The 72,089-nt window shown below is 36.1% G+C and overlaps 1 protein-coding gene and 1 pseudogene across 2 annotated transcripts; both read right to left on the bottom strand.

Annotated features, from left to right (window-relative positions):
* Nucleotides 1-52: 52 nt before the first annotated feature.
* On the bottom strand, nt 53-6,259 carry LOC114199450 (calponin-2 pseudogene; annotated as a pseudogene). Its single transcript, XR_015768779.1, has 2 exons — nt 6,050-6,259; nt 53-2,806 (listed from the first exon to the last, which is right to left on the bottom strand). The product of XR_015768779.1 is annotated as a calponin-2 pseudogene (transcript).
* A 28,007-nt stretch (nt 6,260-34,266) lies between these two features.
* On the bottom strand, nt 34,267-37,976 carry ATXN7L3B (ataxin 7 like 3B). The gene has a single exon (XM_028091338.2). It carries the CDS (start codon nt 37,647-37,649, stop codon nt 37,356-37,358), a length of 294 nt encoding a protein of 97 aa, XP_027947139.1. The 5' UTR covers nt 37,650-37,976; the 3' UTR covers nt 34,267-37,355.
* Nucleotides 37,977-72,089: the final 34,113 nt, after the last annotated feature.

Here is a 72,089-nt window from a genome sequence, read left to right as displayed (position 1 = left end):
AAAAATAAAAGAAAAAGAAAAAAAAAGAGAAAGGAAAGAAAAAATTCTCATTGACCTACACGGAAAATATTTGAAGATGAAGATATGTGGATATAAACAAATCCAGGATATAAAGGTGATATTTTGAATTCTATACTAACCAAAGATATGGACTTTTCTACAATTAAAAGAGAGAAAATTCATCATTGTGTGACTATGTTCGTACTTTGCAAATCTGCCTGCTCATTTTAGCCACCTCTGCATCGTTCCTAACTAGAGACGAGAGGTTTCAACAAGATGTTTCAGACCATAGACTGAGTGTATCCTTACTTGAAATACCATCTTATTCCGAAACTGCTGATATTTTAATATTAATTAAGCAGAAATGCACTATGATAAATCAGATATCCTGATTATTCAAGTTGCAGTGAACTGCAGTAACCTATCATTACATTATAACTTCTGTTCTGAGGACAGAGGTCACAAATATTTGATTAAATTTTAAAGCTTATCCCACATATATTTATTTGTAATTCACCATAAGAAATCTAGTTTTTGCCATGGATATTATAGTCCTCATTAATGTATAGATGCATGAAAAATGGATGGAGACTTACAAAAATTCTCTTATAAGACAAATGTACTGTTTAAAAAAAAACTTAGAAGTTAAGTTACAGCATTTAGAAAATGAGTAAGATTAAGAAAGCAAGACATTGTGTTGAGCAACTGACTTATATCTGCTTTGAGAAGGATTTCGTATCTTGCTCCAAGTTTCTATGCTATTAATTTGTATTAATGTTAATATTAAATGTTTCATAAATATTCTTGCTTAGTTTTTGTGTGTCTATATATGTGGGCTTACTATTTTTTTCTTTTAACCTTTATGTTATTGCTTTACATTAATAGCATTTTCTGGTCAATTGGGAAACGCCTAATATCCACAGGTTTTTGAGTAATCCAAGGGATTATCATTGTGCTTCACCTGTGGAAATCCCACAAATGCTCACTCCTGCATCATAAGAGACAATTTTGGCAGGAGTGATGGATGGGGTAGGAAGGTAGAAATAGAGTGAAAACTTGGAAACCATTGATACAGGACCATATACAGAGCTTATTTTAGAGCAGTAATTTGGAATCAAACTGTTGAAATGGGTTCAAAATTCATAACTCAAGTAATTATTATAAAGGGCTTTGCAAGGGAGCCTTTTGGTTTTCTCTTCCTAAGGAGGTTTTTATTGCCTTTGGTCCACAGTTGACATTTCACATTATCTCTTGGTCCCAGGACTCCTGGATGGGGGCCAGTCCCCGGGGAGGACCTCCAGGTGGGGATCCTTGTGCAGTACTTGGCAGAGGAATGGGGACACATATGGGAAAGGGGGTGGCTTTGCCTCAATCACTTAGAACTCTATTGTCCTATCTGGGCCTCAGCTTCTCCACTAGGCCCTTGCAGGGGGCGGTCTGAGAGTGCTGGCGAAATCCAGTTCCTTCCAAGACCTAAAATATTTCTGGACTGTGTCCTGGCCCTCTCGCAGGGGACCTACTTCCTTCCCAGCATCCCCTTCTAGGATCCACCTACCATTCTCCTGCAAAGAATTGTTTTTCTTTCTTTAAAACTTCCTGAAGCTTCTGTGGGTACAGAAACCACAAACTGATCGACAGAGAAAATGGAAGAGAGGGAGAAGCAACCGGAAACCATTTGGGGCCCGTTCCCTCCCTGCCCAGGTTTCTTCCCCCAAACCCCCGCAGCTCAGCCTTAATCCTGCTGGGAAATTTGCTGCCTGGATGTGCCCTGGCGGGTACCCCCACACCACATGCTTCTGCATGTGCCTTTATCCTTTCCTCACAGACCCTCAAACGGCAGCACTCAGACAAGGAGAAAAACAAGACAAAAACAAAACCCAAAAAGCACACAGGGTGATGTGGGGAGACACCCGGCTCAGGTGCCTCAGTGGTGTGCCTCCTCATGGTGGTAGGGGGTGCACTCTGGGGCCTTCCCCAGGCCTGGGCAGTCACCTGCAGCCACTGAAGCCCCATCTGCCACTGGGCCTTGAGGGCGGTACTTGGGGTCATTTATCTGCCGGCCCGAGCCAAAGACCTGGCCACCATGGTTGGTTCCCTGTGTGTAGCCCATCTGCAGGGACACGAGGAGTTGTCACACTTTTCAGTCCCCAGCTTGGTATCGTAGATGTGCCGTCATGCCTAGAGTGCCTGGCACTCTTGTTTGTGACCATCTGGAAGCCTATGGTTGGGTGGTCCGTGGGTGGCAGAACATGGTTCTTGGGGTTGTATAGACGCCTTCATCATGCGTGACTGGCTGGCACGTGTGTTGGTGCCCATCTGGAGCCCAGTGACGCACTGGCCAGCCTGCATGGTGGCATCATCAAAGTTGTGTTCTTGCTTCTGTATTTGACATCGATGTTCATGCCACGCTGCAGCCCCTTTGTCTTGGTCTTCACGGTCAGGGCAAGAAAAGACACCTGCACCTGTATTATGTTCCCACTCTCAAACAGGTCCATGGAGTTCATGCTGTAGTTGACCATGACCTTGATGAAGGTGGACAGGTTTTCCAGCTGATGCCAGTTCTGCATGGAATGGTTGATCTTGGGGACTGAGCCCGGCTGCAGCTTATTCATGAGTGTGCACAAAATAATTCTTTCAGACCCTTCTGGAAGTCGGGCCTGAGACTGAGGCCTGTGAGTCCCTCTATCCAGCTGCGGAGCTCCACCTCCTTCTGAGGATCATATTTGGACAGGAGCCGGTTCTTGACCTCCACCAAGAGCCCATTATGAGGTCCCATTGTTAACTGCTGGAGTTCGTGGCTGGCAGGCTGTAAGGGAGACTTTTTTTAAAAATCTGATTCTTAGTCAAATTGGGTTAATATGATAATGGTTTTGACTAACAGAAAATAATTTAAGCAAAGGCCCCATATATACCTAAAAGTAGAACATGCTCAGGAGAACTTATTTACAAGTATTTTATCTTCTACTTAATCATTCATTAAGTTTTATTCATTGTTTAAAATATGCTGACACTCTACTAAGCATGCTAACTGCACTCATTAATTTAATTTTTACACCAACCCTATGAGGTCTGGATTGGTGTTAAACCCATTTCAAGATGGACAACTGGAGCACAGAAAAATAATTTTCCAAAGCAAACAGTTAGAAAGTGATGGACCCAAAATACAAACCCATTAACTTTTACTCCAGAACACATTCTTAACCGATCTGCTAAATGGTAACAGATTTCAAATTAAATTCCTATTTGAAAATTTGAAAAAAACATTTTCTTCTTTCACTGATCCACAACCTACTTAGAATATTAAACCATGTACTAAAATGAGCATAGTAAGAGTATTTTATAAAATGATTCCTGTCTAAAGATACTTATGCAATCATTGAAAAGTAAAAACATTTTTTAGTTAAAAAATTGGTAGGATTTTAATAGACAGGTATTGATAAAGAAAATACTTCAGAAAAGACAAAGTCAAGAGCGCAGGAGAAGAAAATTCATACTATACTTGGGGAATAATAAGATGTTCTATTTTTCTGAAGAGTATAGTACACAAAGTATTCATAAGAGACAGAGCTCTTAAAGGGGTTTGGGTCCAAATCATGAAGACCTTGAAAGCAAGTTTAAGAAAATGGGACTTAGATCTTTTGAGAAGAGGCGATATTTATGCTTTTGATTAAGACAGAGATTTAATCCTAGATTAAATGTGTGATTTGTGAATATTATTTGGTAGCATCTTATCGTATAAATTGTCATGTGAAAGATTCAGTTCAGAAAATAGCATAGTTAAAACCAAATTCTTTATTGTGAAATAAAAATATATAAATAATAATGGAGATTAAAAGTCAGGGTTCTGAAAGTAAAAATTTGGTTGTATAGAACTTTCCATTTCTAAACATTCAAGTTATTAAAAAGAAACAAATCTTAGGATCTTTGATTAAATTGGGGATGGGTATTATTGACCAGATCCTCAGAAAATTTACTAATTTTTACGAATGTCTTATATTTCTAGGATCTTTTCATATTCATGGAAAGCACATTAAGAGTAATATCCCTCTGAATCTACATTGATTTAATCAATAAGAAAGAACTTTTTAAATATGATTAAGGTATTGACTAATTTCAAATATAATTTTTCATCACCAAGAGATACCTTAGGTCATTATTAATAACCTTATTCATAATTAATATCTAAATTTAAGCAACTTGATGAAATAGTCCAGAGCAAATGCTCCATTATATTGTATACATTTTATTTTTAATAATAAAATTAAAATTATTTTGAATATACTTTTTGTGAAACATGTAGAGATTCACGGCTTCTTTTAATTGTTCTCATTCTTGAAATCATTTATTTCTTAGGAGACAGAGTTTTGTGGGTTTTATAATTTCCTCCAGTACTTAGTATAAGGGCACTGGAGATAGTAATTGCAAACTCTGTGTATAATAACATTCCTAAATTCTGCAAGAGGTAGCCGGGAGAGTTCTTACTGTCCCATCACCACCTTCCAAAATTTGAAGTCCACAAAAACTGGGTTTCCCAAATACATGACTAAGGGCTCTTCTTAGAAGATAGGGTTGAACAAAGGCTGTCTTGAAAAGTTGTGTCTTGAGTGCCAACATAGGAATTTGCACTATTGGATGTAGGTTTTTGTGTCTGTAATTCAATCTCTCCTCTGCACTCCCCAAACACTCCATGCTATTCATTTTCACACTAGACCAGGTCTTCCTGTCCACTTGTCTCTAAAGCAATTGTGAACACCTTGAGGGAGTTTCTTCTAATTTCAGTATTTCAGAGGCGAAAAATTGTACCTGGAACTCAATAAATGTATACTGAGTGGATGAATGAGGTGATTGCCTGGTTGAAAAATGAGTACAGATGGGGAAAGTAGGGTGAGAAAGCTAGAAGTAATGCATTTTTTAACACGCCTTGGTTTCACCAGGATTCACAGAAAAGCCAGAGACAACTTGATCAGTTAGTGAAGAATTTTATTACTGAAACAATATTTCTTTTGTCTTATGCCACTGCGTCATTGAATTTGTCTACAAAATCTGTGTTGCAGCTGCGTTGCCTCTGGCTAGAGTCAAATGGTAAAGGGAGGCCATAAGTAACTCCCCTGCGTGCCTTCTCAGTTGTTACTTAAGCCCTCACTCTTTTTTTTTTTTAAGATTTTATTTATTTATTTGACAGAGAGAGACACAGTGAGAGAGGGAACACAAGCAGGGGGAGTGGGAGAGGGAGAAGCAGCCTCCCCGCGGAGCAGGGAGCCCGATGCGGGGCTCAATCCCAGGACCCTGGGATCATGACCTGAGCCAAAGGCAGATGCTTAACGACTGAGCCACCCAGGCGCCCCGAGCCCTCACTCTTGACTGAGAACCCCCACAATTTGCCAGGCCCTTTGTGCACTCAAAGTCCTCAGGGTTCTTTCTCTAACACTATTTCAATTTCCCAAGGCTATAAATATTATAGGTCTGAGACAGTGCTAGGGGATTCTGTGGAATTTGTTAACATAGGAGTCTATTTCCGGTTAAGTTTCTGGGAAAATTTGGACACCACCTGCCCAAGTGAAGTACTCGAGTAAAGGAAGACATGATATCACATAAATGAGATTATTAATTCTGGGAGTAAATGAGGCAAAAATAAAATAATATTTGATCTAGGGATATACAGGGATGCCATAATACACCTTTGACCTTTCACCTCACCCCATAAGGTCCCCAAAGCTAAGTGTAGGGTATAATAAGGTTCTAGTCTCAAATTCTAGTGCAGAGCCCTGGTCAGCGAAGATTGACTAAGGAGAAATGCCTTTCGCCTTTGCTAGAGGAAGGAGGACCTGCAAACCAGAGAGCTTTCCTTAAACAGACCTAGCTTCATTTTAGATGGTAGGCATTTCCAGGATTGTAACAAGAGATCTTGTGTCTAATAGGAAGGAATCACAAAGGGGAAATTTATGGCTGGAATTTCCCCTTACCCCTGACTGAATTCCTGTACTTCTTTGACTACTTTAGGAAGGAAAATTTAAGAGGAGGGTTATAACAGATATTTGTTCAGGCTTACCTGGGTACAGTGAAAGTTCTGCCCAATTTCTCTTCCTGAGTGTGAAGTTGAAGAGCCTTGAATGTACTTCACCGAGAACTCTAAGATAATATTATGTGGACTGTAGAACAATTATAGTTAGGTTAAAAAGGGACACAGTCTTGGAGATAAAGCCTCTTTAGAATAAGAAATTTATAGAAGCCTAACAATATATGGCTAGTCTATTACAACAAGTCAGAAGGGGAATGCGCATTATGGCTAAGTGGAAGTTTCACAATAAAAGGAAAAAAAAAAGTTTATCTTATGAGACAATGAAACACAACCTATGGAAATTTTGTTCATTTTGATGGTTGAAGAATTACAAAAATGTCTAATATACGCCTGCTGTGAAAAGAAAAATTGAGGGTTAAATTAGATAAAAGATGATGTATGTAAAGTTGTTTTATAAGTGTAAATTTATAATAGTTCCTAGTTAGTTCCATTGTTCTATATGTTCATCTTTATACCAGTGTCATACCCTTTTGATTATTAGAGCTTTATAGCAAACCTGGAAATCAGTAAGTTAACTCCTTCCCTTTTTTCTTCTTTTTCTGAATTGTTTCTAAGAAGTCTAGGAACAAATATTTGTAAAACAAATACTGAATAAGGGACTTGTATTTGAAATATGTGTAATTTAAAAACCTTTTACAATTCAATAGTAAAAAGACAACAATTTGACAAATAAGCGAAAAAACTGGGCAGGTTCTTCACAAAAATAATTAGGTCAATAAATAATATAAAGATGCTCAACATTATTACTTAATATGAAGTGCAGATTAAAATGGCAGTTAATAAGTTACCACTGCAAATCCATTAAAATGGCTTAAAAAAAAAAAAACAACGGACAATACCAAATGTTAGGAAAGATACTAGGATGCTAACCATCACTATTGGGGATGCAAAATGGTAAGCTATTTTGGAAAAGAGTTTCAGAGTTACCTATAAAGTTAAACATATAATGGAGACCCAGGAATTCTACATGTAGATATGTATTTACTTCAGAGAAATGAAAACAAATGTCCATAAAAAGACCTGTACTCAGTGAGTGGTTCAAGCAGTTGTATTCATAATAGACCCAAACTGGAAACAACTCAGATGTCTTTCAACTGAAAAAAGGGTTGACACACTGTGGAGAATTCATACAATAGAATAATACTCAGCAAAAAAAAAAAAAAAAAAGAAAAGAAATGGGCTGCTAACACATCTTATAACATGGATGAATTGCAAAGGCATTATGTGAACAGTAACATAGTCAGATGAAAAGGACTAGACACTGTATCGTTCCCTTCGTGTAACATTTTGAAAAGGCAATATTGTAAATCAGAAAATGAATCATTTCTGGGGTTAGTGGAATATGCGACTCTTGATCTTGGGGTCGTAGGTTTGAGCCCCACGTTGGGTATACAGATTACTTAAAAATAAAATCTTAGGGCGCCTGGGTGGCTCAGTCGTTAAGCGTCTGCCTTCAGCTCAGGTCCTGATTAGGATCGAGCCCCACATCGGGCTCTCTGCTCCGCGGGAAGCCTGCTTTTCCTTCTCCCACTCTCCCTGCTTCTCTTCCCTCTCTTGCTGTGTCTTTCTCTGTCAAATAAATAAATAAAAAATCTTAAAAAAAATAAAATAAAATCTTAAAAAAAATGAATCATTTTTGCCAGGGCCCGGGTATGGGCAGATAAGGGACATGAGGGAACTTTTTTGGGCGATGAAGATAAATGTATTATATTTTGATTGTGTTGGTAGTTACACTACTACACACATTTGTCAAAACTCATCAACTGTACCCTTAAAAAAGAATGATGATTTTGAATGTAAATTATACCTCAATAAATATATTAAAATATATATTAATCACTCTTTAAAAATTTATTCTACATGTGTCTTCCCTTAGTAAAACTATGCAACTGTATCTCTCCGTGTCCCCCTCTACCCATATTTTTTTCTTCTAGCTTTCTTCCTTCCCATCTTCCAGATTTGCCTCCCCAGACCACTCAACACACACAAATATGTGAACTGTGAACATGATTTTGATTTTTTCTGAACATGAATCTTTTAAAAGCAAGTCTTGAAAATCAGTGTCTCCCTGTGATAATTAATGCCCTATTGGGTAATTTTCCAGGTTCTCAAGTATCAGGTAGATATGATGGAATGTAACTGGAATTTTCCTAGTTAACCAAGGGTTTCTGTTGGTTCTCCTAAAGACACTGACCACCGTGACTAACCATTTTCCTTGAGCTTAATCTGCTTAATATGGAGGGGAAAATGTGATAGAAAAGTAAGAAAATAATTTTGTTTAAAGATAGCAGGTAATCTTAGCTGATTTTAGAAACAATATCTTAGCATGATAGGCTAAGCATGATAGGCATTTTTCTTGCAGAAAAAATGCATGTATTCATTTTTTTCATTTGCATATACATTTATGAGGTTCGTGGACATTGTGAAGACTACAGAAAATGGGAGCAACAAAGACCCTTGAATGTTCCTGAACATGTCTTTCTTTAGTGCCTCCCTAAATAGAATCAAATACATTGATAAATAGTGATGCTTACCACAAGGACAGTGACAACTTCTTTTCTTAATTGAGGTCACATTTCAAAATGTAGTTTAATTTTTAGTTTCTATTTCCAAAGTAACAACAGAGAGCAGAAATGAGAACATGATGCAATTTGAAAAACATGACATTAGGAAATGAATGAAAACTCAGATGGCACTTTCAAAGTTGTTGCATTGCCTTATTTGATTCTCTACAGATGTCATTTGTTCTCAGCAAAATGTACTGCCACCTGGCAAATAATCGATGTGCAACCATGTGAGTTTGCACTGCCAGAGATGTTTTTTTTTTCCTGAGTCCTCACTGATTTTGTAGAGCAACAAAATGGTATGACCAAGGGCCTGTATCTTTCCTGTAACTAGCATTTTATTTGCCTCAAAAATGTTTTTTTATAAAAACTGATATGAATAAATATTAGCAATAATTAAAAGGGAAATACATTTGATCTTAAAAATAGCAGAATTTATGCACTTTCATATATGGAACACACCCTCAACTTCCAAATACGCATGACAATGGTGAACAGATAGTTTTTGAACCCCACATATTGACAAGATACAAATGGCTTGACATCTAAATAAGCCAATTTCTTTCCCTATCAATTTTTTTTAATCAACATGGCCAAAAATAGCAACCAATTAGAGCAACTAGTCAACAAAAGTAAATAAGTACTGGATATATTGTTACCTCTGATGCATTCTCCTGTGCAGTTTTTCTTCACTTAAGTTGTAAGTAAAAAGTAGCCAGAGAGATGGGGCATTGAAATTTCTATAAGAAATCAACCCCAGTTGAACAAAACAATAGTTACCTCAGCTAGATTTTTGCTTAGGATTTCCTTTTTTTTTTAAAAGATTTTATTTATTTATTTGAGAGAGAGAGAATGAGAGATAGAGAGCACAAGACGGAAGAGGGTCAGAGGGAGAAGCAGACTCCCCGCTGAGCAGGGAGCCCAATGCGGGACTCGATCCCGGGACTCCAGGATCATGACCTGAGCCGAAGGCAGTCGCCCAACCAATCCTTTTATCTTTGTTGAATAGCTTTACCCAATTACTGATTTTGTGGTGGAAAACTGGAATGACACAACATAGCTCTTACTAAACCTAAGAGGGCTTACTGGCTTATTATATTCCTTAGGGTGACTCTTTAGGCATTTTCTACAGTTCTGCAAATCCTCATTCTTTTCTTAGTAGATTCCATACCTCTTGCTTTATAGACCAAAGAAATCACCACTTATGTGCTATACGACTTGTGGTAAACTCCTTAACTTAAAGTTAAAACTTTAGTTTCCTCATCCCTAAGCTGGGGAGAGTTTATAGTATATATTACATATGTTTCTTGTGGGGTTTAATGAACCAATAGATGTAAAGTGTCTAGACAGTGTCTGCGATATGATACGGGACAATATGTTAGTTTTTGTGCCACTCATAGTTTTCCAACTTCACTCACACATTTGTTGGCTTTCTCAAAATTTCTCTTAAATTTTCATCCATATTCTCTATTTTGCTGTCTTGGAAAAAGAAGACCCTCTTCCTTTCTAATGTAATATTAAGCTTAATTTAAAAACGTTTTTAAAGGTCTGATGATTTGATGACCCAGAGCAAACTATACATTCGTGCTTATTTTCCAAGTATATTTTAAACTTCTTGACCTAGCATCCACCATTTTTATCTATCTGCCTCAAATTTATACTTATCAATTTTCACAGAATAGGCTCTTTTTACTTTCCCACTTCAGTGTCATTGCTTTTTCATTTCTCTGCAATGCTCTTCTCCTGTTTGTCAATCACTATATTCCCTTATTCAGCATTCAAGCAGCATTCATGGAGTATTATGTGCCAGACACTTTATGTGGCTGAGATAATGACTCATCATTTAATAACAACATATTCCCCCACTTTTCCCTACCAACTGGTATTCAAGTGAATCCATGTGACTTGTCCTAACCAGTAGGTTTTTAGCAAAACATAGAAGAAGGGGTTTAAATTTCCATGCATGCTTGATCACACTATGGGAAGCTCAGAGGTCTTGTATTCCAAATGCAGCTACAAGGTGTTGGAATTTCCATTAGCTTGGGACCTTGAATAATGGTAGGGATCACAGTTCCCACCAATTCACACTGGACATGTATGATGAGCAAGAAATTTGTAATATACAAATTTGTAATTTGTATATTACTTTGTAATATACAAATACTGATACCTTGAGATTGATGTGTTACCACAGCAGATTCCATACTGTCCTATTTTAGGTGCTGGTCATAAAGAAATGAAAGACAAAGTTGTTACCCTCAAGGACCCAAAGGGTAGAACTGTGCTGTCCAAAAGGGAGCCACCAAACACATTTTAAATTTAAATTAGTTAGTATTAAATAAAATTTAAAGTTCAGTTCCTCTATTACACTAGACATATTTCAAGTGTTTAGTAGCTCTATGTGGCTAGTGGCTCTCATATTGGACATCATATGAATATTTCCATCTTCAGAGAGTACTATTGGACAGCACTGGTCCAGAAGAATGGATAGAGAAGAATATAAACTATTCCAATACAATTTTATAAATGATAAGTGGAACACTAGGTAGAGAACAATATGAGAAAAAGTGTTGGAAAATAGTCTCAAAATATGTTATTTTTAGGGTAATTGAGAAAAATGGAAGTAAATGACACATCACTCTTTAATTTTTTAATTGTGCCTTATTCTTTAATTTTTTTAACATTTAAAATCATATTGTAGTTTTAGGAATTTATTTAATACATATATGAGAACATGTACGCAATGATGTCTACAGTTGAGTGCAGCAATGGTGTTTTAATACCAGATGTCTGAAAGCGCTAGAGTCAACGGCCTGCTCCCCTGTTTAGACCTGGAAATATGAATTATGACCTACCCATGGAATAGGATCTTAGATGGTTTTTAACATAAAATGAATTGGAGTGTCTTCCTGGTTGGGCTCCAAGCAGCGAGGAATGAAAACAATCACCACCATGGCAGAGTGTGTAGAAAGAACTGTGGACACTAAGAATGAAGCAGAATCTGAGCCAGTTGGGAAGCTCTGGATGTTTTGGAGTTTGAATTTCTCTAGAAAAGAAACTCCAAGGAGGACTGATTGGCTCTTCAGTTTCTAAAACTATGGCCTATTTTCAGGGATGAAGTACAGGGATGTTGCCATAAACATCTCTTGGCAGGAGAAGGAATGTCTTGACACTGCTCAGAGGGACAATATGCGTGAAGCTATTTGCAGACGGCCAAGTAAATGCTAGCAGGTGAACCAGCTCTATGTCTGGACACAAGAGAATATTAAATACATATTTGTGTGAAGGAACTAAAATATAATATGAGGCAAAAGGTAAAAGAGGTCACATCAAAAGGAACATAATGGGTCAGAGAGAAGAAGATTTTTTAGGATATTTTAATCTTCAGGGAAATTTACCCAGAAGGGGCAAACAGAGTCAACAGAGTAAGTAAATCAAGATCATTTCTTGACAGATGAAGTAGGAATAATAAAAAGACTGCATGGCTTAGCTCCAGCAAAAGTTTGTAGTAGGCATAGTAATAAATTTCATCTTCTCTTTATTTGACAAAGAGAGAGCACACACAAGCAGGGGGAGTGGCAGGCAGAGCGAGAGGAAGAAACAGGCTCCCCACTGAGCAAAGAGCCTGATGCAGGACTCGATCCCAGGACCCTGAGATCATGACCTGAGCTGAAGGCAGACGCCTAACAATTGAGCCGCCCAATCTTCTCTTGAATTTTACCTATATGTGAATAACACTGGCTTACAAAGGCAGTGATGCCTCAGGACATTTAAATAACCTTCATTTTCTATGTTATGGAAAGGAATCCTAAAGAGAAGCAAGCACTCACTTCACCCTGCATGTATTTATTAAGTTGTCAATTTAGCTACTCGTTTTAGTGAATTGAGTTTAATTTATGAAGTTGAGGGAATGATTTTCCTAATATTCAGCCTCAGTCAACTTTTTGAATATTCACTGTGTACTGAAGTACTCTGAAACAGGAATGTTCAGTGAACAAAAATTGCAACCCTCTTGTGGGTAAGGACTTTAAGGCTTCTGTGATTTGCTATTAGTGTTTTTTCTTCTCTCTCTCTATTTTTTCCTCAGACATCTCTGATTTCAGGGTTTAGGCAATACAATAAATTATTTCATATACTCTCTCCTGGACATCTTCCAAGCAAAATGCCTTCATTCTGCTATTTTGCACAGTCTATGTAGCATCTCATGATTTTATTGGATACATCAATTGTGCAGAGCATTTGATTGTATATGGGCAAACACGACCATGCAATTTCTCCAGTTTATCTTCTGTGTAATGTATCCTTTAAGCAATCTCATAAATAAACCCAGCCATTTCCTCAGCTTGTCCTCCCTTTGCAGGAGCATGCTGAGAGCAAAATGTCCAAAATTCTTTTTCACAATAATTTTACCCACCCTCAGGACTACATGAGCAATTACTTCTCCTTTGAATTAGTTTTGCACTGTGTTCTGTGCTGGTTAACATTTACAAATGCCTTCATTTACTTAGTCTTTAAGCCCAGGAATTAAATCCGAGCTCCTGAAAACGTTCTGCCAGCCCGGCATATGTGTCTTACCTTGAATCTCCCTGGTTTTAATTTCAGGACTCCATTATATGGCACTTAATATATTCACCCAGGAAAATCTTGGCTACTTAATACATATAGGAAACACATCATTCTGATCCACTAACTGGGTTTTCTGACAAGCTGAAGATATGCATCTATGAGCAGCAAACTCTTAAAATTAATTTTGAATGGAAATCATTTAAAATGTATTATGCCTTTTCTTATGCCTGGTTATAAGATACTAAAATTGGAAATAGATGGGACATAAGAACATCATTACTAATACCATTAACCGGAGGGTTCTAACACAATTGGTTTTTCTTCAAAATTGGCAAAATCTGGGCAAAATCACTTTGAGAGTCACTAAAGATTCTGGGGCTTCCTGTAGACCTATTGAATCACCTTCTCAGAAGCCACTTGAGTGTGTGTGTTTCGGGGAAGGAGGGTGGGTGGGCTTTGAGAGGGGCTGCTGGGAGGTCTGCCCCAGTGGAAAATGGGGACTACTGATCTGATTCTGCAGTCTGGAGGCGGCCTCTTCCAGCATTGCTGTTTTCTTCCCTGCTCTGAGGTGGGCAGCTATCACTGCTCACTGTTGCCAGCATACAAGCTAGGAACAGCCATTCCCCTGCTGGCTAATGTAGCCATGTTCGAAAAAATGATAAATACTGCAGAAACGATACATTTCGTTGCAAAGTCAGAATAAATATTCTGTCCCTGGAAGCCCAAGGGGGCTCTCCTGTGCACGTGCAAAGCCCAAGGGGGCTCTCCTGTGCATGTGCAACCGATTTATGCAATGGGCTGGTATAGACACAGCCTTATTTTGTCTTCTCGTTGCCTTAATCACAGCCTCTTAAAGTCCCCTTTCTGCCCTTGGGTGGCGTTTCGGGGATATACTCTAATTTAGGGGTCACTTTCAGATATTAAAATATCTGACCCAATGTAAATCAATATTTTAATTTTGCATTCAATGTAAAGCTTTCCCTTCTCACCGTTTGAGGTTTGACCATATGCTATAGGCCCAGCAGAGAGGAAGGGGTGGGTGTGGGGGGAGGAAATTTGGTCTTTTAGTTTGCTCTGTTCCAAATGCCTCTTCTCTCATCCCTATCCAACAATTTCCTATTGTTTCTCTCTCTCTCTCTCTCTCTCTGTGGGTTTGGCAGGTGGCCATATTTGACATATTTCCTACACCTTATTAGCAGCTTCTTTGACCTCCAACACCATTTCTTTTTGTGGGGGATTTATTTCCTATAAGATCTCACATCACCCCCATGCCCTGGCTTAATAGATAAGGGGAACTTCCCTTGCCCTGGGAAGCATTCTTGGGTGCCCTCCAGAGTTTCCTTCTGGGCCACTGGAAAACTTACAAATCCTTGTTCCACAACACAGGGGAAGTTCAGGTCTGCTAACACTTTTGCCCTTCCACTTGCCCTGTCTTCCATTATAGGTTCATTCAGCCAGGTTTTGAGTTGAGACATTTTCTAGAGAAGGTCAGATACCTGTTTTATTCTTCCCCTCCAAACACATACTTAGAAGTATTTTCTCAACATGTTCATCTTTCCCTACAAGTTTCTGCAGCTCAGCTGTGTCTCTTTTATGGCTGACAACTCCAAACTCTATGAGTCGTCTTAGAGGGGGCCCTCACTTTTTTGAAATGTGGAGGAGGAGCCTGCCTCCCTGGGAAAGGGAGGGGAGGAAATGCCATAGCAGTTTCTATCTCTAATAAATCTCTAGCCTTCTTTTACCCCACCCGGAGACTTTGCACAGGTACTGATAATGACCAGCTTGGCCACCTCTTATCTTAGTAAGTTGTCTGGAACAGGTGAGCCCTCTTTAGAGTGCTGTGCTGTGCTTTTCACCCTTCGTCCTCAACTTTGCAGCCTCAGTCAATCCCTCTCGATCTAGACAATAGGAATAGTCCCATAGAATACCTGGTTGCAAGTCTGTTGTGTGAATTGAGGAGCAATTGCTTTGTAATATCTGTTTTAGCTGCCCAGAAACGTTTTTCATCGTGTTTTATTCTTTATCCTAGTGTATTTTAGGTTTACAACCTGCAACAGTGGTATGTACCCAGTTTTTGATGACTGTAGTGGTGTAGGCTGCCCTGTATGATTTTTTAAATATTTTAGATTTTAAAAGCTAATTATAAGTGACTCACTGAATTCTCAAAACTTCTTGTATTTTAATCAAATAAATAAATAAGTCCTTAGCACTGTTTAAAGAAGGCATTCAATATGTATTTATTTATTAATATCGTATGAGTTTTTCCTATATAAATTTTTCTTCATCCCACATGGCAATTTTTCAAGAGCTGTGCTTTGGTACTACCTATGTTAAAGAGGAAAGAGATTGAAATCTGGGTAATAAATTCAAATGCTACTTGACCACCCACCCACTAGATATGAGATTTGGGGAAAGTGTATTTCAGCTTCAGTTTCCATTTTTAAAAGACAATACCTATTTACCCTGTTTGTAAGGATTAAATATTGCAGTGAATACAAATTTTCTGGAACTTAGTAGGAGACTCATATATATTAGTACCCTTCACTTACCCTTCAATTACTCCTCCCTTATTTAAGATATTCCACTCTGAGTATTTTCTTTGAATTTGTGGTGGTAATTTCTTACTTTCAGAATAACTGATCTTTCAGACCTTGTATCACAAAACCTACAAATCAATTACATTAGCAACCCTTCACTCATTTGTATTATATTATACTGAGAGTCCTTAGAGAACTATAAAAAAATATATGCACTTGCCAGAAACAGTACTGTTGCTTTTTCTAATTCCTTCTGAATTCTATGATGTAATTAATCTGAGCTCGGTGCTCTGTCAACTTCAATAATCCTGACAACCTTATTACACTCTCCAGTGGAGAGATAAGTATTAAGTGAGCACCTGAGGGAATTAGATTCTACTGTCATCATTACCAGCCAATGTTTTTAGAAACCATTTCGTCCCTTTGTGTTTATGAGAAATTGTATATTAAACTGAGAATGAACAGAACTGTTGTTGTGTTTGCCAACTCATTCTTATAACTGGGGGCAGGGTGGAGGAGGAGAGCTGGTGAGGATTCTAATAAGGAAGAAGAAAATTAAACTGCATCTGTGTAGGTAAAACCAGGAGTCTACTTTCATTATTAAAGCTGTTTGTCATTGCAACAACTGGTCGTTGCCTCATGGAAGTATTGTACGCGCCTGCAGTTTTAGCAAACAACATCTCCTCAATTTTGCTGTTCTGCTTTTGACTTGATTGCGGGATGGTAATGTGATTGGCTACCTGAATAATAATAAATTTTGGCTTGCAGATTTGAACAGCGAAGTAAAAGGATGAGGAAAATAATGGTGATGGCTTACGCCCATGTTAAATTTATGCAAAAATATGGTTAGCCAAATGATGAACAGATGCAGCTGAGTATTTCCATCATTTTTGTTAAATATCCTGCAAATGATTCTGGCTGGTTATACAGGAAAATTGCATCAAAATGAAGTGTGTACATGAGTAAAATATTAAGGACTGATCTCCATTTAATGGGCTATAGATAATGCAGCTCTTTTTAGCCTCCAGCTGTGGAAACAACTTACTTTTTCTGGGAGAAAAAAAAAATCAGATTTCCTGTTTTGTTTTATTTCAATCTCATTTTCTATTTACTTATTTTTTCTTTCCTTAGTTTTCGGACATCTCTTTCCGGAGTATCTCCAACAAGTAATAGGAACCAGCACTTGGAAACGTCATTTAGATTTCTGGTAAGGTGTTTCATTCATGAGTGGTGGATGCCTTGGAGAGAAGCCTGTGAAGGTCTCAGTGCCTGAAGTACCCTTGATGAAGGAGGTCGTGTTTCTTTGCTGCTGAGTCACAGCTGCCCTGAGGCCCAGAGGAGACTAGGGAGGCCCAGAGGAGACTGGGGAGGCGAGGCTCCAACTCTCATTAAAGTTTGGCCAAACATGCGTGATGGTGATTTAATCAAGATCATCTCTTTGAGGCATTAATAAAGGCAACTAGGGCAAGATGGGGTTGGGCAGAAGGCTAAAACTGTACTGAGAAGGTAGCAAGTAAAATCTGCAATTAAAGCCGAAGTGGCTGCTAATGAACAGAAAATACAAGGGGAGCAAAAGCAAAGTACATTGACACTTATAATTATAGCATGGACAGCTGTAGCCAGATGCTAGGAAGATCATTTCATATACCATCTCATTCCATTATCACAACAATCCTACAACTATTATAGGATCCTTCCAAATCCCACAGAAGTGGCAACCTGAGGTACAGGGAGATCATATAGCTAGTTGAGTCCAACACTTTGATACGAGTCTATACTCTGAAGTATAGTAACACCTCCAGTAACACCTCCAGTAACACCTGCAGGAATGGAAGGAGAGTTGGGGAAGTAACTGAGTCATAATAAATAGCAGAAATGGAGATTAGGGAGGCGCTACTTCTGCTGAGATCAGTTTTATTTCATAGGGTCTTCTAAATCCTGAAACTAATTCTGACCATGAAACTCCTCCTTTTCTCCTGGGAGACCTGACCGTATGGTCCTAAGGCCTCTAGCATCCTTACCCATTGGAGTATTCTAAAAATAATATAGGGAGAGACCTGGAAAATGAAAAACAAGATGTGAAGATGTGAGGAGAGAGAAGTCCAAAGGGAAACATCAATTAATATAAATGCCCTGAGATAGAAATGAGTCTGGCATGTTCTAGTCTTAGCAAAGTCCAGTTTAGCTCTATGCTCACAGAGATTCTCTCTGTGCTATTTCAAAACCCCTAGACCTTAGAACTATGAGAGCAACTGACACAAATAAGGGCTCATTAACCACTTGTTGAATGAATAAATGAAAAACAGCATGAATGAAAACTGAACAATATTTGGGCATTGGGCATTGGTGAATGGAAGTCAAACATTACCAAAATGGCAATAGAAGAGGAAAGACAGCTTGAGCATTTAAAATGAGAAAACTTTTAATTCACAAATTTGTTCGTGATTAGCCTTGCTTCTTTGTTTATATTTTATTGTACCCGATAGCCTCATGCTGTTTACTTGGCTTCACAGACCTTGTGTTTTTCCAAACAAACATAGTGCTCATTAAAAAGGCCATTTCTAGCTTTTCATGAATGGGGAATAATGCCAATATTTGACAACTTCATTTCATCGGCTGTTCATCAATGTAAAATTATTAGGATCATTTATTTCTAAATATATTCTGGATTGATAGCTAAATCAAAATCAAATAATTGCCAAATAGGCTACAGATACATTTTAATAACTTCAGTGTCCCTCATTACCCACTCTATAGACATGCTCTTTGACAAACTCAAGTTTTATGTTAGATAGTAATGCATCTTCAATATAAGCTGTAATTATATGTAATCATGCTCTCTGGGATACTAGAACTAACAAATTCATTGAAAATCTACAAATAAAATACTTGCCATCCATTTTATTTCCTATTTTGAAGCTTCTCAATTTCACCCCTACTCTAGTCATGTTCTTGTATTCCTTTATCCTACGACATGGGGTCCATCTGGTGTCCCAAGTTCTGCTTCTGGGTCTGCTACTTGTATTAAAGCTGTCAACTGTTGGCACAAAATGTGGCAAAAAATTTTTTTAATTTTTATGTACTCAATGAGCATTGGTCATAATTCTATGAGAATCTGGGAGGATCAGTCTGAGTTATAAGCACCAGACTGTATGTACTGAGAATCCTCCCTCCCTTCAGATAATGAGTTATCAACCTTAAACCAAATCTCTTGGCTTCAACATACAGTTTTATTAGTTTGCAGGGATTGCCATAACAAGATACCACAGACTGAGTGGGTTAAACAACAGAAATTTATTTTACAGTTCTGGGGGCTAGAAGTCTAAGCTCAAGATGTCAGCAGATTTAATTTCTTTGGGGGCTTCTCTCCTTGGAAGCAGATGGCCGTCTTCCTTCTGTGTCCTCAAGTGGCAGTCCTTCTATCTGTTGGGTCTGTGTTCTAATCTCCTCTTCTTATAAGGATACCAGTCATATTGGATTAGGGTCCACCCATATGATCTCATTCTACCTTAATTACCTCTTTAAAGACCCTGTCTCCAAATACAATCATATTCTGAGGTACTGGGGGTCAGAACTTCAATATATGAATTTTGAAGAGACACAATTTGGCCCATAACATTTCCTCATGACATAGCCCCTAGAATAATCTTGATGGCTATGCTGTATTAAGTTTCCAGACATAACCAAGGTACCTCAAACTCAGACAATGGTCTCTGCTATACGCAGATGACTCTGGCAGTTTATTGGGCAGATAAAGTGAGGAAATCAGTGAGTAGATAGTTTTGCTGTGCCCAAGGACAGACATGTTGTTTTAATGAAGTCATTATACACTAATTATGTTTGTGTACATGTGTTTGTGTGTGCATGCAATTTTTAATCTGAACAACCAACATAAAAAGTTGCTTTTATAATCCCATTTTGTACACATGAAAAAAATCAAGGCTCAGGAAAGTTATGTACTGTGGAAAATGGCAAGATTATTGGTCAGAAAGCTGGGATTAAAATCCTGATTTCTATAATTTGAAGATCCTTATACTGTTGCCATTGCATAGTACCATCTCTCTAAAGACTCAGCTTGGTTTTGAATAAGCTTATGAGAAAATTACTAAATGAGAGTCTGTGAAATGTTCTTTTCTTCTTTCATATTTGTAGACAGTAACCTAGTGCTTTTGTTGAATTTACAGAGGTGACTCAACTGAGAAATTCAGTTTAAGTAGACTGAGAGTCAAAAGATATTAGAAGACCTCTCACAGATCTCAGCATGAATTTTTGTATGCTAAGCCATTACAAATGTACTTTCCAAATTTGGGGAAAACCATCTGGCTCTTTTTACCAGATGTGATTTACAGACGAATGGACAAAAACTGTATTTGTAATAGAGATTGTATTTAAGTTGAATGGTTCTAAATTAGTGCAGCTTTAAGATGCATGAGCATTCTGCCATTACCATCAGTAGTAAGCACAGGTGGTCCAAGTTGCTGCTCCCTTGGTGAGATTTTAGAAGTCTTAAGAGATGAGGCAGTTATCTATAGTCTAATAGAAACATAACTAGAGGTTATGCCCACACAAAGAGATATGCAATACCTACTAAGATGCTATAAAATAATAACTGTTACTTTAGCTAGAACCCCCAGATCAATAGTCACCATGACATATTCCTGGAAATACGGATGTTGGTGACTCAAAATGGCAAGTTAAAATTGCTTCTTATTTGGGCAGAGATATTTGGAGCATCAGAGGTATATTTAACTATAGTTACCAATCTCATTGTGCTCGCTAGGCCAGAAGTTTTACATAAAAGGATTACAGTATACAATTTTTTACTTCATATTATATTTACAATAAAGTATCTTGCACCCACCAAAAAACAATCTTGACAACTGGAAAAAAGCCTATTAAAACAGGAAGCAGAAAGGATGACTTTTGTTATTAAATAAAAAATGATGGAACAGGAAATTATTTGTAAAATGAACTATTCGGTAGCAAAAATCATGATATAACAGAAAAATATCATATATATTCAATGTACAATCTTGAATGAGATGCCCTAATCATATGACATTTATATCTTAAAGTTTTCCTTGATTTAAACCTTAGCCTGGAAGGTTAAACTGAGTTTACTGATCTTCCTCAAAAAAGTGCAAGACTAGGAAAGCAAAACTTATTTTTGAGATATATCTTAAGGGTATATCGTAATCATAATATTTACAATTACAAAGAATTATAATAAATGTTCTATAATATTTAGCTGGATTTACTGGACTGTGTATGTAGGAAATCTTGTTTTTTAGTTCTCCAAAACATGGTTTGTACATTTATATATTTTGGTCATGACAGGCCACTCACTTCTCATATTGCTAAATGACAATGGAATGAATTACTGATAAAGGCAATCATTTCACAGCCCGAGTCCATAGAGGAAAAAGGAGAGGAAACAGAAGGGGGAAGCTACATAGATTATGTAATTGTGTTTTTTCCATGTTTAACAAAATATACACATGGACAAAAAATCATGACAGAAGAAGTCTAATTGTTATATTTGGCTGAAAGTTAGTATTATTTTGAATCAGGCTCTGAGAATAGCACAGACATTGGCAATCCTGTAACAATGGAATAGGCTTTTAGAATAAGCAAAGCTCTTAATTAAGATAAGGTAAAGGTGTGATTTTTGGGGTAAGCTCTCTTTTATATAAGCTGTGCTCCTTCACATGTCACACAGTAAAGATTATTTTATAATTATATTCATACATTTACATACACTTTTAAAAAAGATTTTAAGAGCAAAATACATCGCTAACTACTCTGAAAGATTTTTTGGTTAGAGCATCTTTCTATAAATTACTGCAATACTTGGATACATGTTTAAATTACCAAATAAAAAGAAATAACACTGCAGAAAAGTAACTTCTTTTTCCTTCTAGAATACATAAATGATATGTATCCTTTGAGCAGAATTAAAATTCAATGACCGATAACAAGACATTCAATAGAGGGCAATTCAGGAATCTTCCACTAGATCTTTTCTGAAGATATTTGTGAACGTTGGGTATGCAGTTGCAATATTCATGTGCATTGACTGAGATGAGTCAAATAAGACTAAAACACACTGATGTTTAAAAACTCTGCCATGGGGTGCCTGGGTGGCTCAGTCGTTAAGTGTCTGCCTTCAGCTCAGGTCATGATCCCAGGGTCCTGGGATCAAGCCCCGCATCCGGCTCCCTGTTCTGCGGGAGGCCTTCTTCTCCCTCTCCCACTCCCCCTGCTTGTGTTCCCTCTCTCACTGTGTCTCTTTCTGTCAGATAAATAAATAAAATCTTAAAAAAAAAAAAAACAACGCTGCCATATCCATGACCTTAATTAATTCTGACAACATCACTGTGAGGGTACAGTGGTAGAAACTATCATTCCTCTTTTAAATGTGCGAAAACCTGAGTTTCAAGATGATTACCAATGATCACATGGCTCTTCTATGGCAGAACTGGTACTACCATCTGCTCTTTTTTTCAGGTTTGGGGCTTTAACTCAATCACAAATTAGTTCAAAATAAATTACAATTACATTAAAATAATCTAGTACATTGATTTGGTTCTTCTGTGAGATTGCTCTTGAATTATTTTTTAGATCAAAGACTCTTTTCATTAAATGATGCTCTGAAGCCATTTCACTGATTCTCTAGCTGAACTGTTGAGTAATTGGTTGACCTGTAGCAAACCCACAGAAGTAAAAACAAAGAACAAAATCACTGGGGGAAAGTGGGTGGCATTTAAAATTATAGCTTAAATGATTTATAGTCTAGTTGTTATTTTCCTAACAAATGAATTGTCTTTGTTCACAAATCTAAAAATGATGTTTCTAACATGTGAACTCTTTTGAAAAGTAATTGTTTAACAAATTCTATTCAAATATGACATTTATCCAGCACATGAAATTATCTGCTGCTCTAAATAGACCTCAGATTTGGCCACCATTGTTTGGTTACTGAAAGAAGTTAATCATGATTTATAATTTTATTCAGTTTCCATCATGGCAAGAACAGATATGCCAGAGTTGATAAAACCTTAGGATGAATTTAATTTTAGCAAGCACAACAGAAAAAGTAAATGATGGAATATATGAGCAATGCAGACAAATGGAGAAATGTCTTAAAGCTGGGGATTTTCTCTGTTCCAGTGATTAAATTTAATTATAGCTCTCTAAGATTTGTTGGAGGCTTTTGTTGTGATATTGTATATTTTGTTACAAACTTTTCTTTTGTAATAAGCTACCTGAACATAAGTTTGTTTTTCTGTGTAAAATTAAAGTGTAATCTGTGACTAAATCATCATATAGTCCACCCTCAAATATAGTCCACCCTCAAAACCTAATATTTTAGCTTTTTACAGAAGTTGTGATGATCTCATTTGTGCTGCCCCAAAAAAGAGAAAATAAATTAATCAAATTTTAATTGCCAAGGTGCTTCCTAGGAAATGGAAGTTATGAGATGAATATTAATTTATCTTATTTATATCTTGCAACCAAACATAAAAACTTTACATTTCACTGTTTGGATTAACAATGTACCAGGCAAAAGGACAGTTAGTAGTTTGTTACATTTCTAAAAGATAATTTTAAAATTCTTGATTCTTAGAAATACTGCATTTGCTTAAACATGTGAGATCTTGGGGCGCCTGGGTGGTACAGGTGGTTAAGCAACCCGACTTTTGGTTTTGGCTCAGGTTATGATCTCAGTCAGGGCTGTGAGATGGAGCCCTGAATAGGGCTCTGCACTCAGCGTGGAGTCTGCTTAAGATTCTCTCTCAGTCTCCCTATGCCCCTCCCTCCCTCTCTCTCTCAAATAAATAAATCTTTTAAAAAAAAAGTGTGAGGGGTACCTGGGGAGCTCATTCGGTTGAACATCTGACTTTTGATTTTGGCTTAGGTCATGACCTCAGGGTCCTGAGACAGAGCCCCATGTCAGGCTCTGCATTCAGCAGGGAGTCTGCTTGAGATTCTGTCTCCTTCTCCCTCTGCCCCTCTTCACCCCCTGCCCCGCGCCTGCTCTCTCTCTCTCTCTAAAATAAGTAATCTTTAAAAAAATAAAATTTTTTATTTTTTATTTATTTTTTTAAAAGATTTTATTTATTTATTTGACAGAGAGAGAGAGAGACAACACAAGCAGGGGGAGGGTCAGAGGGAGAAGCAGGCTTCCCGCTGAACAGGGAGCCCGATGCGAGGCTCAATCCCAGGACCCTGAGATCATGACCTGAGTCGAAGGCAGTCGCTTAACCAACTGAGCCACCCAGGTGCCCCTAATAAAATAAAAATTTTTAAAAAAGTGTGAGATCTTACATTTTTAAAAAGATAAATCAAAACCTGGAGTATACAAATATCTAGAAAGAAGATTGATTTCATAATTGAAATAATGGTAAGAGAATTTTGTTCATCCTTTGCGAAGAACAAAATGAATCCATTGTTTTACTCTTGTAATTACATAACAGAAAATTATTCAATTCATTTATACATTTACTTTTATCATTATTCTATCAATACTTATTGAACATCTATAATGTGCCAGACACTGTGTTGGGCAGTATACAAGACAATCTTGTCAGTTCTCAGGAAACTTACATTCTAACAGAAAATTTTACACTTTGTAAAGAGCTGTGTTAAGGTTAAGGATCTCTGCTTTCAAGAAGTATGCTTACTTTGCTCCCCTCCATTAGTAAGGGGAGAGGCGAGAGTGATTTGGGTAGAACATTTGAGACTGCGGTGGTGGGGGGTGGAGGGGAGGGGGGTGCCCAAGTAAGTGCTCCAAAAAGGGGGACTGTCACAGTCTGTTGTTCACATACCACATATTATTGATAGGTTTTCCCGATGAATGGAAATAAAGTCAACAACCAAGATCCTTAAATAGCAGATGCTGTCTTGCTTTATCTCATCAATTTATTAACATTAGCTGTAAAAACTCTTCTTTTGCATAATGACAGCAGGCTGCAAGAATAGATTAATAAAACCATCTCTATTCAAATAATATTCTAAGTATAGAATATATAAAAGAGTAAAGACTCCAATTGGTTTATCTAGTATTTATTATAGGTTATTCACTATTAACAGGGAGAGGAAAAATCTATAGTACAGTCTAACATCCCCTCCCCCAAGAGTAGTGTTAACTGGTCTATAATAGTTATAATTTTTACTATTTGGGAAGGCTAGGAGATAGGCCAAAGAAGGCACTAGTGGACCAGAAAGTGGTATATTAGGGACATTTATTAGGTTCAGATTGAAAAAGGTAATTAAGCTGCTTTATCATGTGGATGTATAAAAATATATATCAGACCTCCTGTCTTAACAAGGCCCAAAGGGTTATTACTAGAGTGAGTGACCATACAATTTGGTTTTCTTGGGAGAGTCTCAGTTTACAACTGTTACTTAGTTGTTATGGATAGTGCTTCCTTGTTCTTTCAAAAGTGTTATATTTTGGGCAATAAATTATATCATTACCCTAGTTAAAGTTCACAGAGTAACTGAGAGACTTTTAAAAATTTATTTATTTTTTAAACTTTTTTAAAAGATTTTATTTATTTGAGAGAGAGAATGAGAGAGAGAGAGAGAGCATGAGAGAAGGGAGGGTCAGAGGGAGAAGCAGATTCTCTGCCGAGCAGGGAGCCCGATGCGGGACTCGATCCCGCAACTCCAGGATCATGACCCAAGCCGAAGGCAGTCGCTTAACCAACTGAGCCACCCAGGCGCCCCTTATTTATTTTTTAAAGATCTTATTTATTTATTTGAAAGAGAGAGAGGGAGAGGGAGAGCAAGAGCAGGGGGAGGGGCAGATGGAGAGGGACTAGCAGACTCCCTGCTGAACTGGGAGCCCAATGAGGCTCCATCCCAGGTCCTTGGGATCATGACCTGAGCTGGGCAGATGCTTAACCAACTGAGACACCCAGGTGCCCCATGACTGGGAAATTTTTAAAATATAGATTTTGAAGGCTGAACTATAATGAAGGTTATGAGAGCAAATCTTTAAAGAAAGTGTTAAATTTATACATAATATTTGATAAAAGTATGCAACTGGTCAGAAGTTAGAAATAAAGGTATGACTTGCATTGATATACAGTAAAAAAATGTATAGTCAATTAACCGATGGAGTAGTTTGGGATATATGAGAAAATTGAGGGGATAAAGATACTTGAATCTGGATCTTCCATGCTTTATATCAGTTGGAGTAAACATTAAGCTCAGGCAATCTCAGAATGTTACAGGTGGAATGGAGCTAAGAAATCATTTCATTCAAGCTTATTAATTTATGAATGAAAGAACTTGTCTGATTGGGGTCACAGAGTTCATTGCAGAGTTAAGACTATCTTAATGGTTTTTTTTTTTCTCCCCAATCTATTACAAAAAGTCTAAATCAATTGTCGGATCATTGTTGAATCCAATATTAAGCAGACATAACACAAGCACTTTCAATTGAAAAAGAAAATTAGCTGTAAGGGAAGTACTTAAGAAGACAACACTAATCTACCTTCAAACCGTAAAAGTAGCTGGTCTGTTAGTAAGCGCCTGAACTGTAATAATTCATACAGCAGCGAGAGCAAAAGCAGATTAGCTAAACTTACTCTGAACTGGGGCTTGATTTAAAGTTATACCTTGTGTGTTTGCACAGGCGTATAGGTATGCATGGGGACATGTGTTTGAAAACAGAAAGGGCAGGGGAATTGGGGGAAATCCAGAGGGAGAAGAATAAGTAGGAGAAAAAAGCACATTAAAAGTGGAGAGTTCACTATGTACTTAAAGCTCACTTGAATCTTGCAGATGTAAGGTTAACCTTATAGGTGTAAAGTGTTATATTTATTAATAAGTTAGTTTTCTTAGAGTTCTGTGAAATTATGATCCTAATTGTTATTTATCTATTTACCTGATAAAACCCAAGTAAGGGGTTTTGCCAATATTAATGATCACCATCTAATGACATTTGCTTTCAAGAGCAACCTGAAACCTCATGATAGAAATAGAAGGGATATGTGGTTTTATATTAACAACAGATTTTTTCCATCTACAAGAAGCATAATGATTATTTTCCCAGAGCTTTAAACTTTCCATTTGAATGGTTCTCTAACACACCAGTTTCTTCCATTTCCATCCCCCTCCAACAACCCATCCCCAATTTATTTTTCATCTACTTTGACAAATTTATCCTAGTAATTCATTTAACCCTAGGTTCTGTTTAAGTATCACTTTCTCGGGAAAGTCTTACTTTACTCCTGTCACTACCTATTACCGCGACTAGGTTAAAACTTGCAGTTAGTTTTTATAACTGTGAAGTACTATTGCTATATTATTACTATAAAATCAGAGTCATAAAGAATGAGTTACCTTCCCAAATTCATGACTAATAGAATGAGTGTCAAGAGTATCCGAGTACTGCCCATCAACTTTTCTCTCCTTATACTTTTTCTTTTTTATGCAATTCACTTTGAGATTTTCATTAATGCAGATAGTACCTTCCTTCTCCCCAGGGTTCTTGTTTAAATGTTCCTGATTTCATTTAGCTGGTATTTTTCTTGCTCCCCTCTTGCTACCAACTGCTTTCCTTATTTTTCTTCTTCTGTCAGTCTTAGAGCTATCTGTGGGGGGCCGAGGGGGGCAGGGAACAGTACCTTTTGTGTTTTAGTCTAAACCTCCTAAATTATCTATAAAAGGTTGATATGCAATTTCTTGGCTGCTAATTCTTTGAATTTGGAATGTATTTTAGAAATGATGCAGCATTAATATCTCTGATATATTTTAATAAAAGACGTGATAGTAATATAGGCAGCACTAGCTTTGCAAAGTTGTGTGGACTGTAAAATTGACCATGCAAGCTGAACAGTGCAAAGCAATCCTAATAAATGGGAAGAATAAGGTCATCTGATCACTTAAACATTTTTTTTCAGAATATTAAAAATTCTTTTATTTTCAGTGAGTAAATATATGGGGAAATAAAAAAATGGTAAAACCAGTATTTATTTAGTACACTGTTAATTTAAACATTAGAAACATTGAGAATAAATGTTTCATTTGTATTAAAATATATCAAAATTAGTTTCAACAGTACTTGCCTTATTTTCATACATAAATCATGATTTAGGGTGAGCATCTTTTCTAAGCCTTGGCAAACTGTCATAATCTTTCCTAAATTTGGATCAGTTGCGGCTGTTATTAGTTTTTATTGTTGTGTAACTACTTATCACAAACCTAGCTGCTTAAAAGTCCTCACGCTCACTATTCTCCAGGTCCTAAGTCAGGGCATGTTTGGCTGAGCTGTTTGCTTAGGGTCTCACAGGGCAAAGACAAAGTGTCAGCTTCCAAGCTCATTCAGATTGTTTGCAGAATTCACTGTTTCCAGGGGTTTTGGTCTAAGGCTCCCCTTTCCTTGCTACCCATCAGATGGAGGCCACTCAGCGCCAAGATGCACTGGCATCCCTTCTCACATGCTTCCCCAATCATCTTTGAAGCCAGCAATGGTGCACTGAATACTTTCTGCACAAATCTGATGTCGTCTTCTGCTACCAGATGGAGAACACTTTGTTTTTAAAGTCCTCTTCTGACTGGGTCAAAGTCCAGCCAAATAATCTCCATTTCTTAAGGATAACTGACTTGGCACTTTGCTTACATCTGCAAAACCCCTTCACAACAGAATTTAGCTCACTGTTTGGCTGAATAACCTGGTGACTAGAATCTCAAGACCATCTTTAGAATTCCGCCTATAGGCACATTTTACCCGATGCCCTCAATATTTTGAAATATCTCTGATACCCTTTAATGTCAAGTATACTAGTAGATTCACTTCCTCTGAAACAGCTTTATTCTTTTTGTTACATTTCCTCATTTCTACTGATAGTTTTGCCTTCCTTAAGTTCCTCTGGCTGCATATCTTGGGTCCCTAGAATGTTGGCAGTGTCATTATTGCCATGGTCAGCCATCTTCTGAGCACATCTGATTGCACTTTCAGTGCCACCACCTTGTTTCTTTGTTGCACTGTCACCTTTACATTATAATTATAAAGATGACAGTGCAGCAAAGAAAACAAAATGACCCTGTGGGTTTATCAATGGGAAACAAAGAGGCGAACACAAACACACACTCTGCTGTCTGTATAACTAAGCAGTGACTATTCACCAACAGACTGTGCTCCATAATAATTCTTTCCCTCATCTCCCTTTTCCAGTTTGATTAAACTGAGGTTTTACCATATACATTTTTTAATTTTATTGGCATACATTCATTTTGAAAAGGTCTATTCATTTTCGTAACTGCATCATCATTCTCTCCTGTTTCTTGTTCATAATTCGATCAATTTAAGGATTTAATTTATGGCCTTTATATTCTGCATTTAATAATTCTATTTATGAGAAAGGAGTACTGTATTTGTAGAGTCAGCAGAAATAATAATCTACAGAATTAGAACTCTTTTCTCTTAATAAACAGAACTATTAAATGCGTAATACGAGCTATAAGAGAAATCTTTAAAGTTTCTTTCATTGCCAAGTTTATATTTTGTGAGGGACCCAAATTCTATCATGTAGCCAAGAGGTATAGTATCATCTTGGACACGTTTTATTATATAATTTTCAGGTAGAGTTTTTTCCAACTAGCAGGGTAAGTAACTATGGGATAACAAGGGTATGGGTACATATTCCCAAAGGAAATGATGATGATGGTATTTGTATTATTTAATTTTACCTCAGGCCATGGCGGAGACTTTATCTGTTCTCTCTGTAGTCAGGAAGGTCTCTCTTTTACCCTGCCCATTCTTTCAGTAAGGATGCCAATTTTTTTTTTTTTAAAGATTTTATTTATTTATTCATGAGAGACAGAGGGAGAAAGAGAGAGGGAGAGAGAGAGAGAAGCAGAGGGAGAAGCAGGCTCCCAAGGAGCAGGGAGCCCGATGCGGGACTCGATCCCAGGACCCTGGGATCATGACCTGAGCCGAAGGCAGATGCTTAACCATCTGAGCCACCCAGGCGCCCAAGGATGCAGATTATTTCAGGTATCTTGTGTGTGTATATATATATATATATATATGGCGGCATAATCTCCCATTCCCATCTGAAAGTTTCTGATATTTGTATGTTTCTCAGTGCAGCCCCATTTTCTATTTTTACTTGTATCTCTGGTTTGTGCTCGTGTGTGTGTGTGTGTGTGTGTGCATTTATAAGGGAAAGGTCCATGTTTCCCTTACTTTCTTGGCAGGATAGCAAGACTCTTAAAGTATCTTTATTGCAATCTTTTTCAGCATTCAGATGTTTTGCATCAAGAAGTCTTTCTCCAATATCCAGACCATATACACATGGAAGTCTAGCTCAACATTTTGAGTATACTTTTTAATTACATACACATATACTCCTAAACAATATATATAGCATTGGTTTGCATATTGTTAAACTTCAAATGAAAGGTAACAGATTTTTTTTTTTAAAGATTTTATTTATTTGACAGAGAGAGACACAGTGAGAGAGGGAGCACAAGCAGGGGGAGTGGGAGGGAGAAGCAGGCTTCCCGTGGAGCAGGGAGCCCGATGTGGGACTCGATCCCAGGACCCTGGGATCATGACCTGAGCCGAAGGCAGAAGCTTAACGACTGAGCCACCCAGGCGCCTGAAAGGTAACAAATTATTAGAATATATGTTTTACTGAATATTTGTGCAGCCCTTGTAATCTTCATTTCTGTACAGGGACTATTTTTAAATGGGTATTTATATAGCTTTCAATTTTTTCCTGTTACAAATAATGCTACAAGAGCTAGTAGACATATTGGGGTGTTGGTTATGCTTATGAACTGCTGTAGGTATTTCAGATTGTTTTCCAAAAATATTTTTATCAATTTACAGTCCACCAGCAATGTACAAGTTTTAATTGCTCTGTATGTCTGTCAGAGTTGATATCACCTTTTTTATTTTAACCATACTGAGTGCTATAAATTGGTATTTCATGTTTTTAGTTTGCATTTGTCCGAACCTAAGTAAACTTTTCATATCTTTTTTGCCATTTGAATTTCTTCAAGGGAGCTGTTCTTTTACTTTGCAATTGTATAATTATTTTGTTAATAATCTTTATCAGTGGGGTGCCTGGGTGGCTCAGTGGGTTAACTGGGGTCATCAGCTCAGGTCATGATCCCAGGGTCCTGGGACTGAGCCTCAGGTCAGGCTCCCCGCTTCTCCCACTCCCTTTGCTGCTCTCCCTGCTTGTGCTGTCAAATAAATAAAATCTTTAAAAAATAGTAATAATCCTTATCAGTCATAAGAACTACAGCACTTCTACTAGCATGTCATAGCATTTTGTTGCTGTTTTTTGTAGTATGACGGGCACAGAAAGTTTTACATTTATGATAATGGTCCAATATGTCAATCTTTTATTTTGGTGCTTTTACTTGTTTAAGAAATTTTCCCTTGCTGGGACACCTGGGTGGCTCAGTTGGTTAAGCGTCTGCCTTAGGCTCAGGTCATGATCCCAGGGTCCTGGGATCGAGTCCCACATCGGGCTCCCTGCTCCGCGGGGAGCCTGCTTCTCCCTCTGCCTCTCTCTCTGTCTCTCCTGAATAAATAAATAAAATCTTAAAAAAAAAAAGAAATTTTCCCTTGCCTACAATTATATACATAGACTCCTATATTTCCCTAGAAAGGTTTGATGTTCTACTTTTCCATAGTAAGTCTTAAATCCACATGATAGTTTTTGTAGGTTTTAATATTTATTTATGGGTAATCCATGCCAGAACAATATATTGGTTTATAAGCCACTGAATTTAATACATCAGGATTTGCATTTAGTCATGGATCAGAATACCATTAATGTGTGTTTTCCCTTTAATTCTGAACTCTCAATTCCATTTTGCTTCTGCACCAAAACCAAACTATATAAAATACTGTCAAAAAGATCTTGCCTATTCTTACACCCTGCTTTCATATAAATGTTAAGATTAGCTTGTCAAGTTTCACAAAAATATGTTTGGATTTTAATCAAGATTACTTCCAATTCATTTATTTGGAGTGATGATAATGAACTTCCCATCTATGAACATCCTAACACTTTCCATTTATCTGGGTTTTCTTCAATATGCCAGAAGAAAATTTTATCATTTTCTCCATGTAACCTTATACCTCTCTTGTCATATTAATTCATAAGACCATCATAATTTTTGTTATATTATAAATGTAATGTTTTAAAATTTCTATTACTCTGATTTTGGATGTTGATCTTAATATCCAGCAACTTTACTGTATTCTATCATTACTTCCAGTTGTATGTTCATAGATTCTATAAAATTATCCAATTGGATATCATCTGAGAATGAGAAGCTTCTTCCAATTCCTGCTTTTAATGAGAATGCTTCCAAGTATTCACCGTTAAAACAAAGCAATTGTAGACTTTTAATACATTATTTTATGAAACTTTTTTAGCCCTTGTTTCTATTGACTAATAAGTATTTTTTAAAATCAATAATTGGTATTGAGCTTTAAAACTATTTTTTCTGTTTCTATTGAAATTTTCACATGGCTTTTCTCCAATGGTGATGATTTCTCCAATGGTGATGATTTTCTGAGTCAAAATCTCTTTCCTGGGATTATTCTAACTTGTTGATGTTTATTTTTGATATTGATATTTTAATGGAGTTGGGGTTTGCCAACATCTTCATGTCTTCATAATACACTTAGCTTAGAATCATTTGTATTTTGTGTATTTTCTATAAAATTCTTAAGTGTCTAGTGTTTTTGTGTGTATATCTAGGTAGAGATGGGTTAGTTTTAAGTTCTAGTGTATTCCTTTATTAAAGACAAAAATTCCTTCGAGTTATATTTTTAAATGTTTTTCATTTTTTCAATTCAATTCATTGCCTTTAAGTTTTCACTAGCATCTCAATTTTTTCATTTTGCTTTAACTGTTATTTTGTATTTTAGTTCTTTCATTTATTAGTTTAAAAATTCTATTGCTTCAACAAAAAGCACTGGCCTAGCATCAGAATTCTACTTTTGCTTCTATTGCTTCTGTATTTTTATTTTTGAACTATGAGTAAGTAAGTCACTGCTGTTGAATATATTTTCTAATCTCTAAAATGAATTTAATATTTCCTTTTCAGCTCACATATGTCCAATGAGGCTCAAGTAACATGACTGAAAACGTTTTAAACATTTTGAAAAAATGAAAAAATCTGGGGGGAAAAAGCCACCCAAGGATTTACAGGTTTATCTGCAGTATCTTTTTGAACAAGTGCATCACATGTAACAAACGTTATTGTCCAAAGCATCATTGGCATCTTTTGGAACATGAAATGAGAATTAAAACAGCTTGCATCCTCCACAGCAGACTGAAACTTCTAGTCTGATGTTACAAGTTATCTCTAGCTGATTTGAGAACCAGAAATTCACTAACCTTGGTAACTATTTTGGAGACTAATGTGAAAGGGCATTTAATAAAGTATAAATGGTGTGTTTTTAGCACATTAATACATTCTCTTCATTTTATAAACTATTTTAAAAAATTATAAAAACACTTTAAAGTACCTCAGATTGGTCCCAATGGAAGGCGCTACTAAGTTATTACTGTGTGCAAAGAAAGCTCTTCCTGAATCCTTAACTACAGAGCATAGTTTATTTTGGGGGTCTTCATATTTGTCAACATCAAGTAACAAATAAATTAGGTTCCTGACCTCATGCTACATGCTGTAGTTAAAATGCAGTATCCAGGGAGTTAAGAGGTATGCAATTTTTTTCTTTTTAAAAAGAACATACATTAATTCAATCTAAATATACAAAATACCATACAAAAAGTATTTACTGCAGTGGCATTTAAATATTAGGTGACTCAATACCACGGTACAGGTCTGTAACATCCCTGAGGTATTGTACTGAGATGGTTTTTCTGCTGGCCCCATTTCTATGATAATTTTTATTCATCTAAGTTATTACTTCCAATTTGGGACTATTTCTTTAATGAACTAGAACATTTAGCAAATAAGTGATTTTGAACAGGACTAAGTAACACATACAATTTCTAAGGGAAGTGCTCCCGCTTTGGATTAGGAAGTGAAAGGAATAAATATTCTCAGAATTACTCTAAGACAAACTGAAAGACCTAAAGAGTTGGGGTAAAAGAATAATGAAAAGTATTGGGAAAAAATTACCCTTAGAAAGGTCGACTCATTTTCTGCTATGAATCATTTCTTTTTTTGAATCATTTGTCTTTTGAGAACAAGGATATTAGCCTGAAAATGTGGTAAAAATGTATATATTAAGGTAACTTGAGTTCCACTTAAATAGAAGTAGCTTTCACATTGGACTTAGTGACAGGCCTGGATTATATTTACCACCTAGTTTATTTTTCACTGGATCTTGCAGAAAGCTAAATTTGTAAGACTAGATGGAGAAATAAAGTTGGGCAAACTTCCTCTACACTCCCATTTAGGAGAAAGTGACTAGGGTTCAACAGCAATTCAACATTTATTTTACTATGTCAATACCTGAAAAACATGTACAATCTTAAAAGATGAACATACAGAGTCTAAATAAGGTCATTTTTTAAAATTTTATTAGTACTGTTTACCAATGGGGAGATGCAGTTTATTTACACCAGCAGCCATAGGGGCAAGGGGAATACACAGTTAGCAATCTGTATAGGATGGACTACTTATGCAAAAATAATAATCTCCAAAACAAACAACAGTGGTGAGCTTCACTACACTTCCCCAATGATCCCAGCATGCGATAATGCCAGGCAATGGCCCCTGGACATGCGGTGGTGGGAACTAATGTATGGAAGAAAAAGCCACAAACCACAAAAATTTGTAAAGAACCCCTTCCCCCCATACACACACACACACACACACACTCAAGATACATAATAGAATTACAGGGTGATCAATATACTTAATTGAGGAAGGAAGGAAGGATAGGAATTCTGCTGTTAGAGGGAAGATAGGTAGGGAAAGGGAGAGTTCCTAACCACTGTCAACTATATGGTAGGGAGAATTCACTCCCCAGAAAAGAAAGGAGTTAGTTTGTCCCCTCAGGGCACCTGTTGGACCTAGCCCACCTCATACCCATCCTGGACAGGCCTAGGGCTATTGCCCTGATAACGGGAGGGCAAAAAAAACAAAAACAATAACCAAGAGGGAGGTAATATGAACCAACAATTATTCAAAATTACTTTCTACTTCTTCCTCCTGTAACCAAGAGAATGACCAGAAAGGAAACAATAATGTTATAATCAGAGCTCCCTCTCTGAAGAAGAGTGGACCACGACCGTACCTTCAGCCTGTTTCCCAGACATTATCTGGAAGCAGGCCAGAGTTTCACTTAGACCCTCCTTTCCCTCTGCATCCCCTTAGAAGGAGATGTCTATAAAGTCAAGGGCAGATAATCCAATATTGTTTTAGCTCTTCCCAAGCTTTAACTTTCTAAAAAGCACAATTCTTGAAGACCAATTTGTAACTATACCTCAACACTGACCAGGACAATTCTAGGGGGAGAATGCAATAATAGACAGTCCTGAAGCCCTATCACTATGGTTCACTTAATGTCTATATGTAACACAAATCAGCCCATACAGTCCAAACAGTTCCTTCTGGGATAAGGAAGGATACATGCACAGCAAGGGTTAGAGAAAATAGATCAGGACCCACTCCATCCCTGTGTGTATCAGTCAGCCTTTACTGGTCTTCTGCTTAGGTCCTAAGAGGCAGTATCCAAGTGGAGGTGGGAAGGTGTAACTCCTTATGAAGTAGGACACAGCAGGAAGCCATCTAGCAAGGCAGTCCTATAGGAAAATGCTTAGGCATGACACTGCCTTTCATACACAAAAAATTATGTTCTCTCCCCATCTTAATCCCAACAGAGGAACCCACCAGAAAGATTCTTCTCTGGGTCTCCTAAAGTAAACAAAACAAAACAAAACAAAACCCCAAGAAAAAGAAAAACTTAAAAGAAGCCAAGGAAAGCGAAACTGGGCAGGCTTAAGAAGCAGGAGCATCAAGAGAGATGAATTGAAACTGGTCAGTGTGAAAGCAGGGTAGCAGGCAGCACCTGGGGTCGTGAGCTGCACCAGATAGGCAGTGGAGCAGGGGACAGTAGGAACCTGGGGCCAAGCCAGACAGATGAGGCTGGGCCCCTTACTGGGGCACAGAATGAGGTAAGAAAACATTTCAAATAAAGCAGCACCGTTCCCGCTTACTTTGGGGTTCTCACCCCTCTACACTTCATAAACCCTCGATCAGGGAGTAAAGTGGAGGGTAGTTTTGATATGTGGCTCACATTTCCCATCCTTGCCTATCCCATTCCCTGACTCCTGACAACAAAAAGACAGCTCTTGTTGTCAAGAATGTCCAAAAGGGACTGAATGGAAGGGGCTGCCCCTCCTGAGGGGCAGAGGTGGTGACAGTCTAGATATTCACTAGAACAGAGCTTTGACTGCCCAACCCAAGAACAGGGGCATTCAATAGGATATTGTAGTCAGATGAGAGACGACCCAGTCTTGCTCCTTGGCTCCTAGTACTAACCCATTAACATAGAGGGCAGCTGAAAGAGGTCCCCTCTGGGCTCAGCTTTCAAATCACAGTCTCCTGCACAGCCATTATGCTCTTCTATAATTCAGGCCTAACCCTGGCATAGGGGGCAGGTAGTGACCTGGCATAATGACCAAGTCAGACACATGGACTGGCTAGGTAACTAGTAACTCAGAGTAAGAAAATGACTGCCCCACCAAACTGTTGTTCACAGCATAATATATCCAGATATGAATCTTGCAGCTTAAGAGATCGTGCATAGTTGCAGAGGCCCCTGCTACCTCTTTAAGGGATCATAACTAAATCCTCAGCCTGCCTGGATAACCAAGTTGTCCATTTAATAAGCCTATGCCACCGGGTGGGGTGCAAGACAAAGGGCTGTGTTCAGCAAAAGGTTAGCCCTTGTCCCCAAGTCCGTTCAAGTCACTGTAATGCTGGACCTTTGGGAAACTGGTAGCTTTGACCTTTTCTTCTTGTTGGAGCCAAGATCACAGAGCTTCCCCTACCAGATTCAGTTGTAATTCTTTTTCTTGGTTTTCCCAAATTGGAACTGTTAATATCCAGATCTCATACCTTTCATTTGTCTTGGAGAAATCCAAATCAGAGGCTCAGAGATCAGAGGAGCAGTCCCATTGAGGCCCAACGATTAAGGCCTGACCATCAGCTATGTCCAAACTGTCAGTTATCCAGAAAGCCCTTGACATCATCAGGCAGACAGAAAGGCTGAGGAACCAAAGGATTTATACGCTGGGCACACAGCTGCTCACCTGTGCACTGGGGACAGTACAGGGATCTTGTGCACTTCCTGGTGTAGAGATCAACCTGCATGGTACGGTGCACAGGATGTACAGCTCCTCCTGCCCAGGGTTTCAAAGCTGATTCCAGGTAATATAAAAGGATCCGAATTCCTAAATTCTCCACTTTGGGTTTTTAAAGGCTAGGATGTTCAATGGGAATTGGGACTTTGTCTGATTTCTTTCTTTCTTTTTTTTTTTCTTTTTTTTTTCTTTTTCTACTTAGATACCTAACTTCTCCAAACCACAGGACCGGTCTATGTTATTGTCCTGGTCACTCTCTGACTCTCTCATGTTGCAGCTACTGGAATTCTGGGGGTGAGCGTTGCAGCTGCTGATCAGGCCCATTCCCAGATTCTCCAGGAAGAGAGCAAAGCGGGAGGCGGCATGCTCCTTTATCTTCCACTGGCTGAATGCCAAAATCCTTCACGCTACCAGTTTCTGCGAACTCCAGGTAGAAGTAGCCACACTTGACTGCCCGGTGCACCTCAAAGCAGAAGCCCAAACAAGAATCCTCTATTAGGTCTACGTATATCTCCTGAGCGATGGCCTCTAGCTTGTTAGTATCCAGGTTAGCCAACGAAATTTCCTCCATTTTAATTTGTAAACGACTGTGGAGAGGGCGCTCGTATTACTCACAGCAGCACAGGCAGCAACACGACGGGCTCCTGGGGCCGCGCCTAGGCCTAGAGGCCTGTCAGGGCCGCGTCCTCAGGCGGCGGGGGCGGCGGCGTCCGCGGTGCACAGGCAGAAGAGCAGCAGCAGCCAGCAGCGACTGCTCCGGAACCCCAGGTCCTTCAGCTTCTTCTGGCGTCTCCCGGGGTCTGGGACTTTGAGCTCGGGCTGGCCCGGGACTCGCCGCCGAACGGTCTCCGCGCCTCAGCCAGCACCCCCAGCCTCTTCCGCTCCCAGGTCCGGGCTCAGCCCCGCCTCCCGACTTCCGCTCCTCAGCCCGCCTGCGCACTGGCTCTGCGCAGACTCCCGGTGCTTCTCCCGCCGCGCAGCTTCCTGGGAATCCTCGCAATTTATGAATACGGTTGGGGTGAACTAAACGGAGCCGACTTTCATTATCTCTAACGTAAAAGAATTGCAAAGATGCTATTTTATCTTGTTTTTGTTTGTAGGTTTAAACATTCACTAATGAATTCAGCACACATGCTTAGTTGATTCCCTCAGGAAAATGACGAATAATGCCGTGCACATTTGTGGTATGATCCAAAATAACGATTTTAGGAACAGTTCTCCGAATACGTTTGAAAATTTGACTTATATAATTGACTTGTAATCATTTATACTACTGCCGCACTTGTCATTTAAATCCACTAGATGGTGCAAGGAAACAAAGTACAATATAGTTTATCTTTCAGTCTTTAAGATTTTTTTTTAATGAAGAACTAGACACTAAAGACATAATTCACATATATTGATCCCATGAACCTAAGGCGTTTATCTCATTTATAAGTCCATTAAGTCCGTGTGATCATAAGTAGATCATCATTTACATCTCTAAAATAATGCAAAGAGAAATTTATTCGTACATTCTCTGTTAAAGAGGGAAGAAATGTGAAATATGTTAAATATACTGGGAAATAAAGGAAGCTTTTCCTAAAGTTATGCAGCATGAGTGTGAGACTAGATCCTCTCTACCTGAGTTTAAATCCTAGATCCAACATTTAGCAGTTCCGTATTTCTTTTTCTGAATAAAGCTAGTCTCTATTTCATGGTTAAGATTAAATAATTTTGTAAAATAGCCACATGTGACAGCACCTTACATGTAAGCAAGCATTCAGGAAATGTCAGCTATTTTAATCATATTAGAATATATTATAATAAAAACACTATAGTATTTCCTTCACTTTTTGCTAGTTTTTTGGTCCTTGCCACCACCGCTGAAATAGAGTAGCCTCTTATTTTTTTATAATTTTTCAAAAAATAGCTGTAACTAAAGAAAGAAAAATGTAAAAAATATGTATCTCTCTGATTCTATAATTTCTTTTCCAGATTAAAGGAAAATATAGACATACATTTTTCCAGGCAGATACAAGTATTTTCTAGTATTATGATTATCAGAACACTCTTAAATCGTTTTATAACTCATTCTTATTATCTCCCTTCATATTTTTATGAGTAGAGGGTCAAGTACAAGTTAAAGTTATTTGGTGAATGAGTAATTAACCAGTTGTTGTTCCCATCCAAATTTTCTTTCTTTTTTTTTTAAAGATCTTATTTATTTATTTGAGAGAGAGAGTGTGTGAGAGAGAGAGCATGGGCGGTGGGGAGGGGTAGAAGGAGAAGGAGAAGCAGACTCCCCACTGAGCAGGGAGCCTGAGACATGGGACTTGATCCCAGGACCCTGTGATCATGAACTGAGTGGAAGGCAGACTGAGCCACCCAGGCGCCCTCCTATCCAAACGTTCTGATTATGTATTTTATCATCTTAAAAATCACAAATTGGAAGATATAAAGGATTTTGAAAGCCTAGGCTATTTAAGATTCATAATGATAATTTTTTTATATATAGGGCAGAATTTTTTTCCACTAGAGCCTTTATATGTTCTCCATTCAAAAATTGGTATCATATTTTGACATAAATTGGAATCTGCATATAGCCAGATGCTAAGCCATAAAATATAATGATTAAGGGCCCAAGCTCTTGAGTCGGACTGCCTCCTACCAGTTACTATCTGTGTGAACTTGCCCTATCTACTTAACTTTTGTAAATCTGTTTTCTTATTGCAGTGGCAGTTCTCATCACATAGGTTTGTTGTGAGATTTAAACATGACAATGAATATAAAAGTCTTCACAAAGTATCTAACAAATAGTATATAATATTGTATACATGCTACTGTGGTATGTTTGGTTAGGGAAGAAAATACAGATGTAAATAGAATTGCTTCCACTCATTCCTTCTCTCTCATATCTTCTGCAAATCTAATTTAAAGCAATGCTTTGGGGCATCTGGGTGGCTCAGTCATTAAGTGTCTGCCTTCGGTTCAGGTCAGGATCCCAGAGTCCTGGGATTGAGCCCCTCATCGCATCGGGCTCCCTGCTCTGCAGGAAGCCTGCTTCTCCCTCTCCCACTCCCCCTGCTTGTGTTCCCTCTCTCGCTGTATCTCTCTCTGTCAAATAAATAAATAAAATCTTTAAAAGAAAAATAAAATAAAGCAATGCTTCTCAAACCTTAATGTGCATATAAAACATTCAGAGATTCTTTTAAAATGCAGATTATGGTTCTGTACGTCTCAAGTAGGGCCTGGGTTTCTGCATTTCTAACATACTTTGATGCTGCTGGTTCACGGACCACTTTGAGTAGCAAGGAATTAAAAGGGCTTGATAGTAGACAAGTGTTTTTCATGGTGATTGGCTCCCATATAATTTGTTCTGGTGAAATTATCATGAGAACCTTTGCATATTTGATTTTAACAGAAGAGAATAAGAGATTGTTTCTTAGCCCCTTAAACCCTCCATATATTGTGAGAGTTGGAATTGAAATCCTCAATTGATTTAATGAAGAAGGGTCATCAATAAAATTTACTTCAAGATATATACAAGCAGATCATCATACTAATTGAAATTCAAATAATCAGGACCACAGCTAGGTTTAGAGTTCCTGTCAATATTTTATCATATTTATTCTTAGAATAGGAACACTATCATGTTGTTGAAAATTTGCTTTGATGTTCATCATCACCTTGTTATCTCTCTTCTACTTATTTCATTTAACTAGATTGCCTAACTTCTTATTGAAATGTACTGAAAATCTTTATGTTAAATCAATGCCATGCCACAAAAAGAAGTTAGAAGGAACTCCTTAGCTCTATTGCAATTAATAGGCTTGAAGATATTTAAGCCTTTGGTATAAAAATGAAATGAAATAAAATAGATACTCTCAAACTATCTTTTCAATACAAAGCAAGAAATGGGGATTCATAAATAAGTGATCTTCAAAGAATATGTACATCATATAAGCTTAAAATATTCAGTGTACAAATTAAGGTAAGTATAAGGAATTTATTGTGAAATTTTGTCTTTGATTATTTTCTTCCCATTCAATTATAATATATGCACTGAGAGATCCGCTCTTTCAAAGAGGAATATGTTTTAAATTGTTATCTAATGATTTTTACTAAAGACTGAAAATCCATAAAACAATGTTTTTTTTTTTTTTAACAGTTACACATTTTTTGTGTTCACATAAAATGGAAAAGTGAGATAGCGGAGTGCATCAGGGATAAACCTGGGAACCAAAAGACTTTGGTTGCTGTCCTATTTCTGCCACCAGGTGACTTTGGGCAAAAAGGTGAATTCACATTTGTAAAAACAGTGGGACTCATGTTTTCTGAATGTTTGTTTTAAAACTAAATTTCCATGAATTGAAGAATCTGAGAAAATCGGTTTCTTCAAGTTAAGGGTCATGTAAATTCTTATATATTGGCCTGCAAAGTTCAAATGTTAGATCCTCATCTGGGTGACTGAGGGTTTTCTTATTACAGAACAATCTGCTCTACTACCCAGGGCATCTTGAAACACCTTTAGCGTTAGGAAAATTGTTCATCTACTGAATCTCAGCTGGGTGTTGTAATTATCTTGCCTAATATCTAAAGGTGTTATTTGTAGATATTCATTTTTAGTTGAAAATTTTCATTTCTGTAATGATTTGACCCTTGTGAAATTCACTTTTACTTTAAAATATTCATTAAAATTTTACTTGTTTTTCTTTACTTACCCAGGTATTTAAAAAAATACATGAATAGTAAATCAGAGAGGGAGGCACCATTTGGCCATATGGTCTTCTTACTTTCATTGGACCATGATTTATGTCAGAAATAAGCTATGTAGTGTTACGCCTTCTTGTCAATAGTTTGCTAAGAAAAATGTATGTGTGTCACAACTCAACAGTAAACACTCACATGTCCTCCCAGGCACGGCCAGCTTGAAGTTTCAAATTCATTCTCTGCCGAAATCCATTTTTCAGGAATTGCATTTAAAAACTGATTATCATGCTTTGCATGAGGTTCTGAGATGCCACAATTTGATATTAGATAAGGGAGTCATGCTAAAATTGCAATGTCTAAAATAAATTTATGATTTTAATCTGCCCTACTAAACTGTGAAATCAAGGTGACTTAGTGAATTTTGGCATTTATGACAACTCTGGCTTATCATCTTCTAAAGAGAGAGACACTGTAATCCTGAGCTAACTATAGTTAGTAAGTAGTGTAGTATACTAATAAAAATTTTAGTACTTAGCATAATATAGTCTTTTTTAAACAGCTGATCTTTCTATATATATCAATTGTTCAGAACCAGTTCGATCTATAGGACTCCAGAGGCTCTCTGGAATTATTCCCATATATTTGTATGTATAGAAATATGTTTTAAAAAAGTATTTATGACAATGCCTTGTAGGTTATAAGTTATTTCCTTAAAAAAAAAAGGACCCTCCCTGCATGACAGAATGTACATGGTAGTGCAGAGAAAGATATATTCACCTTATATATGGACAAAAGGAAGGGTCCAGAAAAATGTAAACTTGAATACAGAAAATAATTTCTGATTAGATAATATGGATGTGGCAAGAATTAACAGAGACTTTTAAAAACCCTTATTTTAAAGAAATTTTGAATTTACGGAAGAATTGCAAGAATATTACAAATAACTTCTATGTATCTTCTCTTCACCCAAATTTACTTAACATTTTGCCACTTCTACAGTCTTTCTCCCTCCCCTCTCTCTCTCCCTTCCCCGCTGGAATTTCCTTATCACAAACTAATCTGAATTATTGTTTTCCTAATCTTTTGGATAGTAGATTATAGACATACCCTATAACTTACAAATATTTCTGTGTATGTAGTCATAAGAACAGACATTTTCTTATATCACCACAATACGATGATCAATTTTAGGATTTTGAGTAGTTTAGGAATTGACTAATACTATTATCTAATATATGATCCATATTAAAATATTGCCAAATGTCTTAATAAGACATTTTTTTCTAGCATTTTTTATTTCCTGGAGCCAATTCAGGATTACATGTTGCATTTACTTGCTGTGTAGTGTCTTTTAATCTGGAAGAGTTACATAGCGGAAAAATTTGAAAATGAAACAATGATGTACATAAGTTCGAAGACACTCAATCTCAATCTAATAAAAATATTTTTAAAGACATGCAATTTCTCTAATTAAAGCCTTAATTATAGTAAAGATTTATCTTAGCAGATCAGGCAGGATGCTTGCTGCAGCAATGTTGCTTGAAAATGAAGGTGATTCTACTAGAGTAAGTTTACAATGCCAACAACTCAGATTTTCTTTGGACACAAATGCCTTTTGGAACTTCTGTTAGTTTTTAAACATATTTAATACAGTAATATTGATTCCTTTTCCTCCCCTGCTAACCCATGTACTTTAGGAGAGCTTGATCTTGCTAATTCTAGTTTTGCCAAGCACAATACTTTTTAGAAATACAACCCTCAACTTTTGTTTTTTTAAAGATTTATTTATTTGAGAGAATGAGTGAGAGAGAGCACAAGCTGGTGGGGGGTGAGAGAAGCAGAGGGAGAGGAAGACTCCCCACTTAGCAGGGAACCTGATTTAGGGCTCCATCCCAGGACCCTGGGATCATGACCTGAGCCAACGGCAGATGCTTAACAGACTGAGCCACCCAGGCTCCCCTAATCCTCAAGGTTTCTATCATGACATGGAAACTACTCGTTGGACCTGTCCTGGTTAGTAAAACATGCCTTTCAGTTGCTAGTACACGTTAGAGTAAACCAGGAACAGTTGAACATAGGACTCACTGAGAAAAATCCATGGCATTTTTTTACTTAACCAGTGTAATAGAAAAAGGAGGAAACCAAAATAATAAGTTCAGGTCTGATAAAGAAACAAAGACAAGAGATGTTAAATAAATTGTCCAACTAATTGGTGGCAGAATTAGGACATCAGAGCTTCTGACTCCTAATTTTCTCTTTGTTACACAATGTCTCCAATATTTACTTTTGTATTGCAAAACCGTCAGTAATGACTACTTCCTATAATGCACTTTGTAAAACCACTTTTAGAGTTGGCATTAATATGTATTGCATTAAAATCTTACTGCCAATGTAGCATTTACCAATGGCCAAAGACATATAATATAGCTTAAGCACTCTCTCTGCTTATCCATAAGGTGCTAAAATATGGATACTATTTGTTATTAATAAAATGAAGCTCTACACTTTTACACGATGTACTCTTTAATTTTTTTAATTTTAATTTTTTAAATTTTTTAAAGTTCTAGCCTCAAAAGGAGCATTTTTCAGATTAGCAAGTGATGCATTCCACAGAGAGATCATAAACTTAATTTAGAAATATATTTTGAGGATCATAGGGGAAGGGAGGGAAAAATGAAACAAGACGAAACCAGAGAGGGAGACAAACCATAAGAGACTCTTAATCTCAGGAAACAAACTGAGGATTGCTGAAGTGGAGGGGAGTGGGAGGGATGGGGTGGCTGGGTGATGGACAATTGGGAGGTATGCACTATGGTGAGCGCTGTGAATTGTGTAAGACTGATGAATCACAGACCTGTACCCCTGAAACAAATAATACATTATATGTTAATTAAAAATAAATGAATAAATAAATAAAAGAATAATATTTTGAGAGAGTTTTAAGAATCAAATCTTCATATAACAGTTCTTACTGCCTAAAAGTATTAGAGGTTTCACCAAATTGGTTTTAAATTATTCAGTGCAAAATTAAGTTTCTTTCAGTGTTTCTAGTTTTCTTTTTCCATAGTTCTTTGCATTCAAGTTATAAAGAAGTTTTCATGTAATTAATTGAACGTACTTTTTTTCTAATTTGACGAGTGTCCATTAGGTTTGTTTTTGTTTGTCTTCTCCCACCAAGAGCTGTCTCATATTTTCTTAAGTCAAGCTGTTAAATTGGTGGGTGGGATGCTTTTACTTCTTCTGTTCCACAGACGGGCATCTGGCAATTGCCACCAAGTGAGAGATTAATTTTCTTGTGAAAATCTTGGTAAATGTAAATGTAAGAGCAAATTTAGGCAATAATGTTAGGGTATCTCTGAATCTTTCACAGATTAATTACATTTTTTTTTAAATTAACATAACCCTAGTTTTCCTTTCTGGACTTAACCTCATATTGTATTACCTCTTCTTTTCCTTCATTTATCTGAAACTGCTTTTTGATTTTCAATTCTCAAAGGAATTTTTGACCCTTGATTTGTCCCCATTCTCAGAGATTATTAGTTGCCTTCTAGCCTCACTTTTTAAATACTTCCTAAAACATCATTCTTATATTATCTTACCCAAATTTTACCAATTCTCATTTTTTATTAACATCACATCTACTTTTGCCACTCATTTATTTTTTAGCCAGTCCCCACTGCTATTAAATTTTAGTCAACATAGCCCTCAAACATTTTTCTGATTTTCTGACTTGTGTGGTTCTTACTTGTTCCAGGTGCCTAGATCCTGTGTTTCATAGAAAAATACAGACATAGATAAGTGTACCATCACTGGCATTTAGCACAATGACCCGTACATAAGAGATCCATAATACCTAATATATCATCAGGATCTACTACACCAAATTTTAGAATTAAATTTTATTTTTGAATATCACCAACTACTAGCAAAATTGGTATTTCATAACATGTATTTTTCTGAGGACTCCTCAGAGAACAAAGTGAAAATTATTTTAAAATAGAATGAAGTTCATACTATCTTATGGATTCACTGGACGTATCTTTAAGTCTAAGCTACATTATACGATCTTGGTGATCTTCATTTTTCTATATCTTGAAAAATTTTTCTATTTCATCAATAATTATCAATTATTTTAAAAGGCAAAAATAATAAGAAAACAGAAGAATGATGAAGTCATCTAGTCACACAGAGGTATATAAACCAGGGTCAAAATCAAAGTCATTGCCTCTTTTTGTAAATACACTTGTTTTGGAACATAACTACATTTAATTTATGTATTGTCTACAGCTGCTTTTGCTTCCATGGCAGAATTGAGTAGTTGCAGTGGAGACCATATAATTCCTAAGCCTAAAATATTTACAATAGTCCTTTAAGGAAAAGTTTACCTATGGTATGGTTCTGTTAGAAGGATAGAATAATAGTGAAGTAATTATTATCTTTCACTTTTACTAATCTGTTTCCCAAAATATTGCATCATCTTTTAAGAAGGTGTAAGCAAACGCTGGAGATACCATCTCTATAGTCTGCTTTTAGCTTTTATTGAACACAATTGAGATTTCAGAATTTTTCATTTTCTGTTTTTAATGGAATAGAGAAGAAAGTTGATGGAGAAAGATGTTTAACAATTATTAGATGAATCAGAAGATAAATCCAAAGGGACAGATAGCAGTACTCTAATGATGGTGAAATGGATCATGGATATGAAATGGATCATGTAAGTGGAATCCCAGACAATGAGACAATGAGTTTTCAGATGGCAGTATCTAGATGAATTTTCTAGAGTCTATAAGTGAGCAATATATTTCCAAGAACAAAAGGAAATATGGTAATTTCATCTAGCTAGTCATTAGATAGGAAAGACTTCATTGGGCAATGCTTTACAGCAAGAACCTGGAAGGAGGTGTGACATATTTTTCATCTTTTATGATGTTTATGTGCCAAAATTTACTTGTTACCAAAAGGTTTGTAATGTTTAAATTTATTTTAAAATTTCTGACATGGCTGTTTTCCACTCTCACTTTATTCTTACTTCAGTCAATTATTTATTAAATGAAATTATTTTTAACAGGTCCACTGGGCCTAGATGGCAAATAATGGTGACAATTTTCTTGATATATTGGGGGTTAGATATTAATGACAAGAAACGACGAAGAAATCAATAGAAGGGATAAACTTTGACAAGGAAGATTTAGTGTATTTTATGCTAACTGTTTTTTCTCCAGGAAGTAGCCTGTCTGAATCCCACACAAAATCTCAAGCACTCATATATAAATTAATTTGTTGGCCTTTATAAAAAGCTTTCTCTTAAAACATGCAAGTGGCATGTGCCCTTGAAATTTCAAGGTGCAGTGAAATTCTCTTCTGGTCAAACATAAATGCTCTTGCCATCCTTCTCTAGATCAGGCATCAGGCTCCGGGAGTTAATTTGTTTTGTAGTTTTTCTTTTGTTTGCCTGCCTTTTTCCTTTATTTTTAATTCAGGAAGGTGTTTCTACAGATATATTTTCAAATGCTTACCTCCGGTTCTTATTAATTTTTCCTTGGGAGTTTAAAGAAAATAACACGGCAGCTTTTTTTAGCCCCAAAATACTTGCTCCCATAAATTCTACATACATAAACAAGTTACAACACAAAATTAAGAAAAAAAAAACCCCTCAATATCAAGATGAGCTAAGAGAAAAAAAAAAACATTATTTTTAAAACTTCTCTTCTTACACTTGAAACAAAGTCTATCTTTTGGCACTGTACCTTTTTACACTTGGTGTGGCAGGGGAGACAAGTCAGCTTAAGAGTTTCAGGCTTAAATTAGGCAGTTTGCAAATTGACAACGATTTACTCATTTTTTAAATTAACTTATAATGTATTATTTGTTTCGGGGTACAGGTCTGTGATTCATCAGTCTTAACACAATTCAAAGCGCTCACCATAGCACATACCCTCCCAAATGTCCATCACCCAGCCACCCCATCCCTCCTACCCGCCCTCCAACTCTACCAACCCTCAGTTTGTTTCCTGAGATTAAGAGTCTCTTATGGTTTGTCTCCCTCTCTGGTTTCATCTTGTTTCATTTTTCCCTCCCTTCCCCTAAGATCCTCTGTCTTATTTCTCAAATTCCTCATATCAGTGAGATCATATGATAATTGTCTTTCTCTGATTGACTTATTTTGCTTAGCATAATACCTTCTAGTTCCATCCACGTCATTGCAAATGGCAAGATATCGTTTTTTTGATGGCTGCATAATATTCCATTGTATATATATACACCACATCTTCTCCCAAAGAACAAACAATCCAATCAAGAAATGGGCAGAAGATACGAACAGACATTTCTGCAAAGAAGACATCCAAATGGCCAAGAGACACATGAAAAAGTGCTCAACGTCACTCGGCATCAGGGAAATACAAATCAAAACCTCAATGAGATACCACCTCACACCAGTCAGAATGGCTAAAATTAAGTCAGGAAACGACAGATGTTGGCAGGGATGTGGAGAAAGGGGAACCCTCCTACACTGTTGGTGGGAAGGCAAGGTGGTGCAGCCACTCTGCAAAACAATATGGAAGTTCCTCAAAAAGTTGAAAATAGAGCTACCCTATGACCCAGCAATTGCACTACTGGGTATTTATCCCAAAGATACAAATAGTGATCTGAAGGGGTATGTGCACCCCAATGTTTATAGCAGCAATGTCCACAATAGCCAAACTATGGAAAGGGCCTAGATGTCCATCAACAGATGAATGGATAAAGATTTACCAGTTTTTTAAAACTACTTTTCCCTGACAGAGTCCATTATAATGCTATACAAATCTCATTGTATAATGTAGATTTTGGGGGGTAGGGAAAATAACATGGACGAAGATAAGAAATGGAAGGAAGGTGGGAGAGATCTTGTTGGTTTCTGATTTGACACCATTAACTCCTTGAATTAAGGTTTCAAAAGAGTAAATCCCTTACATCAATGTTCTGGTGTCATTCATTTATAAATTTTCCCATATTCACTTTTGTTATAAAGGCATACATGGCAGTTAAATCCAGGGTCTCTGAAGTTAGACCCTGGGTCCCTTACTATTTGTATGACCCTAGAGGATTAACACCTCAGAGTTAGTTAGATGGTCTGTAGAATGGACATTAAAATAGTGCTATCCTCATAAGGAATTGTGAAAGTAAAATAAGATGTAAATTGCTTTAAAAATGTTGGGCATTACATAAGTATTCAGTAAACATTATATATATATATTTTATTATTTTTTTTAAAGATTTTATTTATTTGACAGAGAGAGGCACAGCGTGAGAGGGAACACAAGCAGGGGGAGTGGGAGAGGGAGAAGCAGGCTTCCCGCGGAGCGGGGAGCCCGATGCGGAGCTCGATCCCAGGACCCTGGGATCACGACCTGAGCCGAAGGCAGACGCTTAACGACTGAGCCACCCAGGCGCCCCAATATATTTTCATATATATGATGTAGGAGAAATACTAGTCTTTGAACTCAAACAATCCTGATTTTCAATTACTTATTCTTATATTCAAGAAATATTGAAGGTTTTTTTTTTTTTCTTTTGTGTTTGGAACTTGAGGTACAATGATAAAGGAGTCCAGTCCTTCTTTCAAGGAGCTACTTAGTGGAGGTAGAAAGATAAACATAACATGACAGCCATGATAAAAGTGTGCATAGAATTCAGTGGGCATAGACAAAATAGAGTGGTCAGCTCCGTGTGCAGAGAAGGGAAAATTTTGTGGGAATTTGACCCTTTATTTAGGACTTGGAAGAGGAATATTGCTTATCAGTAGATACAGGTGGAGTGAAGAACATTTAGGTGGAGAGAAAAGCATGATTAAGAATATAGGGGTATGAAATAACATACTGTATTATTTCGCTTAAGTTATTCCTTAAAGCTAGAGTGAAGGAAACATTGTTTAGAAGCTGGGGATGGAATGGAGGGAAGGCTGGAAAAAAAACCTGTGATTACCAAAGGGCTTTTTCAGAGATTTTATATTAGAAAGTCTTTCCGGCATCAGTGCGGAGGATGAAGGGGAATGTTAAGAAACCACAGGCAGGAAGGTAACTTATAGATTATTTGTAGTCCAGGTTCATAAATTCCTGAATACAACAAGAAATGAAGAGGAAGGAAAGGAAACAATTACAGTAAATATATGGGAGTCAAATTGATAGGCTTTGTTAGGTTACAATAAAAACCTCAAAGAATGACAGATAAAATGAAATGAGATTATGTAAATAAAAGTACCTTGTAAGATATAAAGCTCTATATGATTTTCAGTTGTTATCCACATTCAAGATTATATAAACAATGATTTTAAACACACAATTAATATGTTGTCCTACACAATATAACTATTGTCTGTTCTTAAAGTTTGTAAGGCTTCAAATTGTCTTTTATTTTATTTTATTTTTTTATTGCTCTAAAAATGACTATTAACTTTGATACATTTGAGAGTATTCTCTATGGCATTTGGAGATTGTAAGTTGGATATAGATTATTGGTTGAAGAAATGACAGTTAACATTTTTAGTTCGTAAAGTAAATTGTCTTTTAAAATGCAATTTTTCAGGGATGCCTGTGTGGCTCAGTCAGTTAAGGGTCGGCCTTCGGCTCAGGTCATGATCTCAGGGTCGTGGGATCAAGCCCCATGTCGGGCTCCCTGCTCGGTGGAGAACCTGCTTCTCCCTCTCCCTCTGCTGCTTCCCTTGCTTGTTCTCTCTCTCTTTCTGCCAAATAAATAAATAAAATTAAAAAAACAAGCAAACAAACAAACATGATCTTTCAATCTTTGGAGACTGTATAGTAACCCTAATATATTTGTGAGAACATATGCCACCATGCTATGTATTTCCATAGAATTCAAGCTTCTTGTATACTTACAACATCTGGCTAGATTGACCAAACCTCAAAATTTTACCAAAAATACACATACACATAACAATTGGATCAAACTAAAGGAACTGTTGAGGTAATAGAGTTACAGATTTTTATAGTGTTTTATCTATAAGAATACAATTTATAATAATAAATTAGAGGCATAATTCCAAATAGACTTACATAGTATTCATTTTTGAACTGAGGCTCAACTTGTTTTCATATGCACAGGTGACTGAGAAGAATCAAATCAGTTTTCAAGTGATAATCATTCTTTTCACAGAACTAGATAAGGCCTTTGGTGGCCAAGGTCCTATAAACGTTGACAGAAAACTGCCCTATATGCACCCTAGGTCTTTTACTCATTTATTGTTAGAGAAATCCAGCCATGCCTGGCATGAGTTTAAAAACATTCAGAGATCTTGTTCTTATACTCCACATTTTGGGGCCATTTATCCATTGATATTAGGTCTGCCACATCTGTTCATGCATTTAAATGAAAGCTAAAGACCTTCTTTTTTGATCAAGTTTTAGTGTTTTCATAATTTATATGCACCACACTATTCTAGAAGAGTTTGTTCAGAGTAATTTTCTCTGTTTTATCTGTCATTGATATTTTTATGCCTTTTATTCCACAGCCTTTAAGATGTGATGTGAATAAAAACAGCTTTCTAAATAAAGATTGATTGGTAACAGTTACCCAATAAACAATGGTCTTCATATGAGACTAAAAAAATACTATATATGTTAGTTTAAGTGATAGAATGGCACATATCTTAAATTATTGGAGTGTACACAAAAAGCAATATCCTTACATACATGATAAAGTTAAATTGGGAAATTTTTTGAGAAAAAATATTTTGACAAATGTTTTGTTCAAATTGCTAAAAACATCTGTGTATAATGTCTTCTTAATATGGGTGTCAGAACCACGATTTTTTCTGATCGAGTTTGATTCTGTCCTATTGAGAGGAATGTCTGGTTGGGATTGAGTGGAGTCATTCCCAATCATGTCCACAGGTCAAAAATCTTTCTTACTTAAATTTCCTTCCCTTAATTGTTTAGTAATCTTTCTAACACCTTTTTAATCTACTGGAAGAAGGTGGAATGTTTGGGAAAAAAGCTATTAGCTTTTCCTATACAAACAGGTTTGTTGAATTTATATTCCCATTATTTCATTAAAAATATGTGTATCAAAGGAGCTAGATTTTTTTGATATTGACCCTTGGTGCAGAAATGAAGTTATGTCTACAAAATAATAACATAAAGCATCTTTTAAAATTATAAGGAAGCACAATAGTAAAATAAATTAATGTCTATATATTATAAACAGAAAAACATCAATCACCATCAGAAGAAGTAAAATGTATCCCAGAGATACTTGAATGAAATAGTTCCCCCATGTTTAGTAAGCACATAAACATATGTTCACTTACTCTGACACACTGTTCTGAAATTTAATAAAACTTTTTTTTTAACTCAGGAAAGTTCCAAATAGAGGTTGTATTTTTCCTCTCAAAATACTTCATACTTATATATTTAAGAACATATTCAACTCTTATGTATGCATTTAAGACTTAGAGTAAGAATCTGATTTCTCTTTTGTTCAAACAATTCCTAAATTAGATCTTGAGTTCCACTCACTACACTGAGTTCCAGACTTAAATGTCTGCCTGCCTGCATGACATCCCCATTTGGTTATCGATTGGGGACCTCAAACATTTTTACATGTCTAAAGCAACAATTTTGATCTCTCCCCCCACTTTTCTCATAAAACTGCTTATCCATTTTTTTTATCCTAGCTCATTCACCACTGTTCAACCAGATAGCCAATCTAAAAATCTAAAACTCAGTCTTGATTTCTCTTTATTCATTACATCTGTATCCATCTGTTGGCATCCCTTAGACTTGAAAATAGAAATACAGCCCAAATCACATCACTCTTCACTTCCTGAACCACTACCACCACCATGACTATGTCACCATCATGACCATGCCACCATCATGTACCATCTCATTTGTGACAATAGTCCCCTAAATGGTATCTCTTCTTACACTCTTTCCTCTCTGTAGTTCATTTGACCTAATGTAGACACACACACATACTCACTCTTAAAACTCTAATATTTTTCCTAAATATTTAATGCAAAATTCCAGCTCTTTATTTAAGGCCTACAATGTCCTATATAATCTGATCATTGACTCCCTTTCCAATTCCACCTTCTCTGACTACCCGCTATGGCTCCATCATAATGGCCTTTTTGCTCTTCCTTGACAAGCTCGTCCTCATCTCAGATTGTTTAACCTAGTTATTAGTATGAAATACTTTTCACTCACAACTTTACACAGTTCTCTCTCAATATTCAGGTTTCTTCTCAACTATCTCATCAGAGACGTCTTCAATGAGAATATTGATAATAGTCTCCTCACCAATTTCTGTACCCTCATTTGCTCTCACCCTATCTTATTTAATTCCTTTATATATCCAGTTTCTATCTGCAACTATACTATTTACTTGTTTATATATTTATCTCTTATCTTCCTCATTAGAATATAGGTACCATACGTTAGACACTTTGTCTCAGTAACTGCTATATCTTCAGCACCTAGAGTAATACCTGGACATACGTCCTAAATGCATGAGTAAACGAACAATTAAAGCTATCTGGAATTAATTTTTTTCAACTTCCTTCTTTTATTTTTATACTCTAACATATGAATCAAGCAGGCAAACGTGTGAAGTATGTATGGATGTCATTGTATTATTGTCTCTATATTGCTCTGTGATCTTTTAGTGCATCAATTATACCTATTTGCCTTATTTTCTTCATTTTGAGTAGTGTATATATAATTGTTTGAGAGATGAGAAATTAACTTCTGTTTCAAAGTTGCAGTAAAAGAGTATATCTGAAAAAAGTTGAATATATATGGAGAACACTGAATAGTAAGTAATACCGGGGTTAAAGGTGTATTAAAATGCATTTTTTTAAGCAGGCCTATGTCCAAAAACGTTTACTTTTCAATTTTGTGTTTATGAGAAATGGAGAAAATGAGATATTAAAATATTTTTTAGGAATAAAACACTTCATCAAATAAGTACATGTAGTCATTGACTATTACTGAAAATGCTAACAGCTTTGTAGGCTCACATTTCTTCTCTTAGAAGGGAGATTTGTTACAATTATGAATATTCAAGTATTTTATTAACCTTCAACTCCCACTCCAAATTTTAGTGTTTTACTTCTGTTTTGAAAACTGCTCTCTGAGAATTTTTTACTATCTGTGCTGCCAAAGCGAGCACTCTTTGAGAATTTTCTAAAATGAAAATAAGTTGTGAAAATGGGACTCTGATCTTAGGCATCATTGCTTTAGCCTGTCATGAGTTGACTCACTATTTAAAAAAAATCATTTTGTCTGTGAGTTAAAAATTGATCTGCAGGGGTTGATATACAGATCAACCCTTTGAAACCTTTATACACATAAACTTTCAAGAGAATGTTCATTTAGCTCTCTATATCCTGATCATTGCTTCCTATATCAATTACCAATGTTCAGCCTTAAGACTGAAGCAAGAACAACATAAATTGAAGTGTTTTCTCTTTGGAGAAAGTACTGGGGACATCCTTTCTGACTATCTTAGGAGCTTGAGGGAGATACTCTAGTCAAATGTTGAGGTTGGGACTTGTTTTTATGGGGACAACTTAAAATACTGAGCTAAACTTATTAACTTAAATTTATTAGCTCTAAATATAGCTGGAAAGCCAACATAGGCTGATGGAAATACCTTTAATTTTAGGGCATAAATGATAGTTGGAGCCTTATCATGTAAGGGGACAATTTTAGACAAATCCCTTCACAGAGTGGCAATAACTTCATCTAAAATTTGATATACCTATATCTCACTCATAGCATTGTGGTAAATATTAAATACAGAGTATAAAACAACTTTATAGGTTTTAATGTACTACATAAGTGTTTTTATTAGAATTGTGTAAGACTGTTGAATCACAGACCTGTACCTCTGAAACAAATATGTTTAAAAAAAAAAGGAGAAGAAGATAGCAGGAAGGGAAAAATGAAAGGGGGGAAATCGGAGGGGGAGCCAAACCATGAGAGCCTATGGACTCTGAGAAACAAACTGAGGGTCCTAGAGGGGAGGGCGGTGGGGGATGGGTTAGCCTGGTGATGGGTATTAAAGAGGACATGTTCCGCATGGAGCACTGGGTGTTATACACAAACAATGAATCATGGAACACTACATCAAAAACTAATGATGTACTGTATGGTGACTAATATAACATAATAAAAAAATAAAAAAATAAAAAATAGAAACAAAAACAAAAAAAGAATACATTTCATCATTTCATTGTGTTTTTTTTAAGAATTTATTTGTCAGAGACACAGACAGAGAGAGAGAGAGAGAGAGAGAGAGAGCACAAGCAGCAGGAGCAGCAGGCAGAGGGAGAAGCAGGCTCCCTGCTAAGCAAGGAGTCCCATTCAGGACTTGATCCCAGGACCCTGGATCATGACCTGATCCAAAGGCATATGCTTAATGTACTTGGCTACCCAGGCATCCCTCATTGTATTTTTTAAAAAGTTTTATTATGTTATGTTAGTCACCATACATCATTAGTTTTTGATGTAGTGATCCATGATCCATTGTTTTCATTGTATTTTTTAATAGATCTTTTCACTAATAGCTATGTCTTGGATTTGAATTTCAAAGACTCCTTCAATGTTCTCCATAGTAGATAATTTTACTCTGGGATAGTTAGGAAGAAAGCAAAAGCAAAGCCAATGGCTTGCTGCTCATGTAAGTCTGGGTTATATTTCTTCATCCTCTTTCCTCTAATTTTCTTGACAAGTAGAAATGTGTGAGAAGAGAGAGATCACAGGATGCTTATTGGGAATAGCTCATTCTTCACTGACTTGCTTATTGCTATACCAGCTGGTCTCACATGTGTAGTGGTGCAAGCTCTGGGCTTCTGGCCATTAAAAGAGAGAGGAGCACTTTCTATGAAACAGCCCATAGAGAGGCTCTGCCTTGAATTGTCTTGCCTGAAGATTTTATCAGTTCAATTGGGAATGGATTTTATAAGGTACATAGGAACTAGAACCCAATGTCAACCTTATAGTTCAGAATGGGTAGTCATATATTCCCTATCTGCCTAAATATCCATCTACTATGTACTTCTGTCTACCTGTTGTATCAGAGGATTTTTATTTCTTTTTAGTGATTATTTCACGTGGGTACAATATCAACTCCTAATATATGCTTAATATTTCTTCACCAATTTCCTTTAATACAATCCTCATATGTGATGGTGTAAATAACACCCCCCAAAGAAGAATCTAATTTTTAGTAGCTTTATTTGCAATGATGATATGCAAATGTTTACTTAGTGAAAAGGGATAGCAGAGTTAGAGAAGAGTGAAAAACTGATAGGGAGGGCAATGTACTATCGATAGAAATAATTGTTCCCCTTATTTCCTAGAAATGTGTCTCCTTGAATGAAAATGATATATTATACCTTTCAGGATGCATATAGTTAAATATATCCACTGCTTATATTCTATGTGCAGTTCTTTCAAGAAACCCTCCATAGTTGTTTCTTTATTTTCTTCATATATTTCCTTAATAGTTCCAAGTCATTTCTAAGATAAATGATTATGTTAAAATGTTAAATCATGTCACTCTCTGGAGGACACTTTTCAGTGACTTCCTGTCTAGAAGTAAAAGCTTAAATTCTTACTTTGTCCTTCAGAACCCTGCAGTATCTAGCCCCCATCATTTCTCTAAAGTCATCACTTGCTCCCTTCAAGTCACACTGTTTTGGTTGCAGGTCTTTGAACAGGCCAGACTCACTTTTGATTTAGTGTCTTTTCATTGGCTGTTCCTTCGACCAAAATAGCTTTCTCCCAGATAGTCTTATTACTATCTTTTTTATCTCCTTCAAGTCTTTGTTCCATTTCTTCATTAGTTCTACCTTGTTTGCCTTGCTTAAAATTTCACCTGCTCCCCCCACCCTCACTGTCTTCAATTCTTGATGATGCACATCAGGAGATTATTGCCTCCAAATTATATTAGGTATATTTAATTCTGCTTTTATGAGTTATTTCAATAAACTTATTTCACTTGCACCACCTCACTATGGTGCATCTGTTGTTAAACCTAATTTCTTCTATCCAACAAATAGGGAGATCTTTGCTGAATCACTAGAGTAGGGTAAAGCTTAGTGTTCTGATTCTATCTTACCTTCCATTTTGCATACTTCATCAATTTCTCCTTTGATATCTGGGTAGAAAGTATATACTTTCAAATTTATGGCTGTCCACAAAATCCAACCTGAGCTTTATTTTGTCACCCATAAGTGAATTAAACACGGCTTTGAATTCCCCATTGCTTTAGTAGTGGAAATCATAATCTTGCCAATCAAAGTAAATTAGATTCTTCTGGTTTAAAGTAGTGACTTTTATAATTAATATGATTCTCTCTTATTCCTCTTTCTTTTCCTCAAAAGGCCACCTAATTCCAGGATGGTGTTGGGAGGTAATATTAAGAAGGGGACATTTGCTTTTTGGTCCATTCTCTGTTTTCATTAATTTCAGCCATGGTGCGACTTATTCTGTCTATAGCATGGACAGTCACTGCTCCTCCTGCATATTCATTTTTGTTTAATATTTTATTTTTTTTCATTTTTGGATAGTTTTAGACTTACAGAAAGTTGCAGTAATAGTGCTGAGAGTTCCCATATATCCCAAACCCAGTTTCCCTTATTAACATCTTACATTAGTATATGACCTTTGTCATACCTAAGGAACCAATATTGATCCATTATTATCAGCTACTCTCTATGCTTTTTTCAGATTTCATTAGTTTTCCCTTAATATCCTTTTCCTGATACAGGATCTTATCTAGGATACCATTTTGCCTTTAATTGTCATGTCTCCTTTGGCTCTTCTGTGCTGTGACAGTTTTTCAGACTCCTTGTTTTCAATGACCCTGAGGACTACTGGTCAGTTATTTTGTAGAATGTCTCTCAATCAGGATTTGTCTGATGTTTTTTTTTTTTTTTTATGGGTAAGCAAGGCTTAGGAGTTCTGCAGAGGAACCACAACACATCATATAAAGGGTACATTCTAGCAACATGTTTTACCACTGGTCATGTTAAAGTTGATCAGCTATCTAAGGTAATGTTTGCCAAGTTTCTCCACTGTAAACACACACAAACACATGCACACAAACACTCCTGCATAATTTACTCTTTGTAAGTAAGCCATTCTCTTTGAGAAGGGAGAATCTACATAAATTATTTGGATTTCTGATAGATGTGTTTTTACTCTCTTATTTATGTATTTATTTAATCATTTATTTCAGTATGGACTCATGGATATTTATTTTATGCTTTAGGTTATAATACAATACTATATTTTATTTAGTTGCTCATATTGTCCCACTTTTGGCTGTTAAGAGAATTATCAGGGTCCCTGTGAAGTAACGCATTATTTTGTTTTTAAGCATTTAATTTCTTGCACTACAAGATGCTCCTGGCTCATTTTGCATATTCCCTGCCACAGTTGTAGATTCAGCTATTTCTTCAAGGAGCTTTGGTTCTTTTTATTGGACAATGGTATTAAAAATTGAGATGAGGGTCCTAAGTGTGCTCCCCACCTATGTGAGCTGTCATTGGTTCTAGGCCCTCCCTGTGGACATGACTAAAACATATATGCATTATAATAACCCATATATAACTATGTATAACACATCAGTACCTAGATTAAGCTAAATATGAATTTATACTGATATTTCTAGCTCTAGTCCAGGACTACCTGGTTCATTCCAGCCTCTCCCCCTGCTTATCTATAACTTTCCACTCCAGCAATGAAAAACCTGGCTCCCATTATCCACTATCCGATTACTTGTTTGTTCATTTTCAATATATATATACTGAATTGTTAACCTATACCATCATGAGAAACTGTACCAACTAGAGTAAAATTTGTGTACATTTCTTTTGTCTTTAGTCTTATAGTCTGGTTATTTGCAAAGTTATTTAGGTCAGCATCTCTTTTTTTCCATCTCCTCTAGTTAGGTTATATCATACATTTTTAATACAGTTATTCTTTTTTTTCAAAGGATTTTATTTACTTATTTGAGAGAGAGAGTGAACGAGAGAGAGAGCACAAGCAGGGGGAGCAGCAGGGAGAGGGAGAAGCAGGCTTCCTGCTGAGCAGTGAGCCTGATGCAGGGCTTGATCCCAGGACCCTGAGATCATAATCTGAGCCCAAGGCGGACTTAATGGACTGAGCCACCCAAGAGCCCCATAATACAGTTATACTTTTGTCACAGTGTGCATTCTATTCTAGATCCCCCCACTTCTACTTCATCTTTTTTCAGTTTGCATGCAATACAGTTCACTCGTTGCACTGTAAAGTTCTATGGGTTTTGACAAGTGGATAGTTATGTATCTACCACTAGAGAACTATACAGAATAGAATCATGGTTCTAAAAGATCCTTTGTACTTCACCTATTCAACTCTTCCCTGTTTTTTCCCATACCCTTGGCAACAACTATCTGATAGTTTTAACTTTCCCATGCCTCTGCCTTTGATTTTCATGGTCAGGCTTGTAAATACTATGCTCTGTCTACTGATACAGACTCTGTCAAGATTTCTTGGCTTCTTATGTTCCACTGACACTCTCAAGCACTTCTTCACTCCTTCTGGGGCATAGACTGCCTTCCTTAAAGTGTGGCCTTCTGTTCTAAGTTTCTTCTCAAATGATCCACTTGAAACAACTCACTTATCCATGGCTATTCTTTGTCTTTGGTGCCACACTGGACTTGGGGTTTCTGAATCATTATGAGTTCCTTCTCTTTCTGGATTCCACTGTGTGCTATTGATCTATTTGTTTATTTTTATAATGATATCACATTGGCTTCATTATGGTAGCTTTGCAGTAATTTTAGAAATCAGATAGTATAAATTCTTCTACTTTATTCTTTTTTTTTTTCAAGATTGCATTGGTCATTCAGTGTCCATTGCCCTGTCATGTAAATTTTAAGATCAATTTGTCCACTTCCATGAAAACACCTGATAGGATTATGATTGGGATTTAATTGAATTGATAGGTCAATTTTGTTAGATCTGACATCTTAACAATATTGAGTCTTTTGATTCATGAACATATTATGTCTCTATTTATTAGTTTTCTTTATAGTTTTTAGTAAAGGAATGTTGTATCTCTTTTATCAAGTATATTTTCTAGTATTTGATGTTTTTTATACTGTTGCAAATAGAATTATTTTTAAGAACAAAGTCTGTATTCCATTTCTCAGTACTAGAATTTCTATTGGTTCTTTTTTAGATTGTATTTCTTTATTGTGATTCTATCATCTCTTCACTCATAATTCCATTTTTCTTTAAGTACTTTAGCACATTTCAAATAGCTGTTTCAATATGGTTGTGTGCAATTATAATATCATGGCAGTATTGTTTCTGTTGACTGATTTTTAAAAAAATTATGGGTCACATTTTTATGCTAATTTGCATGTCTGGATTATATTTTCTTTATAGGCTGCTGGTTTTGACAGGGCTGCTAAATTACCCATGGATTCTTGTTGATTCTGTTAGTGCTGGTTTTTAGTCTTTGTCAGAGTAAGCTTATTTTGATTTTGTCCTTCATTAGAGAGTGATGTCTTTATTCCAAAGGTATGTCCTTTCTGGGCTCTCAGTTGAACAACTGAAATCCTCAGCAATATGTCTCCTCTCTGAATGGGCCAGGATTGCAATATTTTTCATCCTTATGTGACCTCTATTCTCCATTCAATCTTAGGCCAGCACCATCTGCCTTCTGCCAAGTCTAGTAGGTCTTTTTGTGACTATGCATAGCACATCCCTCATCCAAAGACCCAGGGTGAGCCCTCCAAGAGAGACTTCTTGGAACTTCTGTGCAACTTTTTCCTTTCCAGGAGCCAAACCTGAAAATTCCATCCACTTCAGCAGTACAGAGTTCTGGTCACAGCTTCCCTAGCTCAACAATGCCACTACTGCACTTGGGCTCTATTTCCCTGGGACAAGTAAATAAAGTACTCCTATGTACAACTCCCTTCTCTGAAGAATCACAGGACTGCTTTGCCTATTGTTCAATGCATTAAAAAATAACCTTAGATATTTTGTCCAATTTTATGGTTATTTGGAAAGCAAGGGAGATACCAGTTATTTTTTGGTAGTTGGAAGCTGAATTGCCACATTAAATAGACTTTTAAAATTATTATTTTAATGCTGGCATTTTTGAATGGGGGTTTAAAAGTAAATGTGTATAGCTATTCATTTATCACTCTGAAAATTTCACAGCCAGTAATATTTCCTGGCGTATATTTATGACCCTTTTTTGGAATATAATTGTGCCATTGCTAAGGTTTTGGGAAGCTCTGGTTTATAATATAAACTTTATGCTGTAATTTGTTGAAGAGTTGCTCTTTCTTTCTAAGCCAAACTTTTAGAATCGCAAAGAGTAATTGTATTTTGCAAGTACCTGATCCTGGGGAAGAAACATAGTTACCCCTTAATGAACAAAAGTCTGGGAAGGTGAGTCTGTTTTCAAGACTATTTTAGACTTTATGACCAAGAAATGAAAACTATTTTTGTTACAGTTTTGGGTATTTCCTTTCTTTGGGTAAGGGAGCATCACCTCAAAGTCTCATTTAAATGCAAAAAGAACACACAGCTAAAGGTATTACTGAGAAAGAAAATTACACAGGAGAATAAATCAAAATATTATCCAATAAGCCAATCACTTCTCTAGACTCAATATTCCACGGGCAGAGACCACTATTTCTTGTTCTCATTTTATGTACACAATATGCCATATGAGAGTCATGTTAATTCTTCTTAGAGTCCTGGAATACACTGCAGGAATACACTTTTATGTGTATTATCTGCCTTAAGCAGAAAAAAAAATGAGGTTGGAAAAGTAAAGCTAATTTAGTATCCGTCATGCAAACTTCCATCTCTATATCCCACCAGATATATACTTAGGGAAGTTTTTGTATAAGAGGTAGGAAACTTAAGGATTTGACTAATGTAGCAACAACTAAAATGTATTTAAGAAAAAAAAACAAGAAAAAGTTCCTAAAGTATTAAAGTTTTAGAAGGTTAAAGTGTTATCCTGTAGTAAGGATGGTGCTAGTTACATATAGTGTATAGTGTTTAGTTACACTAAAACAAAGCACCTTTGTGACATGATGATGCACTTCCCCTCCCCAATTTCAGTGCTTACTGTGTGATGTATTCTGAGGATACACTGGCTTTTTTTTCCTGATAAATATATTTCAGAAAAATGAGTTTTGTGTTGACTTCTTTTCTAAAGATGATTTTCTAACGTCAGTTTTAAGAAATCAACTATTATAACACACTGAAAAGAGATAAAGTTCCTGACACATTGCACATCTGACCTAATTCATCATAGATTGTGGTGTGCATTTATGTATTTTGATGATGATTTTTTTTAACTAGAGGTAAAAAGGAGGCCTGATTTCCCATTGTGATATTATCCTCTCCTTGTTATATTCTAGGATTTTTGAGAAGTTAGAGGGTACAAAGTTTATCAGAGTTTTATAACAAACAAGACTCTGATTTATTTTTGTTTTTATTACAATCCTACTTCAAGGAATAACTAACACACAATATGGTAACTACTGAAAACAGTTTTATGAGGTTCTATAGGTCAATGTGGTTCATTAGATTCTGAAATGAAAATGAAAATTGGTCATTATGTAATTATGACATACGACTTCACATTACTAATGTGTTTATTAATACTTTTATATGCTGACAATCAACAATAAAACAGGCAACTAAACAAACTGGTGGAAATAAGACCATTAGTGTTTGTTAGGAATGTGAGGAGAAAATGAATAAAATAATATACATAAATGGAGTATCTAGTTTAACTATGAAGTAAAAGAAACTAGGAATTGCTTTATAAATATTAAACCTCTTGTGATCATCACATATTTATGGTAACCTACGGTATCTGTGAGGGTTACATGGACTTACACTGGAAGTATTTATGTTTCCTTCATTAAGAAGTTAGAGCTATATAGTCCTGGAATTGTGTGGTAATGCAGCAATGACAAATGGGACTCAGATCATCCTGTCATCCTGGGCTACCATTATTTGTGTGTGCCTTTCATCTTTGCAGAATCAGAGTTGATGCTGTACTTCAAGATATTGCATTTGCTTTTTTCAAGCAGGAAGAAGAGTAAAAGAGCTGATGGCTAATGGGCCATCCTATCCCATTAACAAGTTTTCCAGGAAGAAGATTCACCTGCCTGCTTATATTTTCATCTCAGAGTGAAAACTGGGCCATATGGTCACCTCTAACTGCTTGAAAGTCTGGGAAAGGGAGTATTTACTTTTCCACCTACATAAAGAAGGCAAGAGAGAAAGGGAGTGTTTCTAGTGTCAGAGTAGCAAATTCACAATATCTGCCATCACTAGTATAAGCAAACCATGGGATTATGACTTAATGAACTGGAGTCACTTATTGCGAGGAATAAAAAGTTGGAAAACACTGCATCTGGCAGAATAATTGCCCTTATGGAGAAACTCATTTCAGGAAGAGAATCTTTTTTAGGAGTAGGTGAGTTTGTATGGGGAATGGATAATAATCTGCTCCCAGATGTCAACAAAGGAAACAAAACTATTCTGCTTGAGAAGTTTTTAACTCTTTAGAAAAGAGGTGAGAGTCAGAGATACCTCAGGGTACAAACCCTGAGAAAGGTGACCTCTTTGCATAAATCTTTAAGACTTAAGTAAAGTTACTACATTCACAAAATGCTTGTTGCAATTTTTTAAAAACTGTGGAGAGTTTCTATTTATATCCTGTCTAACGTTGGGGTAAAGTAGGAGGATGTGAAATGCAGGAGCTACAGAAAGATTACTAGAAGAAATGAGCCTGCAGGACTTTACATGTATTACAGAGGGAAATCTGGACTGTCTCTAAGGCCTGGTGTGGGAGGTGGGGTCTTCTGCAAGTCAAGTTCAAGTTATGGGGTTAACAATAACTCCAAGGACAGGAAAAACCAAGCTGACATATAGGCTACACACAGAAAACTTGAGCTAGTAAGTAACTAGGAATTCAGAATCTCTGCAGAAATTCATGCACATATGAACTATGTGGCAGAGAGAGAGACAGAGAGAAAGAGGGAATGTATGCACACGTGTGCATGTGTGCGTGTGTCTGGTTTAAATATCTTTGATGCTAGATTTTCTTTTCAAGTTATCATTGTTCTTGTTGGAAATCAAAAGGCAAAGTTCTCCAAAGGGAACGTTTTTCTTAACCATTTCTTTTTTGCAGTGTTATTAGATAACAAACTGAAAGCGAATTTTTCATTAATTCCTTTAAGAAAAAAGTTTTCTTGATTTTGTTTTCCAGTAGGTTTTAAATTCCTGCATAGGCACTAATTTAAATGGTTCCATAGTATCCATTTCATCTTTACATCATAATTTCTTTAATCGACTCTTTGTTCATGGGCATTAGATTCTTTCTAACTTTTTATGATAAGAGACTGTAATGTATGACACTTTTTTTATACTAATATGATTATCCTTCTTAGGAATATATCCTAGGATGAGATCACAAATTCAAAAAGTATGTGTAGTTTATATTTTTAGATAAACCATCAAAATACCTACCGTTAAGATTATACTAATTGAACTTTCTACAAACAAATTTTACTTGCTTTTATTGACTATTGCCAAAAATAATTTCTTTTCATCTTTGTTATCTTATCCTTTGCCTATTTTTGTCATTTATAATTTAAATTCCTAATTCGTTTGTGAAAACTACATATGAAGATTTTATTATTTTCTTTGATATTTATATGTATGTTGCAACTGTTTTACTACTTTGTTATTAGTATTTTAGCTTTCTTTCTTTTATTTACTGTGCTAATCAAAGTCTTTCAATTTAGATTCTCAAATATATTGGCATTCAGCTACATTGTTTCTGGTTTCATTTTGGAGTTTTTTCTATTCATTGATACAAATATGTTCAACATATTCTTGTGGTGTTCTCATATTATTATTTTCATTTTTATGAATGTGAAATTTATTTTGAACTGAGCAGTGAACTGGGAATCCAGCTTTATTTTCAAAGTGGCTAATGCATTATTTTAACATCGGTTATTGAATAATCATAACCCTAAGGATTTTGAATATGCCCCCATTATATACAAGATGTCCATGAAAACTTCTGTTAATTTCTGAGATTCTATTTTGTTCATTTAATATGCATGATGGATGGTCCAAGTAATTTTTCACTAGTGGCATAAGTGATCCTCTGGCTATGAGGAACAATTAAAATATATTTTACAGTGTATACTTAATTATACAATTAAAGTCTAACATACTGCAAGAGGGTTTTAATAGTTTCAAGAGAAGACACTCTTATCATCATAATCCCATTTTAGTTCTGTTAATGAAATTACTTCGTACTAGGACTCTTCCTTTAGGAGTTTAACAGAAGAGACCTGGTTGAACTGTCTCTAACATAGGACTATTAACAGGTGATTACTTTTATAGAAAATTAATATATTTACTGTATTTTTCTTAAGCTGATTAATATTTAACCAATATTTATATCTTAAATATTTTTCAGATGTTTTTAGTATAAACATAGTATCTGTATTATCATTATTATGACTATTTCTCTTCAAGTTGTCCATAATAAATCATTGAGGGATTGTGGTTGTCCAATCAAGCCACTATGAGTAGCAAATGATTTTGCTCTTTGTCAAATGACTAAAATGCTACGTCACAAGTGCTCACTGAATACCACTGATATTAAAAAGCCATAGATTAAAATATATTTATTGATTTCTGAGATGTAAGAACATTAAATGGGAATCTGAGAATCAGTAAAATACATGGTTAGATTAAATATTTATGTGCAAATACTTTTATACCATGATGATTTAAAACAAACATTCTTCATTTTTAAAGAATGGTTTTGTTACATGTAAAAATTTTTGTTCACTGTTTTTTTTTTCCAGTACTTTGCATATTTCGTTCTTCTGCTTTCTGATCTCCATTGTTTCTGATGAGAAGTTACCTACTTATCATTGTTCCCATGTATATGATGATGAGTAATTTTTTTCTTGCTGTTTTTACATTTTTCTATGCCTTTGTTTTTAAACAGTTTGATTATAATCTTTTTTCTTTTATGATAATTTGGGTATTCTGAGCTTCTTGGATTTGGAGATTAATGTTTCACTGAGTTTGGTAGTTTTTAGCCATTGTTCTTATAATAAATTTTATAGTCCTTTCTTCCTCTCCTCTCTTCCTAACATTCACATTACTTGTATGTTGGCACACTGGATGTTTCTCCCAAAGGTCTCTGAGAATATGAAAAACTGAAATTCTCCTACATAGCTGGTGGCAAGGTGAAATTATGCAGTTATTTTACAAAATGTATTTTCACTTGAATTTAAAATGTTAAATGTAAACTTCTTTCAGCTCAGCAATTTAATTCCTAGAACTCTACTCAAAAGAAACAAAAATATATCTTGACACAAATTTGAATGTGAATTCCTTAAAACGTGACTCTGTGATAATAAAAATTGTAAGCAATTCAAATGTCCATCAACTAGGAGATGGATACCAAAAAGATGTATGCCCATACAAGGCAATATTACTCAACAGTAAAAAAGAACAAAATAATGATTCATGTTACAACATGGAAGAATCTCAAGAACAGTCTGGCAAATGAAAGTAGTCACATGCAAACGACTGCATATTGTGTGATTCCTCATTATACGCAATGTCCAGAAAACACAGATTTAGAGAGACAGAAAATAGGCCAGTGTGCATGGGGCTGCAACACAATTAGATGAAGTGTTAAAAATACAAAAGAAGGGTTAAAATACAGAGAACACAGAGGAAGAAGTTTTAGATCTCATCTAACTGAAGGTCTAGAGGAGATAATAGAATGTGGAGAGGCAATATATAAAGATACAATTTTTATAACTGAAAATAGACAAATTATCAGACAAAGGAAACAATACATTTCTAGAAGGAGACATAAAAAGAAATCCTCTCAAATACTTCATAGGGTGAAAATGAATATGATTCATGTAAAGGATTTTATTTTTGAAGTAGGCAAAGAGAAATGATAGATAACAGGTTGAACCACATCAAATTGCCCTTTTCTGTGGATCAAAAATAGTCAAATAGCTGCAATTTCATATATGGTTCAGGCTTTTTCAAAGAAACAACAGTACAACTGTTGGGAATTTGGGAAGCAAAACTAACAGTCTTTGCCACACAGGTAAAAAAACAAAAAACAAAAAACAAAACCCACAAACCTGATAGTGTGTAAATTCAAAAGCACTTGCACATGGGTCTATGGGCAGACTTCACAAAACAGGTATGTCTGGCAAATTCAAAAGCCATGACAAAGCATTTGCTATGCAAAATAAAGTCTTCAAACCTAGAAGTATAAACCTGATGAAACTAAGGACTAAATAAAGACAACTTCTAGCAAACACTGCCAAATTTTAGCTACCCTTCTTAAATAGACTTCAAAAGAAACTACATTTACACATCTACTACCATGGAGGAAATTTTAGGAAATTTCTCTCCAAAATGTCAAATTTATAAGTAAAGCTAAATAGTATTAGAATAGAAATATTATTCTTCATCTGATTTACATATATGGAACACTTTATTCAAAATATAGAGGATGCATTTTCTTTTAAAAGAATATAGGATATCTTCAAAGGATAATTATAGTTAGTCATAATTAAATTTTTCTTTCAAGTCTTAGGGAAGAAAATAAAACAATTCTAAAAGTGCAAAAAAAATAGAAGAGTTAAAGAGACACTTCATAAAAATAAATTTTAATTACTCATAAGTATTTTTTAAATTCCTAAATCATTCATTTATAAAAAATGAAAAAGGAACCCCAATGAGACACACTCTTATCTAGGAGATTGACAATGACTACTAAATTTGAAAAATACTCAGTGCTAACTTGAGCGAAACAAAAACATCACTTCAACTATTGTTAGGGTGCTAAATTATTACAATCTTTTGATAGAATATTTGGCAAAAACTACATATCTTTTGACATGGCAATTTCATTGCTAAGAATTTATACTTTTTTTTTTCTTTTTACTGGGTGACTGTTTTTTTTGTTTTATTTTGTTTTACTTTCTTTTTCATCATGATAAGAGTACTCTTTAATCCTCATTCCCTACTTCCCCCCATCCCCCCACCCACCTCCCCTCTGGTAACCGTCAGTTTGGTCTCTGTAGTTAAGAGTCTGTTTCTTGGTTTTTTTTCTCTCTCTCTCTCTCTTTTTTTTCCTTTGCTTGTTTGATTCATTTCTTAAATTCCACATATGAGTGAGATCATATGGTATTTGTCTTTCTCTGGCTGACTTGTTTTGCTCAGCATTATACTCTCTAGCTCTATTCATGTTGTTGCAAAGGCAAGATTTCATTCTTTTTAATGGCTGAATAATAAACAAAACTGGTAGTATCACAATTCCAGGTTTCAAGTTATATTACAAAGTGGTAGTAATTAAAACAGTGTGATACTGTAATAAAAATAGTCACATAGATCAATGGAACCGAACAGAAATCCTAGAAATAAACCCACAATTGTATGGTCAGTTAGTCTGTGACAAAGGAGGAATGAATATGCAATGGGAAAAAGACAATCTGTTCAACAAATGGTATTGGGAGACCTGGACAGCCACATGCACAAGAATGAAACTGGACCATTTTCCTTCACTATACACAAAAACAAATCCAAAATGGATTAAAGACCTAAATGTGAGATATGAAACCATAAAAATCTTTGAAGAGAGCACAGGCAGTAATCTCTCTGACATCAGCCATAGCTACATTTTTCGAGATAAGTCTCCTGAGGCAAGGGAAATAAAAGCGAAAGTCAACCATTGGGACTACATCAAAATAAAAACTTCTGCACAGCAAAGGAAGCAATCAACAAAAGTAAAAGGCAGCTGATGGAATGGGAGAAGATATTTGCAAATGACATATCCAATAAAGGGTTAGTATCCAAAATAAATAAAAAACTGATAGAACTTAATACCCCCAAAATAAATAATCCAAATAAAAATGAGCAGAAGACGTGAATAGACATTTCTCCAAACAGGACATATAAATGGTTAACAGATACATGAAAAAATGCTCAATGTGAGTCATCATCAGGGAAATACAAATCAAAGCAGCAGCTATCACCTCACACTTATAAGTGTGGCTAAAATCAACAACACAAGAAACAAAAGTTGTTGGCGAGGATGTGGAGAAAAAGGAATACTTTTGCACTGTTGTTGGGAATGCAAACTGGTACCGTACCTGTGGAAAACATTATGTGATACAGAAATGGATACAACTCAACACCCAGGAAACAAAAATCCAATTTAAAAAATGGGCAGAAGATGTGATGGGCAGAAGACATTCCTCCAAAGAACACATACAAATGGACAGCAGACACATGAAAAGATGCTCAATAGCACTCATTGTCAGGAAAATGCTAAGAATTTATTCTAAGGATATGAAAATATTCTTGTGAAAGTATATATTCCTACTGAAAACACAAGACAAGCAAAAAAAAAAAAGAGGAGAGTGATTATAGCATTATTTTGATAGGGAAAAATGTAAACCAAGGGAAAATCTAGCTGGCCTTGGGTTTGGCAATAACTTCTTAGAACACAAAATACATGATCCATGAAAGAAAAGAATGGATAAATTGGTGGATTACTTTGCTAGGGCTGCTGTAAGAAGGTACTACAGACTGGGTAACTTAAACAATAGAAATTTATTTACTCACTGTTCTGGAGGCTAGACATCTGAGATCAAGGTGTTGATAGATCTGGTTCCTTCTAAGGGCTATGGGGGAAGAGTCTGTTCCAGGCTTCTCTCCTTGGTTTGTAGATGGTCTCCTACTACTAGGATCTTCACAGCCTTTTCCCTTTGAACATGTGTGTACAAATTTTCTTTTTCTATAAGGACACCAGACATATTGGATTAGGCCCCACTCTAAGAAGCTCATTTTAACATAACTACGTCTGTCATGACCCTGTCTCCTAATATGGTCACATTTTGAGGTACTGAGGATTAGGACTTTTAACTTAGGAATTTTAGAGGGGGGCATAATCACACCATAAAAATGGACTTTGTTAAAATTAAAAAAATCTTCTGCACTGTGAAAGACACTGGTAAGAAAAGGAAAAAGACAAGCCAGAGATTTGGAGGAAATCTTTGCAAAGTGGATATCTGATAAAGGACTAGTATCCAAAATATACAAAGAACTCTTAAAACTCAACAAAACAAATGACCTAATTAAAAATAGACATTATCTGTACAAGATATTTTGCCAAAAATGATACACAGATGGCAAATAAGTACATGAAAAAATGCTCAACATCATAAGTCATCAGGGAAATGTAAATTAAAAGAACAAGATACCAAAACACACCTTTTAGAATGACCAAAATCCAGAACACTGACAACACTAAATATTGGCAAGGACATGGGATAACCAGAACTCTTATTCACTGCTGGTGGGAATGCAAAATAGTACAGCCACTTAGGAAGGTTGGTGATTTCATTCACAATTAAACATAGTCTTACCAATAGATCCAGCAATCATCTTCCTCGGTATTTACCCAAATGAGTTGAATATTTATATCTAAACAAGATCCTGAACACAAATGTTCATAGCAGTTTTCTTCGTGATTGCTAGAACTTGAAGCTTTCCAAGATATCCGTCAGTAGGTGAGTGGACAAACAAACAGAGGTACATCCAGACAATGGAATATTATTCTGTGATGAAAAGAAACGAACTATCAAGCCATGAAAAGACATGGAGGAACTTTAAATGCATATTTCTAAGTGAGATAAGTCAATCTGAAGAGGTTGTATACTGTATGATTCTAACTACATGACATTGTGGAAAAGTCACAACTATGGAATGTTTTTTAAAATCAGTAAAATGATCAGTGGTTGTCAGGGGTTCAAGGTGAGAGAGGCAGGAATGTCTAGGAAAGAATGGGAGATTCTTAGTGCAATTAAACGATTGTGTAAGATACTGTAATGGTAGATATATGCCATTGTACATTTGTTAAAACCCCTAAGTGCAGTACACTAAGAGTGAACCCTAATGTAAACTATGGACTTTAGTTAACGACAATGTATCAATCTTGGCCCATCAATTGTAACAAATATAGCACAATGCAAGATATAAATAATAGGGGAAACTGGAGGGAGGGAATGAGGTATATGGAAACTCATTGTGCTTTCTGCTCATTTTTTTTCTGTAAACCAAAAGTTGCTAAAAATAAATCTAACTAAAAAAAGTGGGAATAAACAAAAAAACTAATTAATAATTATGATATAATGAAATACTATACAGCTCTTAAAAAGAATTAAGGAGATCTGAATACACTGATATGGAAAAAATGTAAGAGAAAAAATAAGGCAGAGCAGTGTTTATATTATTATATCTGTATAAATACAATTTATATGAGATGTATATATATTATGGTCTACATACTTTTTTATGAAAAGATGTGAAAGAATTGTTTATAAGTCTTTACCTTTGTAAAAGTAACTGTGGATTGGAATTAAATAGATGGTGGGAGGGAGACATATGCATCCTATTATATCCCTTTCATTGTCTGAGTATTTTGATTGTACAAAAATAAAAGTTCAAAGTTAAAAATACTCTATATACATAAATTATATACATTTTTCAAAACTGACTATGGAATAAAAGGGACTTACACTGGATTTTAGTAAAACTCAGGGCATACTGAGAAACTTTCTTTTGTTATTAATTTAAATGGATGATTTTATAGTTAATTACTTACTCATGGATTACTTATTTGACAGTTTCAATGCTCTTAAATATGAAATTTGTAGGCATGGGGCAGACCTGAGTTGGGGTTGAAAGATGGATCAAGGAAGCTCTGAATTAAATTGGATGTGAAAATAAGGTTTGATTTCCTCTGATTTCTTTTGATACAGAAAGTACTGAAATGGACTTTTCCTCACAAACATTATCAAGATGCAAAAAGGGGAGGTAGGAAACAAGAAAAAATACTGTGGGAGCTGCTTCATATCTCCTCAAGAAAAGAGGAAAAGAGAACTAACATTGCACAAAGAATCTTTGAAGCAGTGGCTATACAGTCATTTCTTTGGTTATACATACCTCATTGGATTTTTAAAAAATTTAATTTGCATTCAATTAATTAACATACAGTGTGTTATTAGTTTCAGAGGTAAAGTTCAGTGATTCATCAGTTTTATATAATACCCAGTGCTCATCACATCACGTGCCCTCCTTAATGTCCACCCTGTTACCTCATCCCCCACCCCTCTCGCCTCCAGCAATCCTCAGTTTGTTTCCTATGG

Source organism: Eumetopias jubatus, unplaced genomic scaffold, assembly GCF_037043125.1.
Source record: "Eumetopias jubatus isolate StellerSeaLion01/CBP00866 unplaced genomic scaffold, mEumJub1_p1.0 scaffold_8, whole genome shotgun sequence".
Classification (NCBI taxonomy): Eukaryota; Metazoa; Chordata; class Mammalia; order Carnivora; family Otariidae; genus Eumetopias; species Eumetopias jubatus.
Note: the sequence above shows the minus strand (reverse complement) of the source record. Positions and strands in the feature narration are given on the sequence as shown.

Bases quoted from the DNA above. Each gene is read 5' to 3' on its own strand.
- ATXN7L3B (XM_028091338.2), bottom strand. From the start codon at position 37,649: ATGGAGGAAATTTCGTTGGCTAACCTGGATACTAACAAGCTAGAGGCC.